Consider the following 60,948-nt stretch of genomic DNA (forward strand, 5'->3'; position numbering starts at 1 on the left):
TCACACCCCATGCGAGAGAGCCAGCCAATGAAATTGCTACTCCTGGTCCCACCAGCTGTGGCAGGAGGGGTAGGGGTCTGTGGATAGGGCGCAGATACCTCCAAGAGGGATCACGGCACCATAACAATATGCCTATTGAGTTCCCATGACTATAAAGATTGTCTCTGTATTAAAAGCAAATAGAAGATTTTGATTTCCCAAATGGCATCTACATCTCAACTCTCAGGATGAGATTAACTTGTAATAAAAAAAAAAAGAATCTGATGTCCTCCACCATATATACACCTACATACACACACATACACATGGATGTGCAAAGAAACCACCCCACAGAACCCCGAAGGTGTAATCTGCATGGCACCACGTGGGCAGAAATGGATGTGTGAGTGAAGCTAGCACAGAAAGTGTGTCCAAACACTTATTCATCCTCCCACTGCTTTCCAAAAACATTGCGTTGCTTTTTACAGCTTTGAAACTGTAATTAACACTTTTACTCATAGGAGAGTAGGTCCTGAGAATTTTAACAGGACATTCTAGAAACAGACTCAAATCTCAATGAGCAATGGTTTACCCGAGGGATAAAACAAGTGCCACCATCATTTCCTGGTCCCCTGGGAATCTGGAAACCAGGATGGGTGTGGACTAACCTTTCTTTGAATCCTACTGTCATTGTTGTCATATACGTCCATCAGATTTGAAAATTAAATGCCACCAAGTACAACTCCAAGCAATACTATGGTGAAAACCCAGGAAAGCTATTTAAATGACTAGGATGTAAAACTTTCTGGCTTTCTGCTATAATTTCATCAGCTGCTCCCATGGTTTTGGGATGTGTAAGAGCAGTGTCCCTGCCAAGGTGGTTTTACTACTGACTCCAAGCTCATACTGCACTTCATATGACAGGCCAATAGAGAGATGAGTTGTCGGGGCAAGGAATAGCAAGCAGATGGAAAAGATGGTGGACTAGTGTTCCAAAGAACCATCTTGCCCAGGTTTGGATACTAGTTTCTTTTATAGAACAAAGAGGGGGAGGTGAGGAGGTAAAGTAAAAAAGGTGATAAGTTGTTGCAAATGTTTCCTGGTTCCAGCCAGACTCTGGAGGGGGTGTGTTCATTTCCTCTTTCCTGCAGCCATTTACAGGTGAGCCTGGTCAGGATGTTTCCTGTAAGCTGAACAAAGGTATTTTAGCTTAACACTCAGGCATGGGAGGCAGGGTTCCCAGAGTTGGGCCATTATGTATACTTCAAGCTACAGGCAGCATCCCTTTATTGCTTAATTTGTAGCAAAAGAGATAGAAAATAAGGGTTAAAGTAAAAGAGATTCAATATGAAGTCAGATTTGTTCTTTCCTGTAAAAGTTGCTTTCAGGGTGTGAGCTGAGCTATGCCTCAGAGCTCTTCTTGCCCCCAAATATCTCTCATGTAAGTCCACTGTGATGCTTGAAATCCCATGTGAAACTACAAGTATTTTATTTAGGAGGGAAAGACACATGAAAGTGTCCAATTAGACAGTGATTTGGCACAATCTTGGTGGAAGAAGACACACAAGTGGCAAATATGGGTGAAGGGCCACAAAAGTCCAGAACAGGAGACACTGCTGGACAGGGCAGGACAGGACCCTGAGCCCTGATCACAGGGGAAGGAGGCTGGGTGAGCCAGAGGGGGAGGTGGGGAGAGGAAGGTGCCAAACAAGGCAAATTTCAACCACTTAATTCTTCTACAAAGAGCTGAGAAATAGAAAGTATAGAGTGTGGGTACTGCTGGGGAAACCACAGACTACATTTTAGAACTTTGCCCCGGAACAGCTGCTTTATGTGAAGATGTGAGGAAAATACTATTTTTATATTAAAATAAATACAGATTTGCTTTGGGGTTAATTGCAAGATCCAGGTGACTGACTATTTTAAAGAGAAAAAACACAGGAGGCTCCAACTTCAAATGTCATGCTTAAAATGGACCTCTTGACGGTGACCTGGACTCAGATTTTCTCAGCTCGGTCACCTCCCTTCCTGCTAGTGAGTGTCACTGTAACACCTGGAAAAGCTGCTTGCTAATGAGCTTCATGGATATGAAACTAAGAAGACTTGTTCTGGGAAATTGTAATAGGGAAGAGCAAACATGACTCCAAATTGGATCTGTTTCTTTTATTGTAACATTTGTATTATATTGTTTTTGCTGCAAGTTAAGAAATTTGCCTACAGCTTCAGGACATCTTCCAAGTCTGCTAGCTTTCTAAATAAAGTTGTTATTCCCTGCCCCAACATCTTCCCTCTCAATGTATTGGCTTGTCGTGCGGCGAGTGGTGTGAGCTTGACCTTGGTAACAAAATCAGTATCGGAGCATAACACAGTACTAAGAACACAGGTGCTTTTCAGTCAAAGTTCTTGAGACATTCTCTTTCTGACTGAAACCCTATCAGGGACTATAAAACCAAAATAAGTCCACTGTAAGCTTGCACAGTTCAGAATGCAGGGTTTGAAACACAGCTAGTTTCTGGCAGAGCCATTTTGGATCTTCCGCTGCTTCCTTTGGGACCAATGAACATCTTCCATGCTTACTCGGTGTAATGTATCTAAAGACATGCTCAGAACTATTTCAGGTAACTGTTTCTAATCACAGCTCTCTTTTGCCTGGGAAGTTTAACACATGCAGCTGTGCCTTTCAGTTTGTCTCTATGTTACTAGCAGGCTGCGTGGTCGGGAGAGTGGAAATGCTTGGTGCAGCAGGGAATAGGAGACCTGTTGTTAAATCCCTCATCTGTCTCTTACCAGCTGTGTGACTGTAGGCGGATCATTTTATCTCTCGGAATTTTGTTTTTCCCATCTGTAGGATGGGGATATGAATTGCTGGACTGCTAGCCCCAGAGGGTTGCTGAGGGGATCGGAGAAGATCATGAAAGCACTTTGTGACCCACAGAATTCATGGAGATGTCAGGACCCATTCTAATGGGAGACATCTCATTGTGAACCATTCGCTCCCTGTCACACCTCATTTCTCCAACTTGTGGGGAGCTACCACCTCGTCTTCTATTTTTGCTAGTTTATCTGTTCTTTTTTAAATTGAACTATAGTTGATTTACAGTGTTTGTTAGTTTCTGGTGTACAGCTTATTAAATTATACATATACATTCTTTTTCATATTCTTTTTTCATTATAGATTATGACAAGATTTTGAATGGAGTTCCCTCTGCTATATTTTAGGAACTTATTTATCTATTTTATATATAGTAGTTTGTATCAGCTAATCCCAAACTCCTAATTTATCCCTCATTGACACACACACAAAAAAAAAAACTTACAGCTTATCTGTTCTTCACTGGTTGAAAGAAGATAGCATGCTAGGATACCCAGCTATTTCCTGCCTTTTACTATCCGAGTAAACTTGGGCAAGTTATGTAACTTCTCTGAGGTTATCACCAGGAAAAGTGGAATCATAATAGTTAATGTGTAGAGTTGTAAAGATTGCAAGCAGTGGTCACATCATACATAATAATTACTTATCATTATGATGTCCTTTCTCCCCACCTCTGTTCACAAGTATTTTATGAGAGTCTCAAAAGCTGGCCTAGATCTTTCTCTCTTTTAAGGGGTCGGAGACACCTCCCACTGGCACTGTATTGAACACTTCCCATTCAAGTTGTATGAACAGGTAGACTCTTTAATAGATATAGGGCTGTTTAGGTTATCTGTTTCTTCCTGAAAGAGCTTTCATAGTGTGTGTTTTTTAAGGAATTTCGAGATTAAAAAATGCTCTTAGAAACCTCCTAGCAGAGGGAGGGTATAGCTCAAGTGGTAGAGCGCAGGCTTAGCATGCACAAGGTCCTGGGTTCGATCCCCAGTATCTCCTCCAAGAATAAATAAACTTAATTTACATCCCCCTCTGCCAAAATAAAATAATTAAATAATACAATTAAAAACAAAAAAAAAAAAAGAAAAGAAACCTCCTAGCAAAGTGGTTCTCAAACTTTCAGGTACATCAGCATCACCAGAGACTTCCCCAAGACACTAGTTATAATATAGAAATCTATAGTTAGTATTAATGTTTTTGCATTTCCCCAAAGTTCCTGTTTCATGAAAAATAAAAATATTACATAACTCCCAGCCCTGCATTTGTGAAAAGACAGAAAACTTGTTAAGAAAACTATTTGTTGCAAACCATAATTAATGAAGCACCATCTGTGATATTCAGTGTTCTTTGCATGAGCTGTGACTAGGTGATTTTTTACGCTTTTTAGCACAGATGGAAAGAGAAAAGTGTGTAACCAAGCAGAAGTGTGGCATGAACTATCTGATCAGTTGCATATGCCATGCAGTTGAGAAAATTTTATCTATTACCTAGTGCAAATATATTCATTTTCTCACTCTTCCTAGAAAACTTGATTTAAAATCTATATCCAACTCTATATTCTTTAACTGAGCCTAAACGTTGTGTCCAGATCAATTCTTACAAAACTACCTGCTTACTTTTCAACCCTCAGGTAAAACTTAAAGGTTTTAACCTGGGATTCAAAACCTTCTACATGCCAGTCCTTCCTGAGCCTCCAGATTTAGCTCTCATGACCAGCCCACTCCTGCTGCTATTGCCTGACTTCCATGCAGCCAAATTCGTATCCCAGTGGCCCCCAAAGCCTTGCCTGGAATGCCTTTCCATAGCCTATCTCTCCTCCCTGATTGTCAGCAAACTACTGATCCTTCATCCAGTGATTTCTCCCATATGTTCTCAATCCTTCTTCTTTAAAAAAACTTTTATAGAGCTCCTAAACTTTTTAGCACTTAAAGTATCTGTAAAAGAAAAAAAATTTATGGTATTTCAGTTAATTGTGATATATTCATTTTTCCAATGTGACTAACTTTGCAGATATAGAAGATAATTAAGTAATTAATTCAGGTTAAGTGAGAGTGGGGCCTTAACTCAAAATAGCTGGTGACCTTATAAGAAGAGGAAGACACGCCAAACTCTGCCAGGTGAGGACGCAGCAGGAAGGCAGCCATCTACAAACCAGGAAGAGTGCTCTCACCAGGAACCAAACAGGCTCTCACCTTGATCTTGATCTTCCCAGCCTCCAGAACTGTGAGAAAATAAATTTCTGTTGTTTAAGCCCATTTAATACAATTACCAATGCAATTAGGTTTAAATCTACCATGCTATTTGTTTTCAATGGGTGCCATCTTTTCTTTGTTTCTTTTTTCCTCTTTTCTGCCTTTCTTTTCTGTTTTCTGTTTGTTTGTTTTGGTTTTTTTCTTTGTTTGCTGTTTTTTGTTTTGAGGCTACAGGAAGGTGCAGGTACATTGTTGTGGGAATTCAGAGTAGGAGACGTTCATTTCACCTAATTAGGGAGCAATTCCTGAGGAAGCTGGATCTGAAGGGGTCCTAAGTTTTCAAGATACAGAGGTTGAGGTTAGAAGTATTTAAGGCTGACAGAAAAATCACACCCAAAACCTCAAAAGTGCGCTGAACCTTCTGAGAACTAATAATTATGTTTGGCTGCCACACAGGTGGCCTATAGGGAAGACATGTAAAGGGTGGAACTGGAAGTAGGTTTGAACTGAATGCTGAGCAGTTCAAATACCTGAGACATCACTTCAACAAACTCCATTTTGTTTTAAGTACTACCTATATTTCTTGAAATTTGTGGAAATTAATAACTTGCCTAGAGCTTCCTCAGCCAACACATAATTTTCAGAGTTTTTTCATCAGAAGAAAATGCACTTCTCTAATTTTTCCTTTATTTACTCTGCCAATAGCACCCAGAATTACTACTTACACATGGGTTTTATCTATACCCATTTTCCCCTGAAAAAAGAAAAAATTAGTGTAAGTAAAAATACAGTGAAGTAGATAGCTCTAAGATTTGTGAGAATGACCAAGCAATTCCTACAAGAAAAAATTGCAACGCTCTGATCTGGTAGAATAGCCTTTTAAAAAGAAAAAAAAAAATCATCAGTACATAATATAAAACAATAAAACTTCCATTAAAGTTTTTTAAAAAAATTTAATTGAGATGTAACTGACATATAACATTATATTAGTTTTAGGTATACATGACAATTCAATATATGCATATATTATGAAATGATCAACACAGTAAGTCTAGGTAACATCCATCATCATTCACAGTTACATCTTTTTCTTGTGATGAGAACTCTTAAGATCTACTCCCGTAGCAATATTCAAATATACAATACAGTAGTAACTATGATCATCATGCTATACATTACATCCCTGTGATTCATTATTCTGTAACTGGAAGTTTGTGCCTTTTGACCTCCTCTACCTATTTCACCCTCCATCACCACCTTCCAGCTCTGGCAACCATCAATCTGTTCTCTGTAACTATGTATCTATGAGCTTTTTTTCTTTCTTTTCTTTTCTTTTAAGATTCCACATGTAAGTGGGATCATGTGGTATTTGTCTTTCTCTTTCTGACTTATTTCGCTTAGCATAATGCCCTCATAATGTCCATCCATGTTGTTGAAAATGGCAGGATTTCCTTCTTTTTATGGCTGAATTATATATATATGTATCTCATGTCTTCTGGATCCATCAGTTCATCACTGGCCACAATGTTTCCACATCTTGGCTATTGTGCATAAGCTCCAGTGAACAAGGTGGGACAGATACCTTTCTGAGTTAGTGTTTTCATTTCCTTTGGATGAATACCCAGAGGTGGAAATACTGGAACATATGATAGTTCTATTTTTACATTTTGAGGAACCTCCGTACTGTTTTCCATAGGCGCTGCCCCAGTTTGCCTTCCCACCAATAGTGCCACGAGGGTTCCCTTTTCTCTATATCCTCACCAACACTTGTTATGTCTTGTCTTTTTGATAATAGCCACTCTAACAGGTGTGAGGTGGTAGATCATTGTGGTTTGGGCTGCATTTTCCTGATGATTAGTAGTGATGTTGAACACTTTTTCATGTACCATTGGCTATCTGTACTTTTTTTTTTTTTAGAAAAATGTCTATTCAGATCCCCTGCTCATTTTTCAATCAAATTGTTTTGGTTTGTTGGGGGGTTGTTTGTTTTTTTTTGTTTTGTTTTGTTTTGTTTTCTGCTTTGGAGTTGTATGAATTCTTTATGTGTTTTGGATATTAACCCTTTATCAGATATATGATTTGCCATTATTTTCTACCATTCAGTAGGTCGTCTTTTCATTTTGTTGATGGTTTCCTTTGCTGTGCAGAAGCATTTTAGTTTGATATAGTTCCATTTTTTTTATTTTTGCTCCTGTTGCTTCTGCCCTTCATGTCAGATTAAAAAAATAATTGCCAAGACTTACATTAAGGATCTTACCACCTATATTTTCTTACAAGTGTCTTATGGTTTCAAGTCTTAACATTCAAGTCTTTAATCCATTTTGAATTAATTTTTATGCATGGTATAAGATAGTGGTCTAGTTTCTTTCTTTTTCATGTGGCTGTTCAGTTTTCCCAGCACCATTTATTGAAGAAACCATCCATTCCCATTGTATAGACTTTCCTCCTTTGTCATAAATTAATTGTAGGTGTAGGTTTACTTCTGGGCTCCCTATTCTGCTTCATTAATTTGTGTGTCTGTTTTTATGCCAATACTATTTTGATTTATATAGCTTTGTAATATAGTTTGAAATCAGGAAGTGTGATGCATCCAGCTTTGTTCTTTTTTCTCAAGATTGCTTTAGCTTTCCAGGGTCTTTGGTGGTTCCATACATATAGTATTGTCCTGTCTATTTCTATGAAAAATGTAACTTGAATTTTGACAGGAATTGCACTGAATCTGTAGTTTGCTTTAAATAGTATGGAAATTTTAACAATATTAATTCTTGCAACCCTTAGGTGTGGAATATCTTTCCATTTATTTGTGTTGTCTTCAATTGCTTTCATCAGTGTCTTATGGTTTTCATTATACAGGTCTTTCACCCTGGTGGTTAAATTTATTCCCAGATACTTTATTCTTTGCAATGAAATTGTAAATGGGATTGTTTTCTTAATTTCTCTGAAGTTCGTGATTGGTGTATAGAAACACAACTGGCTTTTGTATATTGACTATATCTTGTAACTTTACTGAATTCACTTATTATTTCAAACAGTTTTTTTTGTGGAGTCTTTAGGGTTTTTCTATGTAATATTATGTTATCTGCAAATAGAGACAATTATATTTGTTCATTTCTGACTTGGATGTTTTTTGTTTCTTTTTCTTGCCTAACTTCTTTGATTAGGACTTCCAATACTATGTTGAATGAAAGTGGTAAGAGTGGACATCCTTGTCTTGTTCCTCATTTAGAGCAAAATTTTTCAGTTTTTCATTATTGAGTATGATATGAGCTGTGAACTTGTCATATATGGCCTTTATTATGTTGAGGCACATTCCCTCTATACTTTATTGAGAGTATTTTAATCATCAATGGATTTTGAATTTTGCCAAATGCTTTTCTGCATCAATTGAGATGATCGTATGGTTTTTATCATTCATTTTGTTAATGTGCTGTATCACATTGACTGATTTGCAGGTGTTGAACCACCTTGCCTCCCTGAAATAAATCTGCTTGATCATGGTGTATGATTCTTTTAATGTACTGTTGAATTTGATTTGCTAATATTCTGTGGAACATTTTTGCATCCATGTTCATATTGACCTTCCTTTTAATCAAGTATTTTCATGATTCCATTTTGTTTCCCTTGTTTGCCTATTAGCTACAACTCCTTTGTTATTTTAACAAATGCTTTATAGTATACATCTTTAACTTAGTACAGCCCGTCCTCTAGTGCTATTCAATCACTTCATATATAGTATAAAAAGCTTAACACTGTATATTTCCATTCCTCCTCTCCTAGCTTCTGTGCTATTGTCATCATACATTTTACTTATGTATAAGTTACAAACTCCATACCACATGGTTATTATTTTTGTTTAAATAGTAGATTGTTTGAAAAAAATATTTAAAGAATAAGAAATAATAAAATATCTTATATTTTCAATCATGTAGTTACCATTTTTGGTGTTCTTCATTACTGTGTGTTGATTCATCTCTATGAGGGATTATTTTCCTTCTCTCTTAAAAGTTTATTTCCTTATAATGCTGTCCAAAAATCTTTATTTTGCTTTTATTCTTGAAGATGTCATCACTAGGTGTAGAATTCTAGGCTGACTTTCAGTTCTTTAGAGATGTTTCTCCACTGTCTTCTTGCTTTCACTGTTTCCAACAAGAAATCTGCTTTATATCCATTCCTTTATAAATAGTGTGTCTTTTTTTCCCTAGCTGCTTTGAAGATTTACTTTTTTTTTTTTTTGCGAGAGAGGTGTGTTTTGTTTTCATTAATGTACAAATAATTTTCTGTAATATCCCAGGGCAAACAGGGGAATTTGGCAGTCCAATTGGAGGGTCCCCTCAAAGACCCACGGGCTAGTGGCAGCAGCATGGAGTGCCCGGGTTCACAGTGTAGCTTGTCGCTCGTGTCCATCTTGCAGGCGGCTCTCCATCCACATCATGACTAGGGTCTCCAAGATGATGGGGGTGGAGAATCCTCCAGGTTCTTAGGAAATTTCTCTTTGCTTGCTTCTGCTCAATGGCTGTAGAGAGCAGGAAGTGGGCACTGGGGGATGGGGACCCCTGGCAACCCCCCAACTGAGATGCTTACAAACCTGGTGTGGGCTGAAGATTTTTACTCTTTATCAGTGGTATTGAACAATTTGATTTTGATGTGCCTTAATGTAATTTTCTTCATGTTTCTTGTTCATGGGGTTCATCCCATTTCTTGGGTTTGTGGATTTGTAATTTTCATCAGATTTGGAAATATTTCACCCATGATTTCTTGAAATATTTTTTGTCCCCTCCCCTCCTTTGGGGACTCCTGCTTGGAGTAGTCCCTGAACTCACTTATGCTTTATTCATTTCTTTTAGTGTTTTCTCTGTTTCATTTTGGAGAATTTCTATATTTTCATGTCCCATCTAGACTCTGAGCACCTCAGGGACAAAGTCCTTATCCCTGAGATGGAATATACAGGAAGAGAAATAGATTAGGAGAAGCTATTGATGAGTACTTCTTTTACTTTGAATTTGAGGTGGCTCTGAGCTATCCAAGTGGAGATTCCAGCTGAAAGCTGGAAATAAGGATCTAGAGTCAGAAGAGAGGATGGAACCTAAAATATAGACTTGGAATCACTAGCATGTGTGTGGTAGTTGAATGTACTTTGAGAGAATGCACTCTAAGGAAGAGCAAAAAGTGAAAAATTTAAAGGGTGGGGAATGGGACCCTGAAGAACAAGATTTAAAGGACAAGCAAAAGACAAGGCATGAAACTATTGAGCAATTTGGAGACTTTTATGAGACTGAGGGGTGCTCTAAAAAATAGGAGAACTCAGAAAAGGGATGGCACTACAGAAGTCAAAGAAGAGTTTTAAGAATGTGGTCAGGACAAATGCTGAGAGAGGTCAAGTGAGATAAAGACTAAAAACTAACCACTGAGACATCCCATGTTCAGGGACCAGACTTTATGTTGTTAAGATGGCAACAGTCCCCAAATCAATCTACAGATTTAACAAATTCTGCTAATGGGTATGACATTTCTATTGGGGATAGCAAAAGCATTTTTAAATTGATTATATTAGAAAAATACCGTATGGTATCACTCATATGTGGAATCTAAAAAAAGAAAGAAGACACTAACGAACTCATCTACAAAACAGAAACAGACTTGCAGACATAGTAAACAATCTTATGCTTACTGGGGGTAAGGGGGTGGAGGGATAAATTTGAGAGTTCAAGATTTGCAAATAGTAACTACTATATAAAAAATAGATAAAAAACAAATTTCTTCTATATTCAGTATCTTATAATAACCTCTAATGAAAAACAATATGAAAACAAATATATGTATATAGATGTATGGCTGGGACATTGTGCTGTTCACCAGAAATTGACACATTGTAACTGACTAAACTTCAATAAAAATAAATAAGTAAATAAAATTGATTATAGTGATGGCTGCCTAACTGTGAACATATTAAAAACCATTAAATGGTACACTTTAAAAGTGAGAATTGCATGGTATATAAATAATATCTTTAAAAAGCTGTTATATTAAAAAAAAAAAAAACCCTCTGTATTTGCTTGTTGGGATCATTAGTGGCCTAGTGAGAGCAGCTGAGTAGTGGTAGGAGTTGAAGCCAGATTGAAGAGCATCAAGAAAGAAGTGGAAGATGATGAGTAACAAACATCACCTACCCTTTCAAGATGTTGTGACAAAGGAGATAGGCTAGTACTAGAAAGGGGAAGGTTTAAAGGGACTGATTTTTTAAAAAGACAATCCAGGAGAGAGGAAGAAATGGAAGCTATTAGATCAGAGCCGACGTGGGGCAGGTGAACAGTAATAAAAGTGCTGGTGCCCATAGAAACTCGAGTTTCAAACACAGGAAGAAGGTCTGCCTTCTATGATTTAAAACAGGAACAATCTTTCTTCCTAATTATCTGTCTAGATCTGACCTTTTCTTAAGATACTGTGGTTGTTTTCTCCAAAAGTTCCCATCATTTACATTTTACCAACAATTTACTCTTTATTAGTCAGGATTCAGGTTAAGAGAAAGGATCATATTGCAAGAAATATACTCCCTGAGGATTGTAATGTGATCTTTATTTAATCCTTATTCTTTAATCTTAAGAATTTGGCTTTACCAGCAAGGAAGTAAAATGACAGCATCTCTCAAAAATGTCACAATCTAAGCCAGCTAAACTAGGACTAATGTCGTCTATTGAAGGATGTAAAACTGCAGTTATTTTCAAATTGATAAATAACTCCCCCCCACCCCCACCCCGCGCCCAGTATCTGAGCCTAAATAACCTTTCTGGAACTCTGGAACGTATCCATGGAACATTCCAATTTACCTACTCCCTAAAATTTAAAACTATCCAGTAATGGCCTTTCACCTAAACTCAATTTCTGGGCTCATTATTTTCCAAGGTTGAGCCTTCCTGGAGTATTTCTAAAATCTTTGTTGTTTTTCTGAATGCTTAAACACAATCCCAGCTGACAGCCCTTGATAGAAATTCCCCATAATAATAAAGAGTTGGTGGTGGAAACTACATTAGAAGTACAGTAAGTAATGTGTTATCTTTATTAATTTTTCTCTCTCTCTCTAGGCCATAAATTATATCCTGATGGGTACTCTGATTCTGGGAAACACTATTCAGAAATGTAACAGAACAGTAAGTACCACAGGGACCTGGTTCAGACATGACACATTTGGAAAGGAAGAACGTCTAACCTTGGCAATTATTCAGTGCAGGCAGCCTTCTTGCCCTATCTCATTTTCATCAGTTGGAAGCTCACTAATGTTACTTTTGGCTGAACAATTTGTATGTGGGTTGAACACTTTTTTAACCATGGTAGAAGACAATCGTTAACCTTCCTTATTAGAAGTGTTGGCACAGAGGCCAGAAGTTAAGCAGTCCAGGAATAAACTTGTTACAAAGATGCACGTAGTTCCTGATGTACTATGTTATGTTATGTCATCCTTCTGCCCATAGCCATCCTGACTCATTCTTTGCATTGGTCTTCACATTGAATTAATATAAATTCCAGACAAAAATCTCTCCATACATCTTAGGAATACTGACTCATTTATTTTTTGCTGTGTTAATATTCCCTTATTTTTTGACTTTACTATTGCATATAACATTCCTCTTAAACAATAGTAGCTTTATTTACAGGTGAAAACACTAAAAGGGAATTTGACATTTTAGTTAAGAACACATACTCAAGGGCCACAGGCAAATCTGCTGTCATCCTCATATCCATTTCTTTATGAACAATGTGCACTTGGCTCCTGGGTATATGCTCTTAACCACTATGTTGAATGTGTATTTGAATCCCAGCTCTGCCACTTACTAGCCTTATAACCATGGGCAAGTTACTTGACTGCTCCATGCCTCATTTTTTTCATAAGTAAAATGGGAATAACAGCAATTCATAGAACTGCAATGGAAATTAAATGAATTAATCCGTATGAAGTGCTTATAACTGTGCTGGGTACATACATCCTCAGTAGATGCTAGCCATTATAATTAGTTCTTAGTTTAAATTAACTCAGCAAATGGTTCACAATATAAAATTTGAACCTAAATACTGAATACAGTGTTAGGAAATTTGATAGTGCTTGAGGAAATTCTCACAAGCTAAACAAGCACTAACATATCATGGAGAACCGGGGGGAGGTGCCTGGGTGGTGGGTAAAGTTCAAGCCTGAAGTGAAATGTAGGAACAAGATCTTGGTTCCAGTCACACCAACCAGCAGTGTGATTCTGGGCCTGGCCGCCTTCTGTCCCATGAAGAGATTTATCCACATCCACGTATTCTCTGAAGTTACTTCCAGCCTCTAACAATCTATTCCTTGAATTCTCATTTTTTGTGTTCCATCAACTAAGTGGTACTATTTACATAAATGTGAACAGAAACAAATAAGTACCTGTAAAATAGTTTTCATGAAGTTAAAAAAAAAAAAGGAAAGGAACATAGACAGATCCCAAAGCCCAAAATAAGAATCTGAGTGGCCCTGTCCCTTTAACACATTTTCTTGTATGAACACTTCAGTGGAAGTTCCACTGAGTACTGGAGAGGGCTTTACAATGCACGGTACTGGGATCCAGTCCAACCTTCTCGGGGCTGACCGCAGGCGGGACTTCTGGCCCGTGGCTCCATTTCTAATCCTGATATTCTTATGTTAACAATATGATATCCCATAAATAGCTTCTCAGGAAAGAGCAAAATTGATGGTACATCATTTCAAATAAAATTAGAATAATGACTTGATTTCTAAGATTACAAGACTTCTGAAAAGTCTAGTTGTTTTAACTGAGAGGACTGAAATAAAAACTCATGAAAAATAACAGAATGGTTTATACTTATTTATTTTAAAGCATAATATATAAGAAAATGTAGAGTGTCTAACAAAGCATTTGATAAAAAATAGTTTAAATACAATTTTTAAATAAAGCCTCCACCTAGGATAAGTATATACACTTTTAGCCATAAAAGTGCAATTTTAAAGGCAGATTTAAGACCTCTTAAGCGATATGACAGCAAATGGCCAGCTAAAGTACATTAAAAATGTGCACTTATAAAAATTTGAGGAAATTCATGAAAATGTTTTGTAAATATTATAAACATCTACTGTATGATGTGGGAGATTTCATGATCTGCTTACAAATACTTATCTTCTATACTATTTTATAAATTTATTATTATAAAGTTTTCATTACACATTCTGGTTTAAATTCCCGTACGTCACCTTCACTAATACCAAGCACAGGTTTGTATTATACACACATATATACATCCTCCTTTTCCCCTTGTCTAATGCCCTTGCATAAGAATACATTTAGTCTAAGGAAAAATCAGAGCACAGCAAAATGCTGCCTTAACTGCTTAATTAAGTGTTGAGTATCCACGTGATCTGGAAATGCTGCTTCAGACTTCTGAGCAGCAACATAGCTTCTCTGTAGATCTCCAATCTGTAAGAAGTACCAGAATAAGACCACAGAAGGAGAAGAAGAAAAAAACTTTTTTTTTAAGACATAGTACCTACATAAGGTAGAAACCCAAGGGTTTTAACAGGTAAATTGCTCGGCTGTGCCACTTTGATTTTTAAATTTTTCTCCTAGATTACAATTCAATCTTGAAAAAAATATGAGAAAAATAAAATAACCAATTACGTAAGTAATTCCTGCTCCATTACAGTTGTCTAGTTATGAATTCATAAACCTGTGTTTTCTTTTCCTGTCACTGATAGTATCATAAAAATAGAATGAAGTCTGCATGCTAAACAGCCAGCTTTGTACTAAACTATTTGTAACGCACCACAGACAAAGATATATTTTGATTAGGGTATTATCTTTCAGACAGAAAATTCAAGTAAAAACTATCGTATTTAAGATACAATAACATGCCCTGGGATCTTCTACTATGTTAGCAACAAGGTGATGTTGGGAAGATACCTGGTTTTAAAAGTTTATAAAGTGTATCTCTGATTTTCAATAAATGTTGTGTTAAAAGTCCAGTCCCAAAGAAAAACATACACAGTATCTGAATCCATCTGACTGTATCTTGATTCATATACACATTTCTAAAAAGAGAGAGCTCTTTAGTGTGTGCACACCAAAAATAAAAATCTACATCATTCAATCCTGGTAGTTTTTTGGTAACATGCATATGTATTGAAACCATAAGTTTCCTTTTTTTAAATCACAGCATTTCTTTTTAACATAGTACATTCTCTAATGGAAGTGTAGCCTTTTGCTTAAAGAAATATTTCATTTGCATTATATATTATTAAAATGTAATAATAGTCCTGAAAGAAAGCAATCAAGGCTTCTCTGTGGTCTCAGTGCCATAGCACTGTGCCATGGAAAATACATGGGCACTGTCGGGAGCTGGGTATGAATTCTGAACCTGCCGCTGCCATGGGGCTCTAAGGAAGACTTTTAAGCTTCCAAGCCCTGGTTCCATTAGACTGTAAGCTGCATGAGGTTGAGGTTTCTGTCTGTTTTATTCATTGCTAACATCCTCTGCACCTACAATAGTGCCTGGTATACAGCAGATGCTCAACAACTGACACATCAGTGGTATGAAAAGTAAGGAAGGAAGGTAAGGGTTGTTGAGAGAATCAGAGATGTGGCGAGCACCTGGAACAGTGGCCAGCACTTAACAAGTGCTCAGAAATGACAACTTACAAATAACAGCTTGTTTTATTTTCAAAATAGAAATGAGAGGGTGAATGGCTTCCCGTTCATGCTATGAAAAATGATTTCTATACGTCTTTTGGTCTATAAAGAAAGAGTCTTAACAGCAAACACTGTTAGCCCTTTCCTTATCTTCAAAACTCACCTTCCATGTTAAAGAACGGTTTCCGAGTAAACGTTATTAGATACCCTTTATTTGTTCTCTTCTTAAAATGGCACATGATTCTTTCTAGCTCTTGGATGTTAACTGACTTGTAACATAGTATCCATAGTTGCATTTCCCCCATATTGTTTGTAGCTAAAACAGCTTTTACTAATCATGGCAGACTTGGTGGCAATATGATCTACAAATAATATACAGGATTTCTTTGCTGTAAATGCCGATTACTAAAACCAGGAGTTGATGAGTCACTTTTCAATGATTAAATGTCATATTTTAAAACATAAAATAATTCTTCTGCAATCTAGAATGGTGTTAAGTTTAGGTAATATTCAGTGATAAATACATTTAAAGTATATTAAACCCTTGAAGTGAAGACATGTGTACATAATTGCTCATTTCTTTCAGGAAGTTATGGTTAGAATTTCCTTATTTATCTGTACATTTTTTAAAACCAAGAAAGAAAAGCAAACAGATGAGATGATAAATTGGTAAAGAAAGAGAATACCTTATCAGAAATTGTTGCAAAATTAAAATGTGGCTCATACATGTGGGGTGCTAAAGATGACGCAGTTTGTAACAGTGCTCTTGCCTGTATGGAAAAAAAAGAAAAGAAAGGAAGGAAAAACCAAAGTTATATGGGCATATATTAACATTATATTTGTGTTTATTTTTTGTTTTTGTTTTTGTTTTTGTTTTTGTTTTTTAAGTAAAAGAATCCTTTACCCAGGATAGGACTTGAATAATAAACATGACCCCATGATAAATACAGATGAATTAATTCCTCATGAAATACGATTTACTGATACACGAGTAACTACTTATTTTGTGCCAAAGTTCTATTAATAATAAAATGCTTCAAAACGTGGAGAAAATAATACAATTGAAAACTTAGAGTAGATTTAAAGTTACGTAAGAACCACTGTTCTTACAAAGTTTATATTTCATAATATGACATACAACTCAAAATATAATCCTCTCAATGCTAAAAAAAAATCTTATTAATCTAGTTTTTGCTGCTGTTGATTGATTTAATTACCTGTCCTCTAATGCAACAACAAAACCCACCAAAAATCACTGTAAAATCAAATGCTCAAGTTTTGTGCTGGAGGACAGCAAACAAGCACTTATTATACTGCTGACCTGAAAATGACAACTGAAGGCAACTGAAAATGACAAGCTTTCTGTTCTCTCAAGTACTCCAAAGACAAAAATCACATCTTTTTTTCTTTTTTTTTTTTTGTCCCCTATAGGCTCAAAGGATCATACACTGCAAAGAGCACTGAGTGACATGAGATGCTTGTATGCTCACCGTCCAGACCACAAACTCAGCATTCCAAGCCGCTGGACCGCCTTTCAACTTGTAGCTGAACTTCTATGCCTGACCCAGAGGACAACCTCTTATATCTTTTTTAAATGGAAAGTGAATAGCAGTTTATATAGGATGGTGGATAGTCTTTTTTTTGTTGTTTTATGAATCTCTATTTTCTTTTTTAAAAATTGAGGTATAATTTTTAATAATAATGAAAACTTTCAATAAAACATTTCAAATCAATTATATACTAGAGAAACTACAATAAGTTGGAAGGAAAGAGAATCACCGACGTGGAAAAAGGGAAAATCATAAAAAGCACTTGCTTCATCTGGACACAGGCAAAGTTCCGTGACAGACAAGCTCCCATTTTAGAGTAGTTAGTTTTTGTTTATAAAATACAAATCCATCTTTCTTACTTTGGGAAAATTTTATGAAGCAAATGCAACATCCAGTGATGTTTTTTTGCTTGTTCTGTTAAGTCTGTCAACGTGCTTAGGAGACCAGGTTGGAGGTTAACGTCCTGGCACACCGCTGACTACGTCTGTGACCTTGGGTAATTACTCACCTTCTTCAGTCTCTGTTTCTTCATCTCTGAAGCAGAGAATGTAATGATATCTATCTTGATTGCCATTAATATTGTATGACTATATTTAGCATTTCAAGCTTGTTACATAAATAATAACAATAATAATACAATTTATTACTTAGCATGTGCTCAGTACTATGCTTTTACCATGCCAAGTGCTTTACATGCACAACCTGCTAATCGTCACATGAACACCTTCGGGTCAGTACTGTTTTTACCCTATTTTACTTATCACCCGTTCATTCCACAAACACTGACTGAGTACCTACCAAGTGCAAGGTAATGTTTTTGACACTGAAAATGTAGCAGTTGGAAGACAGAGAAGGTCCCTGCTTTCATGCAGCTAGCATTCTCCATTCTACACAGAAGGATGAAAACATCCGATACAATGCTAAGTATTATGAAGGAAAAAATTAGTAGGAGATGTGGTAGCACCTGAGGGCTCCTTTAGACTGATGTTCAAGAAGCTCTTTGTAAGGAGGTGGTAATTAAGCTAAGGCGTGAATGATAAAAGGAAGAGTCACTGCAGGACCTGCACGAAGTGTATTCCAAAGGCCCTGCAGCGAGCACGGGCGCTGCCCAGCAGCAGTCTGCTGACACGCCTGCCAGGTGGCGGTGAAGGGGCAGTGGCAGAAGATGTGGTCAGGGAGGGACCCAGGGGCTAGATTATGTGGGTCCTTGAAGGCTAAGGTCTGAAGTCCAAATTTTATTCCAAGGCCAAGGAGATGCCTTTGGAGGATGCTAAGCAAAGCAGAAATAAAATAATCTTTTTTTTTTTTTAATCCTTTCGGCTATTCTGAAGAAGATGTATTACAGGGTGTGCTCACTTGCTGATGTAAGTGGAAACAATAGCCAGGAGCCTCCTGATGTAAGTGGAAACAATAGCCTGCAGCCGTCCGGACAAGGGATGAGAGCGTTCTGGACAAGGTGGGTTGGAGTGGAGACTGAGGATGTGGGAGTAGAACGGATGGGACTCGCTGGACATGACGGAGGCACGGGGCAGGCAGGGGCAAGGAAGGAGAGGTTTCAGGGGTGGCTCCTAGGATTTTGGCTGGAGCAGCTAGATGGTGGATGAGGGGGTTGTGAATGGTGGAACAGATCACGAAGATGGGGAAGACTGGGGAGTGCAGGTTTGTCCTAATAAACTCAAGTGCTCTATTTTGGATACCGAATGGTTAAGTAAATTGCCCAAGGTCCCATCACTAATATGTGACAGAGCTGGGGTTCAAACACAGGCCAGTCAGACTCTAGGGCTCATTTTTAAATTGTAACGTGGAAAGACAGCTGCGCGTGACAGCTTTCCTTTGAGGTACCCTGGTAGTTCGCCGACCTGTTCCACGTGGCCCCTGCGCATCTCCAGCACGGCCAGGTTGTTGTAGGCCTCAGCGTGATTGTTGTTGTTCACCAGAGCCAGCCTGAAGCACTGATGGGCCAGGTTCGTATCTCCTATTCCCTACAGAAGAAAAGCACAAACTCGCACACGCAAATCCATTCACTTCCTCCCGCCGTCTCCATCCTCCTTTCCTCACAGAAATCTCTGCTACCATAGAAAAAGCAAAAAGCATTGCCACAGGGGTCAAGTGTGAACTGTGTGTCAGAGGGTTTAACCTGGGAACAGAAAATGAGTTGGGTGACTCCTAGGAAACTCGAAATTGAGACATAAGACCGTAAGCAAACCTGGATTTCCAATACCTGAAAATTTCTTCAAACGGATGTGTGGCTACCTTTTCTAGAAGAGAAATTATATTAGAGAAGCAACGTACCACAGCTACATGCCCCAAGTTGTACCAGACATCAGCTGACTCCTCTTCATTTTCAGCCAGAGAAAGGGCACGTTCAAAAGAGCTCAGAGTCATATCGTACTGCTGGGCATAGAAGCAGCAAAGCCCCAGATTGTTAAAAAGCTGGCAGTTATAAACACCCATCTGCAGGAGTCGCCTTTTGGAAAAAAAGCACACACATTTACTTTATAAATATTAAGACACATTTTTTTTTACAAAGTTAGAAATGAATTCATTTTAGAATTTTTGGAACCATATCAAAGCACACGTTTTTCTTTTTGTTTGTTTGTTTTGTTTTTGTTTTATGAGGGGGAGGTAATTAGGTTTCTTTATGTATTTATATTTGGAGGAGGTACTGGGATTTGAACCCAGGACCTCGTGCATGCTAAGCACGCACTCTACCACTTGAGCTATACCCTCCCCACCGTTTTAGAATTTTTAATACCCTCCGAAGAATATAAAGTATTATAGCAAATGAAAAAAAACTTAAAGTAAATACAAAAGCATGTCTTTTGTAATGGTACTGGTCACGGGAAATTCGTTCAGAGGCAAGGTCAGAAATAACTTATGTAACATTTTTTTCCCCTAAAAGCTTTGCTAGAGAATCAAAATAATAAATAAATAATCATGTAAAGTAAAGCCCACACATTTTTGACTCATAAAGCTTTGGGGCTCGTAGGTAAGTTTCTAAGAACTTCTAATCAAATTTGAGGGCTGTGTTTAGCACTTACCTCCAAGTTTTCAGCTGAGTTGGATCCTGTTTTTGGTTATTTGTATTTTGTGGTTTAGCTGCATCTAGTGACCTCCCGTGAGCTCCCACCCAGGAAGACAAGATCATCAGTGGATCCCTATGTTGTCCACTTAGCTCTCATGCTGCAGCCCAAGAACCCCATTTTGCTTCCATGCATCTTTAATCCCAAAGGATAAGAGGGTTCAAATAAGCAAACGAACATCCACCCCAGCTGCCCTGAGGAACCCATGACCCACGCTGGGGATGGAGGAGTAGAGTCAGCTGTATGTGCACAGGCTAGCATTCATATTATAGGTTTTATGCTTCCAGGGTATATTTGGAAAGAACTGTTGTCAGCTGCCAGTTATCTCCCTGTGTATTACCCAAGGGCTGAGGAGGAAATCGTAATTTTAAAATCATCTATAGGATAAAATAAGTATGTGCTCAGAAGAGAACTAGTGAACATAATTTATTTAGATTTTGAAAAAAATATCTGGACAAGAATTGACAATACATCACAAAATGGGGATCCTGTTTAAGGTCCTCATGGGGGCTCAGGGGGCCTGGGATCCACTGCTCCTTACAAATCACATTACTATTTTACCCTCAGGGTCTTTATATTACGTACAGTGGAATTAACGGAGGCAGTAATGGGGAAGTGCTTCTAGTAACTCTTATTATTGACTGATGACAGGATGGCAAATTCATAGACTGACACTGTGTTAAAAACTCAGGCAATTATCCAGGTGTGTTTCTGCAAGATGCCAAATACTCATGCATTTCCAAATTATTACATACAGCTCTAATATTCATAAAACATCTGGAAGCTTGAATTTCTACTCTCATATAGACATGGCCTATACATCATTGCTCTGTATTTTAATTCCATCATTATTATTGTTTCACCAATATTTCACAGGAAAGCAGATCTACAAATTGAATGCAAAGCGCACCTGTAAAACCGGAGAGCTATTTCTGGTTGATCAGAGTAAAAGTGGTTGCTTCCAATGCATGCAATGGCTTCCACGTGAGTACTGTCCTGTTTCAAAACCTCTTTGTAGTATTCAGTGGCTGATGAAATATTGTTCATTTCCTATTCTCCATCAAGACAAAAAAGCAATACTGTATGAAAATTAGGACAATAAATCATTTTTATTCTGAGTGGTTTTCACTATTTTATTCAATCAAATACTTATTAAGAGCCTACCATGTGTCAGACTCTGTTCTAGGCCCTGCGGATACAATATGAACAAAAAGACAAAGTTACAGTCACCCCTCCATACCTGCGGGTTCCACATCTGCAGATACAACCAACTGCAGATTGAAAATATTCAGAAAAAAATTCAAGAAAGTTGCAAAAAGCAAAACTTGAATTTGGCACACTGGCAAATATTTATGTATTATTTACACTGTACTTAAAAGTTACATAGCAGATGATATACTACACATAGAAAATCCTGAAGATGCCACTAGAAAACTTAATGTATTATTGGATTTGGCTTGCAAATATTTTCCTGAGGATTTTTTGCATTTCCTTTAAGGAACAAAAACAAGGATACCCACTCTCGCCACTTTCATTCAACACAGTATTGGAAGTCCTAGCCACGGCAGTAAGACAAGAAAAAGGAATAAAAGGAATCAAAATTGGAAAGGAAGAAGTAAAACTACTAGAGCTCATCAATGAATCCAGTAAAGCTGCAGGATATGAAATTAATATACAAAAATCTGTTGCATTTCTATACACTAACAATGAACTATTAGAGAAATTAAGGAAACAATCCCATTTATCACTGCATCAAAACGAATAAAATACCTAGGAATAAACCTACTAAGGAGGTAAAAGAACCATACTCAAAAAACTGTAAGACACTGATGAAAGAAACTGAAGATGATACAAACAGATGGAAAGATATACTGTGTTCATGGACTGGAAGAATTAATATTGTTAAGATGACCATACTATATAAAGCAATCTACAGAGTCAATGCAATCCCTATCAAAATACCAACAACATTTTTCACAGAAACTAGAATGAATAATTCTAAAATTGGAATGGAAACACAGAAGACCCTGAATAGCTAAAACAATCTGGAGAAAAAAAGAACAGAGCCAGAGGAATCATGCTTCCTGACTTCAGACTATACTACAAAGCTGGTCATCAAAATAGTATGGTACTGGCACAAAAACAGACACATAGATCAATAGAACAGAATAGAGAGCCCAGAAATAAATCCAGACTTATGGTCAATTAATCTGTGACAAAGGAGGCAAGAATGTACAATGCAGAAAAGTCTCTTCAATAAGTGGTACTGGGAAAACTGGACAGCTGCATCTGAAAGAATGAAATTAGAATATTCCTAACACCATATTCAAAAATAAACTCAAAAAAAAAAAGACTTAAATATAAGACTGAAAATATAAACTCCTAGAAGAAAACATAGGCAAAACACTCTGACATAAATTGTAGTAATTTTTTTTTAATCTGTCTCCTATAGCAAAGGGAAAAAAGCAAAAATACACAAATGGGACCTAATTAGGCTTAAAAGCTATTGCACAGCAAAGGAAGCCATCAACAAAACAAAAAGACAACCTACTGAATGGGAGAAAATATTTGCAAATGATATGACCAATAAGGGACTAATTTCCAAAATACACAAACAGCTCATACAGCTTAATATCAAAAAAACAAACAGGCTGATTAAAAAATGGGCAGAAGACCTGACTAGACATTTTTCCAAAAAGGACATTCAGATGGCCAACAGACATGTGAAAAGATACTCAACATCATTAATCATCAAAGAAATGCAAATTAAAACCACAATAAGATGTCACCTCACACCTGCCAGAATGGCTATCATCAAAAAGAACACAAATAACAAATGTTGGCAAGGATGTGGAGAAATCAGAACCCTTGGATATGTTGGTAGGAACGTAAACTGGTGCAGCCACTGTGGAAAACAGTATGAAGGTTTCTCAAAAAACTAAAATAGAACTACCACATGATAGAGCAATTCTACTCCTGGGTATATGAAGAAAAACAAAACAAAATGAAAACACTAATTCAAAAAGTTCATGTAGCATTATTTATAGTTGCCAAGATACAGAAGCAACCTAAGTGTCCATCAATAGATGACTGGATAAAGAAACTGTGGTATAATAAACAATAGAATACTCAGCCATAAAAAAGAATAAAATTTTGCCATTTGCAACAACATGGATGGCCTTGGAGGGTATTGTGCTAAGTGACATAAGACAGACAGAGAAAGACATACTGTATATCACTTATACGTGGAATCTAACAAATAAAACAAACTAGTGACTACAGCAAAAAGGAAACAGACTCATAGAGAACAAACTAGTGGTTACCAGTGGGGAGGAGGAAGGACATGGGGGCAGGACATGGCTAGGGGATAAAGAGGTACAATCTATCATGTATAAAATAAATAAGCCACAAGGATATATTGTACAGCACAGGGAATACAGCCAATATTTTATAATAACTATAAACGGGGTACAACCTTTAAAATTGTTCATCTATTTATATGTAACATATATATAACGTATATTGCATATCAACTATATCTCAATTTTTTTTAATTACATCTGTTAATATTATCACCAATTTCATCAATACTGGTATCATGAAAATAGTTTTGACCTTATGGACTCCTTGAAAGGATTCCGCCAAGAATCCCTGGACCACACTTTGAGAAATGTTGATAATTAGATGATTTGGGGGGCCTTTCTTCCCATTCCTACTCCCTCATTCCCATGAGGCAAACTGCGTATGACTGTCTCAGCCCCTTTTGGGTCTCTCTGGAAGTCAACCTTCCTACAGGAGGTCCACATTCCCTGCCCTGCTGTGTGGAGCAGGCTCTCCTGGGTAGAGTACAGTCATGTCTGTGACAGGATGGATCAGTCTGTCTAAATCAGAGGTAGAACACTATTAAGTCGTTTCGGTCATAAACTAGAGCCACCTGTTCCAATTCTGCTTTTATCGATTATAAAATTAGTGAAAACATTCTTAAGGAAAATTTCTAGAAGTAAAATTGCTAGGTCAAAGAGCATGCACAATTAAAAATCTCGTACATAACTGCAAACAGCTTCCAAATGGGTTGTGCCAACGTGACTCCCAGCAATAACGATCATATGTGATGTCTGTTCCTCCACACCCTTGACAACCTTAAATGCCATGGAACTTACTCATCCTGGTTAACGTGATTAAGTAAAAAACATGACATTATTGTTTTTAATTTTATTTTTTTAATTATTCCTGAGGTTAGACATTCAACACACCAGATACCTGATTTCTATTTCTGTGAATTGTAAATTCATGTCTTTTGACAGTTTTCTTATCCTGTCTTTTGTCCTTGTATTATTGGTTTGCATGTATCAGGCGCTTGGGTGGGAAACTGCTCTCCGGGGCTCAGGAGAGCTGGAGACAGCTGTGGCTTGGGGACACCTAGGCACTGGCTCTGTTTTCTCCTTCCTGATGAAATGAGCCTGTGCTGATGCTGACTTCAGTTCAGAACCCAGGAAGGCCCCGTGTTTACAAATATTACCTTCAGAGGAAAAGCAAAGATGGTTTGGTTGAGTTCTTCCAGATGTGTGGTACCAGCCCCACTACAAAAAGGGCAGGAGTGTAGCTACAATGCAGCTGGAATTTGGCTGTTGTCTTGTCTCTGGGGGTACTGATTTGCATGGAGAGGGTCAACAGCCACTGTGTAGACTGGTGGGACACCAAGGGCCACATCACAATTTTGTCCCACAACTGCCCTGAGGAAACACCTAGTTTCCATGTTTGCATTCCCTGCCAAAATGAGAATTTATAATTGTGTACACATTTGTGTGCCTGTAAATAATTTTCCCACTGATCTGTAAACCACCTGCAACGCAGCCATTGTTAAGCAATGTATAGACTGAGAAATTAAAAGAAGCCTTCTGTTTGTCCCAGGTTTGGCAAATACATTTCTTGCTTGATATTTTTACCTTTTTAGTTTGGGTTCAATTTTATTTATATTTTTGTTTTTACTATATAGAAATTTTAACCTTATAATCTGAAATTTATCCATCTTTTCTGTGATGGCTTTCTGACTTACTATCATGCTTAGAAAGGTCTTCCCCATTTTAAGTTTATACAAATAATTCATCTGTACTTTCTTCTGGAACTTTCATGGTTTTAAATCTTTGAGTCAGTTGGTAGCAATGGATTCTTTCAGCATAAGAAATCATTACTCATCCAGCTCTGTTTTTAAACTATTAACTAATCCAGTAAGCCAAATGGTTTAATAGACAATCTTTATCATGTAAATTTTCATATGCATGAGCATATATAAATTCTATTTTTTGTCCCTTAATCTATTCCTGCATCAGAATTGTTTAAATTATAGTAGTTCTAGAATAAATTTTATTAGTGTAGATTCAAAATATTTTCAAGTATATAAATGTCACTTCAAGTATATAAACAACCATGGTATCATTTAAGTGATTTTTACAGTGGTTATTTTTGAACCAATTTACAGAATACTAACTGTAATTAAATTTTCAGTTATTTAAAACAAAACTGCAAATAACTTAAGGAAGTGAATGTTGCAATGATTCTCAAACTCTGTTTACACATCAGAATCACCAAGTGGGCTTGTTAAGCATACATATACCTCTGCCCCATCTCCCAGGACATCTGATTCAGTAGGCAGACTCCCCCAAAATTCCAAAGTCATTTTTACACACAGTAAAGTTCAAGGACCACTAGCATAATATTTCCTAGGGTAGTGTTTCTAATTTCAAATACCTTTTAACAAAGAACAGTTCAAATAAAGGCCTGCCTTTCAAGTGAATAAACAAAAGGCCCCAAGAAAAATTAAAACCACAACCAAACAAATTTAGCAAGGATAAATCATTTTCAACAAGTTTCTGTATAGAGAAAGCAATGAACAATAGGCAGTACAATGTGTTCATTTTAAAACAGAAAACATTTAAAAGACATAAGAGCAAAATGAAAGTAATAAATAAAAAGAACATAAAGGAAAAGAATCCCTCTAGAGAAAAGTATGATGTACATACAAAGATCCCTAAGGACACATGTTGTGTGGGCTGCAAAGCTAAGGAGCAAGCTTTACTAATTAACCCTCAATCCACTGTCACATAAAAAGAAAAGGAATACAGTGGAAATCTTTGTATGGCAAACTTTGCCAGTAAGGGAAATTAACTATGAAAATTCAAGGGGAAATCCTGCATCTGACTATTTCAAGTCTGTGCTTAGTCCTTGGTCACCTTATTTGCACATGAACTTGTCCTCACAGCTTGAATGTTCTCTCCACTTCTTTCTTCCTTTCAGTGTAAACTCCAATTCTACTGTTTCTCACAAAGCCTTCCCCTATACCCTTATAAGGATGTGCTCCTCCAAGCCCTGGCCAAGCCCAGAGCAGGGGAAGGAAGAAGGTAGCTGATTAAAGAATCCGCTCCAGAACCAGTCTCTATCCCAGCCATGGCAACACTGACTGTAACAGAGGCTTGGAAGGAATTCTTCCAACCAGCAGCCACACGTTAAAGACTGCCACAGTTCTCTAGTTCTTTCTGCCAGCACTTCCTGCCTAAAAGAGCAGAAAGAACAAAATGTGCAGAAGGCAGAGCCCATGGGTCAAAGAGCTCCAAGTGCACTGAGATTGTCCCCACTATGTGTGAATTCACAGGGTTCAAAATCAAGTCTATTTTACTTCCTTTCTTTCTAAGCTTCTTGGTCAAAATTTTAGGGTTCATGTTCAACTTAGGGTCACGCAAGTACAGATGCAGAGATACTGACATACAATTTTTACTGAATGATCAAAGTTTTCTATTTATATGTTTATCAAAGTTATATTTCAAAAGGAGAAAATATTTCTAGACAATTTAAAGATGATGATGTTTATTGTTTTTCATATTAAAAGTAGCACATATTCATTACAGAAAATCTGGAAAACACAGCAAATATCAAGAAGAAAATAAAAATCATTCATATACTACTACCTGATACAGCAACTATTAATATCACTATTTTTTCTAACAAAATAATTTTAAAAGACCATACCTAGCATTCAAGAAATTTAAAAGAGAACAGAGACGCTTCTCTCTTCAATATTGCATTGAAAGTCCCAAACAATAAATTATTTTTTAAGTAAAGTAATTAAAATGAAGAGAAAAGTGTATTTGCAGATGATGATGATTTACTTAGAAAATTTAAGAGAATGTATAGATAAGGTATTAAAACTTAGAGTATTTAGCCAAGTTGCTAGAATCAAATCAACTTTAAAAAAATCAGTGCTTTCCTACTCACCAGAAATAACCATAGAAAATACAAGACAATTAAAAAAAAAAAGCATTCCATTCACAATTTTACCTACGAATACATTCTCTGTGAAGAAAAGAGTCAATACTGCAGGCCTGTGACTGCTATTCTTAGAAAAGCCTACTTTGCAAGGCTGGCCCTCGGCTGGCATCTCAGAACTTGGCTAGTGCCCTACACTGATATAAAACTCTCCCCAAATGTTAAGAGTGGCTCACTACCTCTAAGCTATACAAACAACGTGAGGCCTAAACCTGATGTGGTACATGAACACCCTGCTTTACTTCCTGGAGTCTGGGATGCTGGTACGTGATAGGCAGACAGTTCCTATAAGACCAGCCCCTGGTAATGGATTCCAGGTCTGTAATGAGCTTCCCTCATAGACCATGGTCCCCACACGCTGCCACAACTTGCTGGAAACGTGCCCTGTGTGACTCCACTGTAGGGGAGGACTCTTGGAAGCTGGTGCCTGGTTTCCTCTGAACTTTGCCCCATGTGGCTTTTCCCGGTACTGATTTTGTTTTGTATCCTTCTGCTGCAGTGAATCACGGCTATGAGTACAGCTGTATGCTGAGTCCTGAGCCCTTCTAATAAACCATCAAACTTCAAGGTGGTTTTGGGAATTCTCAACAAAACATTTATGGAGATAATTATGAAATATTCAATGAAGGACAAAAAAGAAAACCTACGTAAATAGTTAAAACATGATCAAGAGAGGGAAGAAAGGCAGCCCCCTGCCCCCATCATTCATATGTTCAGTGCAATTTTAATCTATATGCCTATAGGGTTTTTTTTTAATATATGGAAGAGCAAAGAGCCAAGAATAACCAACTGTGAAGAATAGGTGGTAGAATTTGCCCAGCCTGATATGAAGAATTATTATAAAGCTACAGTAATTAGGCAGCAGGGAGAATATCTCAATGAGACTTTTCATGGAATTTGACAACATGACTGTAAAATTTATTAGAATAAGCAAAAGGTCAAAACGGCCAAGACATTCCTGATGAAGATGAACAAAGTGTCCTACCAAATAGTATGTATTATAAAGCTACAGTAATTAAGATGGTATAATACTGGTATAAGGATAGACAAACAGATCAATAGAACAGAATAGGAAATGCCAAAACATATATACCGTATTTAGAAAAACACCTGATATTTGACATTACAGACCCTGGGAAAGAATCAGTAAATGTGCTGGGACAACTAGCTATATAAAGGGGAAAACTCATTTAAAATCTCACACCATCCCTACACTCTTCTGTATGTCTGAAATACTTCATAATAAAAACTTACTTTGACTAAATGCATACACTAAAGTCTCTTATTCTACTGGTAAACCACGGGCCAACAGTCATGATTTTATAAACTGTTTTCCTTGCAAGGATCCCAAGGGACTATGAGCCTATTTAAGTAGCATATAACCTCAATTTTACATCAACTTTTTGAATAAATACGAACCTTACCTCATAGATCCTGGCAATTCCACAAAGTAGGGTTACTTCTCCTGGAAACTTATCTAAGCCTTGTTTGAAAAGATTTAAAGCAGTCACAGGTTGATCCAATGAGATGTAAACCTAAAACCGAGATACATTTCAATAAAAGTACTGGTTCTTAAAATAATAGCAGTTGTTATGACAAGTTCATAATTATTGCTTAGTAACAAATTATCTCCTAGATACTAAAGTAAAAAATGTTCAGAAATGTGTAGGATTAATTTCCAATACTGATGTTATAGTTTTATCTCCACATGTTGTATATGAAGCATTCATTCACTTATTCCTTCAGCAAACAATTATCGTGGACTTACTACTGTCACAGAGACTCGGCGGTAACTAGAAAAGGAAGGATCAAAGGGAAATCTTTTTAGGATGGAACAGACATGAGTGTTATCTATAGGCTGGCACTAAGGAACCAATTATGGGGCTGATGCTGAAGATGCTGCAGAAAGAGGAGATGACCCGTGGAAGAAGGTCTGAGAAAAAGCAGCCTGGAAAAGCCTCCAGAGACGGTGGTATTGGAGAAGGGCCCTTGGAAATAGAGGGGAAACAGATTTGTAAGGCACAGGGTCAGGAAGCTGAGAGAGTTAGCACTTAATAGTTTCCACTGGACTAGCAATCAGAACATTAGCATGGCTAAACCAAATACTTAGTAGAAATTTTCTAAAATATAGAATAATAGTCTTCAAAAAACTGCTTTATTTAAGATACAATAAATAATATAATTCAATACACTAAATAACATAAAACATTTAATAATTTTTTAATTGATAACCTAAAGTTTTAAAAATAGTGTTGTTCCTAAAACTGCTTGATTTCTATTATCTAGCAAGAATTCCTTCACATATTAAAGAAAATAAGTAAATTTTACCTCTACACGGTCATGTAGGCATGGATTTAAACTAATTAATTTAGGACAAAATAGTCAAGCCATGTGTGTAACAACAGTTAAAATTAAAAGTACATTTTTAAACCATGTGGAAAGTGATTCTCAGTTAAGAAGATGATAATCAAATACTGTGACCTGAGTTACAATTTCCAGCTGTCAGAAAAGTTAACTGTGATGTTTAGAAACCTCTTTAAGAATTTAAGTTAAACATATAACGTATAGAAGATGCTTAGATACCAGATAGTTTCAACTATTTTTGAAAAGCACTATAGACAAACTAAGATTAGAGCAGTAAGGTTGTTTGGCAGAAGTTCCACTTTGTTTCTCTTCAGTATGCTAATTTTAATGCCATATTTAGAAAGTAGTAGCATTTCCTTTTATATCTCATCTTCTTTTCAACCTCCTCTACCACACTTCTTTAATTTAAAAAATTCTTAAAGATACAGTAAATGTTTCTTTTAAAGTAGCCCTGGTGAGTGTCAAGAAGGAACTTTATTCCAAGACTGGAAATTCTAGGCCGCCCTTCACTTCTGCTGTGACCATGGGTGGCACTATGGGCAGAGTCGGCTCTGGAATCAGGAAGTCCTGCATTTGAATGCTGGCTCTTAATAGCCAAGAGAGACTGAAAATCTTACTCATTCTGTTTAAGTCTCCTTTTCCTTAAAAGTACAAAGGAAATGTCAGAATCTGCCTTGCGGCGTTGCCTTGAGAGTTAAATTGCATATGGAGCAGACCTGATTCAATACCTTATACTGAGTAGGTGCTCAATAAAGGGGAAATACCATTTTTTGTTTTCATGGCAGTGCCAAGAAATTGAAGGACCTACATAAAAGCAACAACCCCTGTTCTCTACAGTCTGCTTAGGTGGGAGGCAAGTGTGTTGTAGAAAAGAGGGCCTCTCTGGGGCTTGCTATCCATGGGGTTAGTAAGCCTGTGGCATTTTCTTCTGCTCTAACGGGCAGTCTTTCAAAGGGGTTTTCCTATTATTTATGGCAATTAATTTCTCCTGAGATGGTTATCCTCACCTTTTCCCTTGCTATTAAAAACAAAAACAAAAAGTTAAGTCTGAACACATTAACTTGTCAAACATTCCTTAAGAAATTGGCAACTCTCCCACGCACTAGTCAGAATTTAAACATCTATTCTGAGAAGATGCATTTCACTCAGGTTAAGAATACTTACTTTTGCCAAGTAGAGAAATGTATCTACCATTTCCTGCTGCTTCAGGGCTGATTTAAACTGCTTTTCTGCTTCACGATACATTCCTAACCTAAGAACAGCCATCAAAAAAAAAAAGAGACATTCAACTTAAATGTAAGTACTACAGCATTTATTCATACCCTGAGGATATGAATAAGACCAATTACATCTATAAGAGTAATAAGCATGTACCAAAGAAGGTGATGTCATACACACACACACATATTAACATGTGTGTTTCTATAGTTTAGGAAAAAGTTTCCTGTTTCCCATATACACTGCCTGTCTCACCCTTAAATGGTGTGTAGTCTGCACCCCACTCACAGCAGGACTAAGTCACTAGACACCAGTGAGCCAGGTCACACCGGTTCACCATCCAAAGAGCTTATGATCAGCTGACTTATGTCACATGGACTGAAGAAATGCTTCGAGTCACCATTTTATCGGAAGAACTGAAGATGACATTTCTTTGAAAACACTGTCTGCTCTGGGACAAAAGCCCATTTTTTAAAATTGAGGTATAACTGACATACCACATTATATTAGTTTTAGCTGTATAAAATAGTAAATCAGTATTTGTATATATATTGCAAAATGATCACCACAATAAATCTAGTTAATATCCATCACCATGCATAGTTAACAGAATTTTTTTCTTTTGATGAGAACTTTCAAGGTTGACTCTCTTTGCAACTTTCAAACATGCAATATGTTAACTATGATGACCATGCTGTATGTTACATCCCCATGACTTATTTTATAACTCAAAGTTTGTACCTTTTAACTCCCTTCACTCATTTTGCCCACCCCTTGCCCTTTGCCTCTGGCAACCATCAATCTGTTCTATCTATGAGCTTTGTTTTTATTTTTAGATTCCTCATACAAATGAGATCATACGATATTTGTCTCTCTATATGACTTATTTCACTTAGCATAATGCCCTCAAGGTCCATCCATGCCATCACAAGTGGCAAGATTTCATTCTTTTCATGGCTGAATAATATCCCATTATATATTTCCTTATCCATTCATCACTTAGGTTGTTTCCATTTCCTGGCTTACATCTATGTTCATCAGTGATACTGGCCTGTAATTTTCTTTTCTTGTGGGATCTTTGGTTTTGGTATCAGGGTAATGCTGGCCTCATAAAATGAATTTGAAAGTGTTCCCTCCTCTTCTATTTTTTGTCAAGAGTTTGAGAAAAATTAGTACCAATTCTCCTTCGAATGTTTGGCAGAATACATATGTGAAGCTGTCTGGTCCTGAAATATCATTTGGAGGGAGTTTATAAATTACTGATTCAATCCCTTTACTAGTTATTGGTCTGTTCAGATTTTCTATTTCTTCATGATTCAGTCTTGGAAGGTTGTATATTTCTAGGAATTTATCCATTGTTCATAGTAGTCTTTTATGATCCTTTGTATTTCTGTGGTGTCAGTTGTAACATCTCCTCTTTTATTTCTGACTTTATTTATTTGAGTACTCTTTTTCTTGGTGAGTCTAGCTAAAAGTCTGTTAATTTTGTTTATCTTCTCAAAGAACCAGCTCTCAGTTCCAGATCTTTTCTATTGTCTTCTTTTGTCTCTCTTTCATTTATTTCTGCTCTGATTTTTATTATTTCCCTCCTTCTACTAACTGTGGGCTACATTTGTTCTTTTTCTAGTTCCTTGAGGTTTAGTTAAGTTAGGTTGTTTGAGATTTTTCTTGTTTCTTGAGTAGGCATTTATCACTATGAACTTCCCTCTTAGAACTGCTTTTGCTGCATCCCATAAGTTTTGGTATGTTGTATTTCCACTTTCATTTGTCTCTAGGTATTTTTTGATTTTGCAAAAGCCAATTTTTAAAGTCTTCAACAATTTCGAGGTAAACAGTAATTGCCACTTGAGTAATACAGCTATATCATTTTATTATTCTACAATCATTTTATTTCCTTTTTAGTATCTTATACTGATTGTGCTAGTCTATGAATCTGAGATTTGTTCTCTGCCTAAATGTAAGTGTCCTGATGTCAACACCCACTTCTTCTTCCCAGGGAATATTTTATTACCACTAAATCAATCATTAGAGTACACTTCAGTCTGTCCTTAATAGATCCACTGGGCTTTGTCATAATTACTCATCTCTGGACATCTACAAGCTACTGAGGCACTTTATGATAACACTTTTATTTTGTGAAAGAAAGTCAAAACAATATACAATATGTCCCATTATTTTACTTTGATTTAAAGGCTTGAAAGAATAACTTTGTTCTTTTTTCCAAACCTAAGCCTCAAGCACTGGTGTGGCTATAATAGCTGTTGGACGATGTGGGACAAAGAGGTTAACACTGACCCCCAAATCTGGCCTAGAGTTAGAGGATGTGTGATATGGCACAAGCCCCTACCTCTTCAAAGGTCCCACGTCTTTTATAAGGAGTATTCATAAAATGTTATGAGAGAACTCTTAAGTTCTGAACAATACCATATTTATATACAAAGCTTCAACTGAACATTCGTCTTAAACACATAGTTGAAGTTCAGTCACTGAATTATATGAACACCTATTTATCCATGAGAGTCTGTATATTTTTAACTAATAAATTGTCTCCTTCGAAAAATGATTTAAGAGGGAGTACAATAAAAAGATGCATATAAAATAAGAATATGAAAACAAATAGATCTTTAAAACATAATGGAGGTAGAAGAATAAACAAATTAAAAACAGACAGAAAAGCAATCAGAACTATTAAACTACCTGGAAACCAAAGAAAGGAAAGAAGGATGGGTCATATGTATTCTATTACTGCACCCTTAAGAGACAATTTCTTCTAGTTCTATCAAAAAGGAATTTACCACACGGGTTCTTGTGCAAAGGAAATGGAGTGGGCACCACGTATAAAGAAAGTCTAGGAATAATGAAAACATCAGTAAAGTTCATAAACACAGGCCAATATCAAAGAGTCAGAGTCCAGAGATAATTTCCACCAACTGCCAACTTTTCTCTTTAATTTAATTCAATAAACTTTGTCAAGCACCAACTGCATGCACATTTAATGATGGTAAGGAGTTGCAAAAATGAAGATAACAACCATGTCCTGAAGGCACCAGCAAAGACTGAAACAAAGCATGTTTACAAATAAATTTAATTGTATTATGTCCAATGGGGGGAAAAAGTGCTTTGAGAGCACAGAGGAGGAGCAAACCAAGACAGTTTCAGGGAGGAAGTAACAGGCAAGATTTTGACAGCTAGGAAGGGTGGGGCGGGGGTGAGGCAAAGCATCGGCATAAGCACACAAGCAGGAGAGTACACAGCTCATCAGCAGAATGCTGAGTTGTTCAGTTTAAATGGAAAGGAAAACACAGTAAGGACCAGGAGAAGTGAGAAACACGGGCAAAGCTGTAGACTGAGACAAAAATCATGGATGCCACACTTATAATCCAGGCTTCATTTTAGAGTTCATGGAGATTAACCAGACTCCAACAAGAGCTGTTTTGGGGTTTTGTTTTGTTTTGTTTTGTTTGCTTGTTTTTTTGCAACAGCTACTCTGACTGTAGTATATAGGAAGGATTGATGGGGCAAGAAAATGGAGGCAGAAAACCCAGACAAGAAGTTAATGTAGCAATTCAAACAAATGACACTAAAAGCCAGGATTAGGGCACTGGAGTGGGAATAGGTAGTAAGGGAGCAACTGTAAGGGCTGCTGCAAAGGAAGAACCAGTAGAACTTAACCATCAGGAGCAAAGAGACAGAAGTCAATCTGGGGCTCCCTCCTCTGGTTATCCATCCTGACCTCTCCAGTTGGAGTCAGAAGCCCTTTCTCTCCCACTTCACCCTGCACTTGCTTGTATCATAATGGAAAACACATTTATAATTGTTTCCTGTTCTCGCTCCTCCATTCAACTATAAACCATCTGAAGGAAGGGACTATCCAATAAATATCTGTAAACTCCCTCCTTCTCCACTTGGCAGAGTAGCTGCTCATTAAATACTTTACTGTGAGTGAATGAATGCTGAATAATAAAAATGAGAAGCTATTAAGAAACAAAAGAGAACAATAATACAACAAAATACATTCACTTAAATGCCATGCTATATGGATGACAGACAGAATCCAAGTTGTGCTTTTTTAAAATTATTAAAGATTTCTGAGAGCTTTGCTTAAGAGCTCAAGATTTCAAGCTTATCTTCAGAAATTATATTCATAAGAGTCTGATGTTATAATGATCCAGAATTACCTTTCAGCAGAAAATACTTCCTCAATCTAACAGCAGGAAAAAATACTTAAGAGTTCTTTGTGAAATATCTAAATGGAAAGTAGTCTGAATTTCAATAGTAGAGAAATAAGCATCATTTGTATTCTATTTATGTTTCCAAACAGTGTTTAACAACTAAAGATTATAACTATTGAAGGATGCTCACAGTAACTGGTCTACTTTGTTTTTGCATAATAAAAGACATATTTATCTTTATAAACTATAATTACTCATTTATCTCTATTTTTCAAATGTTTCAAGTGTATTTCAGTATCAGGCAACAGTCTCAGATCTTATTTACTAGTGGTGTGTAATATTTATAAAATAAATTACAACTTTTTTGATCCCTTAATTAATTTGCTTTAAAAGTGTGTTTAAACATTAAGTGAATTAGTGTAAGAATATTCAGATCCTAGAGAAACACTATAGAACTGTGCAAATAATAAAGGAACTGGCATCAGAAAGCTGAGCTCCAGTTCCTGTTCTGCCACATACATACTAGCTATATGATTTGGGGCAAGTCACTTTATTTTTCTGATGTTCAAGGTTTCTCATCTGGACAAAGGGCTACTAATAGCAACCACCTCCTAAGTCCTGTGAGATTTAAGTGAGATAATATAATGTGTGGACAAACTCCCTCTTAACTGTAAAGTACAAGAGGAGTGGAGTGAGAACCAACAGACTCGATTCTAGTCCCATGTCTGTTACTAACCGATTCCTGATGCAAGTCACAGCCTCTCTCTGGCCTCAACTTCCTCGTCTGAAAAGGAGTGTTGGACCTGATGGTCTCAAAGTTTCCCGTTCCCAGCTCTAAAATTTTATTATTCTAAAGGTGTCAGTTCTTAGTGCTATCCTGTGATTGCTAAGTAAATGCTTTCTCAAGTAAGCGAAAGACACAGTCCTCATTTCTTCAGGAAGAATCTATCCCCCCCGCAAAAAGGTTACCACATTTGAGACTCTAAAATATGTTGCTGTTTACAAATAATCAAAATTGTACCTGTAGTAACATTTTCCAATCTGCACTTTCCACCACCAGTCCTTGTACTGAGAATGCTCTGTGGAAAGGGCAGCCAAATCCAAAGCCTTTGAAAACAATTCATTTTAGATTAGGACTGTCTTTTCTAACAGTAAACAGAAACAATAAATAATGAAATAAACCATGTAATCAGCATCAATCAAAACACGCATTAGAAGTCAGACAGAAATTCAAGTTGCTCATGTTTCCAGATGGCCCCACCAATTTTCCCTGAATAATCAGTTCCAGACCAGAGGGCTGACAGCAGATGAGAAGTAAACATTGATCAAAGGGAAGCAGACGTACGGTCTATTTGAATACAATTTTAATATGCAAGGTATAAAATTGATACTAAAAAATCTTTAAGTTTTTAGACTCTCCCCACCAAAATGCCCCCAAAATCAGCAGCAGTCAAACCTTTGTTGTGTAAAGCAGGCCCAACTGCAGGCCCCACTTTAAAGACAGATGTAGAGAGACAGAGAAAGATCAAGTGTGGAGAGACAAAAAGGTTTGAAAACAGGATCATGAAGAAGAGTGAAAGAAGCTGGGGTACTTGGTAACCACTATCTTCAACAACCATCGTTATTCTGACATCATCTTACATTCCAGTAATTCTTAAAGGTCAGATTTTCCTTTGCTTGAGAATGAAAAAAGATCGTCTCAATTTGCTTTCATATTTTACATGCATTTATCTCTCTCTCTAATGTCTTCTAGTTTGTTCCTCCCAGTGTTTATTTAAGATCAGACAAGAGACAGCTAATCAGGAATTAGGATTCTATATTAAAAAAAGTGGAAACTATTTGGACAAAGAGGAAAGCAAATCAATCTTTACACAAATTTAAAGCTCACAGAAATCTGAAGCTCACATAAAGATTTGGTGAATGAAGACTCAGGTTGTTAGTTAAAAAAGAATTCTCATTTTTATAATACTTATTATTCTTTCTCTTAAGGTTGAAAAACTTTTATTCTTTAGTCAGTGTTAATATAATCGTGATATCCAACAGTTCAGTTTAAGCAACTTAGATTTTCAGTTCGTTATCTCAGAACGAATCCCATATTACTGTTCATTTCTTAAAATTAACTCTTTTCTGAAATGAATGCCAGAAGAGCTTCTTGAATCTCCTACTGCAAAATTAATAACTTCCCTTGTGTTCCCCATCTTCCCTCGCTCCAGGGGAGACTCTAAATATGCAAACTATTCATAAAGGGATGGTGTTGCCATGCTGAGGTTCTAATGGACTTGAAAAATCAACATCACCTCTATTTGAAAGCTATGGAAATTAAAAACAAGCCACATACTACATTCACATGCTTATTTTTCTTTTTTTCTCCAAGCCAGAAGTAAAAAATAGAAGCAAAAGATGGAGAAAAAAGTATAATTTCAATTATCATTATCTCTGGAAATGCTAGAAAACCTAGCAGCTCAGTTTAGGAGTTCGTTGCAGATATCTGAATATATTCATTTTAACTTAATCTTTTAAAAGGGCTGTTCCCGCAAACAGATCATATTCACTCTCATGTTCAATGTAACAGTTCTCTATTTTTCAGGAAAATGCCATTCTAAATTTTTCTTAATATATTCTAATTTTCCAAGATTAGATTTAGTGCTTCTTATAGGCTACTGATTTTGCTTTCAGATTTGGTTCTTATGTAGAACCCATATGTCTATGCTATACCAATTAAGGAAATTAATATGAATTATTGATGTAGAATAAAAATGGTTTAAAAAAGCACATATTCTTAATGATCACTGTTTATCTGAAGACTGAGGCTACACTAAACAAAATCATGTGTGACTATTTCAAATGCACCCGAAGTTCCCTGAGGACAGGCACCCATCTCCTACACATCTCTGTTGTTCAGGAATGTTGCTCTGCTGTTAAGAGGCCCTCAAGAATTATTTGTTTACTGAATTAATTCTATTCTTTATTTCTGATTTATGTTGAAAATAACTTAAGAACTACACAAAACTGTCAGAGTATTAAGATTCATAATTAAAGCTATTAACATTTGAAAAATTTTGTGGTGATAGAAAATGTTTCTTTAGTCTTTCCCAGCATTTTTAAAATTAATGACTATATACTTATATTTAAGGATCTTTGAATAATTTAATCAATCTAATATCTAGATATTAATAAAGACCTAGAATGTCATAAATAAAAGGCATAAGTTTATAAAAGTCCGTAAGAACAGAGAACTTTGGCAGATCTAGACAATATTATATTTGTGAATATCCCCAATGACTTTCCTAAGTAACAGTGCTCCAAACCACTCAAGTTTAAAAAAACAGTCATCCCTTCACTATTGTTGTAGTAGCGACAACTTCAGGATGATGAAATTAAAGAGCATATAGAAATAAAGATTCCCGAATCACCAACCTACATGCCACTTCAGTTTTGTCAACAACTAACTGCCAATACTGCCCCAAAAAGGGAGAGGAAGGGAAGGAGTTATTAAGAACTCAAAGGCAGAAATACAGTTTTCCATAGACGAACTTTACTTTTTCTTAACATTTAAATACCACTTCAGAAGATTCCCTGTAGTTATCCTATATATAAGATGTACAGGAGCCTCCATATTTGTCTGCAAACAAACATGAACCACCAACCTACCAGCCACTTTAGTTGTAACAATACTGCCCTACAACAAGTGAAAAGTATTAACTCAGAGAGAGAAATACAGTTTTCCATGGAAGATCAATTTTATTCTTTCTTAATATTTAATTTACTTCACAATATGCTCTGTTTGTCTCTAATAGTCTATTTGCATAGAACAGTTTGTTTACAAGGAAATTTGGAGGCCACCCAAAGTTACTAGCATAAAAGCACTTCTGATTTCTTCGTCAGGTTAAAACACAGAATTCCTTTTTTCTTTTTCCAGCTTAAGTTTTAAAGCATATGAAAGGTATAAAAATACATGCTTTGTGATCATTATCTAAATCCTTCTATTCAGAAAATAATGTTTGTGGTAAAGTCTAAAGGGACATTTTAATGGAACGATCTGATCCATTAAAGAAGGGTAACATGGCAAGCCTATAACAGAGAAAGAAAACAGACACAGGGCATCTGTCCCACTCAGTATACATAGCACACATCAGAGTGCCAGTACATAGGCACTCAATAATTATTTGTTTAAAGAATAATACAATCAAATGATCAATCAATCAATCAATCAATGAAGAAAAAGGGAAATCAGAGGAACCAACAGTTCATGCTTTCCACTAACTAAAAACAAAACACTTTGCTTAATTTTAGGTTCTATAAAATAGTGTATATTTATTGAGGGTAAGCAGATGAAAATAACAAGGAGCATATAATTACAAACATTTTAGTTTATTATTATTGCTCCTAATTTATAGCTAAGTTTATAAAAGAAAAGTTGTATAACATTATTATTGAAAATGTGAGGAGAAAAAAAGGTAAAATTAGATCATCGCCATTAGTGCTAACGAGGTAAAGCTTTTTGATTCACTGTTATAATCCAAGCTGTCAGCACAACATAGGCATTGAACAAATATTTGTAGAATGAATACATCCTAACTTCATAACACTATTATTTTCATTTTTAGGTGATACCTTCTAGTATCTGTCATAAATACATCTTTTTAGAGCTATAATACTATTTATCACACTAAGTGGTATACTTTGTTGGTTTAACATTATAAAATAAACACTTTTAATGTTTCTGCCTACTTTTTATTAATTATGATTTTAATGGCTGCATAAAATTCCATCATGTAATTTATTATAATTTACTAAACTCATCTTCTGTCACGGAACATTTAGATTGTTTTTCAGGTTTTTTTGCTACTACAACTAACGTGACAATCAACATCTTTGCAAATATAACACATTCATTTTTAGTGAAATTACCTGAGAAGTGAATTACAGAAATAAATTGAATAAATATCTTTACAGATACTTGCTATATATCATCATATCATTTTCCAAATTATTATATCATTTAAAATATCATCTATTAGATATAACAATTTATTCCATTCTTCCCCAGCAGTTTTTTTCAAATTCCATAAATGTAAAATTGTAGGTCCAAAATTTCCTTAACTTACATTTTTGTTGTCAGTGAGAAAGTACATCTTTTATGTGCTTGTTTACTAGTATTTTCTCTAATGCAAATTGCTTGTTATTTGGGTTTCCATTTCTATAAAAATTTTTCTATCAAATTCAAATAAGCTTTTTAATATTTGAGAAACACTAATATTTTAAAAATCATACTTGAGCTACATATTTAACCCTTTTACTGGCCTTTCACCTGTGGTTTTGTTTCTGCCTCTGTATAGAGATACATATGAACCAGTGAGTCTTTTTTCCTTTGTGATTGCTTCATAAATCCAACCAACTCTGTGAAATATTCTGCTTTATATTTATACTACTTATCCCATGACATTTTATATATCTTTAAATTTGTTAATTTTCTCTATTCGTTGCCCAACCAAAATCTCCAAAAGAGCAGAGATTTTGTCTGTTTGACTCACTCTGTAATCTCAGGGCCTAGGAGAGTGCCTAGCACATTGCAGTGGCTCAAAATATGTTGGATGAAAGAATAAATGTCTCTGCAGTGAGTGAATTAATCTTCCAAAACTCAAGCTACAGCTTTATGATACTCTAGTAATTACAAACATGTACTCAGGTATGAAATAGGATGGTATTTGAAGGTTTCTTTTCAATGACAGTACAACTATATGATTTTATGTATCACGCTGACAGCCTCTGACCAACTTTATATTTAGTGAAAATGGCATGTATTGACTTTTATTGACAGAAATGTGCACGGTTCTCAGTTGCCCCAGCCCTAGTTTGCTCTTTTCTCTATGTCACCACATCCACTACCAGTCACTACAGGTAACTCCTGTACTCGGCGTATCTGGCCCAGGCTCTCCCATTTTAGTGCCACAGCTTCAGTACATGCAAGGGCATCTCCACCGGGACAACCGTGCACAATTTCAAACTCAGAATGCCTTCCAGTGAATTATTCTGCTTCTTTACAAACTGACTTCCTTCCCTAATTATCTCATTTCTGTTAGTAAAACATTCTTATAGCACCTTTAGGAGGCAGATTTGACCTGTGTCTCTCCTCTGTCATCCAGACTAAATCTAGCATCAAGTTTGGTCACTGTTTTCTTTATTAAAATGGCTCTCTGACGCTCCCATTTTTGAGGATGTGACCTATTTATTTCTCATTCCATACCCTGCTTATGTTTTTACCCTTCTTTTAAATTTTTTTCCTCCCTTTCCAAAAAAAAAATCCCACTGATTTTATGGATCTTTACTAATATTAACCCCTCTGTTACCAAATAATAATAGGGGAAAAAAATCAATTTCACAGTTTGGCAATTACCTTTTCAATTGTTTCATTATATCAATTTTATTTCCTCAGCCAGATCACATGGCTTGTAGAAGCAGGAAAAAACACCGTATTGCTATACGTTTTCCTAGTATATAGCATAGTGGTTAACATATAGGAAATACAATTGATGAAAATGTTTTTTGTCTTTTTGCATACTCAATTATGGGTATAAAGCTTTTTCCTTGAAAGGGAAAAATGACAGAAAACACTATCATTAGACACTGCAGAATTTACTACATTCAATTTGACAAAATTTGTGAAGTTCCTGCTCATGTGCCTATTAGCATGCAAAAATTGAAACAGATGAAGAAGTCATATGCATATAACCTTAAAATTCTCTGTTAAGAGGCTACCAAGATGATGGATCACTGGTTATTGTTGAAGCTGGGTGATGGTGATACAGGCGATTTATATTCTCTACTTGCACATGTTTGGAATTTTCTATCATAAAATGTTAAAGGGAGAGACGGGGCACACTACAAAGAAACCAGAAATACATGTATCGGGAACCCTATTACCACTGTGTGGACCAAAGGAAAAAACAGATCAACAATGCCAACTACTAGTATAAAAAATGAGCTTTAACACAAATATGTTATGCAGCATTCTCCGTTATCTGTATCCTGCTCTTTAAGGGCGATCTACTCTATGGATCAGGCAGCAGTCTTACCACTCCTATAGTTATATAAATTTTCCTATCGAAACGACAGTGGATTTGAAAGTATTAGTAATTCTCCAGTCTTTAACAATTTCATCTGTTTATAAGGTAAGAAATAGAATATTTGAGAATCTAAATCCCCAAAGTCAGAAAAATAACAAGAAAAAATAGCACAAATTCAAAACTTACAGTCTTAATATCATTTTCATGATGAAAGATATACTCAAACAAAGCCTGTGAAGAAAAAAAATGACCAAAAAACCGTTAGATTTTAACAAAGGCACTCGATTGTTATTATCAAAACTCAAAGGTCATTTTGACATCAGTTGGATTGAACCAAAATAACACAGTATTCTAAAGTGCCTGGAATTTATAAGCAAAGGGTCTATCCATCATTTGTTACAGTCTCTCATTTTAAAATAAGGTTACTTATAACTGATCCCTGTTTTTACAGAACACAAACTGGAAAGCTCAAATAATTCAACAATTTTTTTCATACTACACATACTATTTCATTAGAAAGAGACAAATGAAAAGACTAACTTTAGGACTGTCATAAAACTGCATGCATTATACAGTGGTTAAGATATTAATAATGACACTTTACATATGGGAAAATCAGGAAGTTCCTTCTGAAACAAAGTAGAGTTTAACTGCAAAGTGGGGTGTTTTTTACTTAATGTGGAGATGCCTCTATGCTCAGCCAGGGCTGAGAACCATTATTCTAATACTTCACCCAACTCATCTAGATATTTAAATAAGCACTTTCTGGACTACCTCTTGGTGGTACTACATTCGTCCATAACACCATTATTTTACGCTTGCAAAGAGGATAGCACCCCCGGAAGATATCAAGGTTATTAACTGAGAAGACTTGGAGGCAACCAAACAAAAGGAAAAAGAAATCAGGATAAGGCTCTCTTTTAAAAAGTACTCCTAAACCTCCATTTGCTCTTATAAAGAAAAAAAGTTAAGAGCAAAGTCAGTGCTACGACTGCCATGAAAAGTATGTTACAACACCCAAGACAGTGTCAAGCAGTCACCACAGGTACTTCAAGCAATATGCCAGCATCAGAAACGAGTCCTAGTAAGTCGAGGCACGTTGGGGATCAAAGGTAGAGAAACCTGGCACTATTTCTACAACACACTAAGTAAGCGCAAAATACAGTTCAGTCTAAATCTTGTAACATAGGCCACTTCTGTCCTGGAAGCGTCTTAGTTCAATTGAGGGAAATGCCTCCATTGACTGTACTCCCTGGCTAGAAAAGAGCACTGGTATCAAGCTGCCATTCAGCCACCTCCAGTAAATGGCCTAAAAAAGTCGGGAGCCAGATATTCCTCATAAAGGAAAGAGAAATAAGTAAAGCTGCATGATTCTGCTCAATGAAGCTGACTGGAATGCTGTCAAAAAAGAAATTAAGAAAAAGCACTATCTGTATTATTATACTCTGATTCCCTGTTTACCAACTGGCATTTCTTTTTCTGATTTAAATTTCAAGTCTGTATGGCTAGTGTCCCTTTTCATTTTCCCTAGAGTGTTTTATATTTAGTAAATACGTTAAATGCCAGTAGAACCGATAATATGAATGAGCTCAGCACTCACGCACAGAATTCAGAGAGATTGCAGCTAAAAACCTGAGCTAGGTTTACACCAGTTTCCACAAAATAACTGCTCCTGGCTCTGAATTATTCCACGCCCACCTCCAAATTTCTCTATACTGGAAAGGTCAGACACCCTCCTTTCTCTCCGTCTCCCTCTCCCCCTCTCCCTCCCCCCTCCCTCCTTCTCTCTTTCTCTCACTCTCACTTCCTCTTCAATTTAAAGGAGCAATTTAATCTTTGAGTAGTTAGAATTATTAATGTAGTTGGCTTGCCACTGTCTGGCTTATGTAATCCTTATTGAGATGCCTGATTAATCATTAATTAGAATGAGAACATATTTTTTATCTTCTTTTTGACAGTCCTAAAATCCTACAAGAATAGAAAATGATTTCTCTGAGAATAATCCAAACTGAAAAATAAAAAAAAAAAATACACACATATACAGATGACCTCCTAAGCATCATTACCAAAAGACAGTACTGCATATCTGCTTTCTTTGTATAAATCACTGTTCTTTATTAGGAGAAAAATAATTTCCTATTATAATGGAATATATACTTTATTTCTGATTGACTCCCCCTAACTCAGTGCTAAGAGAAATTTTACATACTAGAGTAATTAAACATTTCCATTTCAATCAAGACAAGGTCTTTCCTTCACAAATTTTAATCCATTTCCTGCAGTGTTATTATTATGATAATTCTTCCAACATTACTTCACAACATAGAATAATCTTAAGTACTTACCTTTGCCAATTTAGGTTTCTGGGCATATTTTGTTAAATTCAGTCTAGATAAATTTATAAAGGGTCCATCAGGACTTGTAAGCATAGAAGCCTATGGGGAAAATGATAGAATAAGAAATCTGAAACTTTCTCTTGAAACATAAATTGAGTTTAACGTGCATAAAAGTATAAAGCCAACACAGGTAAACAGAATCATCTTCAAAAATCTTCCATCTAATTCTCTACTATGACAATAGAGAAAAATGATGTAACATAACATAAATTTCTTTGGTCATACAAGGCCAGGTAAAGGCGAGAAAATTTACCGTCCCCAGCCTGACAAATCTCCCAGATGAGCTGGTGATGGGCCGAGCTGTGTAGGCAGTTCTGGGTGTTCTGATGGCCTGTTCCATGGTGCCTGGCCTTCCACTTTGTGTGCTGGGTCTAAGGAAACCTGTAATGGGTCTTCCAGCTTGAGTGATTGGCCTGTGTGAAGATTATAAATTGTTAAAATACAAAGAAGATCAATAAAGGAAGATTCTCATACAGTCTGGTCAATCCTTAGTGGCAGAGGGTATGAAATAGGGAGCTACTGTACAGACCTGACAGCTGGACTAGGCCCTCCCGTCTGATTAGTTCCAGGGAGTTTTAAAGATGTTCCAGGACCTACGAGACGACATGGAGAACTCAATTTATAGTATTATTTATTAATCTATAAAAACTGTCAGCTAACGCAATTTTCACAAATGTGCTGGCCTGGTGAAAAAGACAATAATAAGAAATGTATCTTAGGGAAACATGTTTGAGACTAATATTTATTGAGTACCTCTCAAGTTACTTATGCTACCACATTTAAACTTCACACCAATTTTGTAAGGTAAATAGTATTAACCCACTTAGCAAAGGCTTAGAGAGTTAAGTAAACAGGTCAACCTGTTAGTAGAGCCAGCATTCAAACTCAAGACAGGCAGGCTCCAAAGGTCGAACACATCAAAATGATCGTTCTAAACTCACAGTTTATTTTTCATACAAACTTCTTCCCCGAATAAAAGACCATTTACCCCCAATATCTAGGATTTAGATATTTTAACTCAAAAAGAGCAAAATGATAGGGGAAAAAAAGACATTTTAACATGAAACATATGTATTTTTCCCCTTAATTTCCATTGAGGCATTAAAACAGTTATTACCTTCCAAACATGTATACATGACTGATAACTGTCACAAGTAATCAGTTACCAGCAAGACCACTATATGTCATGGTAATCATTCAATATCATGTGCACCAGCACATCTGCAAGCTGGGACTAGGCTTTGGTGACAATCCTGATAGGCGTTCACAGCCCAGCATACCACTCCATCACCTCACATCATTCATTAGGGCAAATCATCTTCAGTTATTATAATGAAGCAATGTTTTCAAATTACCATTTTTTTAAAACATCCTTTTAGAACACTTCTGCTGTTTGGATGCTTCCTGTGTTTAGACTGTTAGGTAAACAATCTTTTGATATATTAGATGAGCAGTTCAGATAAAATGAATTTTTATATAATATTTTGAAGTACGTAAAATAGCTTCTATTGAAAAATGGTTACACATCAATTTCACACCTTAAGTTTAAGATAATATAACTAAATTGTGTCTTTGTACTATAAGGCAGAAAAGAGACCACTTACTTAAGGTAATATTTTTTCACATATATACGTGTTTCATGTGTATAATGCCTTATTCATATATAAAAAAAATAGAGTATTGCTCCTCCTAATGGCATTTTATTTACTTAACTGAAAAACCAAGACTTACGTGGAACTTGAGCAATAGCATTTTCATCCAGTATCATTTCTGCAATTCCCTCCTGATCTACATCAATTTCATCTATGTACACCATTTCAGTTAGTGCGCGTGCCTTTAAAATCCAGGCTGCCTAAAAAGCATGGATAAGATAAGGCATATATTAAATTGCATTAGAGGTAGTAGAGAGCCTATAGAAGCTAGCCATCCTTTATTATTACCTAACTTTTTTTATCAAACGTGTTTACCACACTTAATGCATGATACTAATTTAAAGGGCTATGTTGACAAACTAATACAAGAAGGCAAGGTCATTACTAATCAAGAAACAACCTAGTATTAATAACCCAGGAAATAAAAGGAGTAGACTACTGGGTAGTCTTCTGACATGCCTTTTTATGAATGAAAGATCTTTACAGAAAATTTTACTAGAATAATTTGAAAACAAATGAATAAATCTATAACCATGGCGTTCTTTCCACCTTCCTCCTCCAGGGCCAAGTCTTTCATGAAGACTTCCCTGATGGTTTAACTCTAAACTTACTTCCCTCTTGTCTCTCTTATAGAGCAGTCTCTTTTATATACTTCTTTTATTATGTACTAACCATATTTGCCCAACACTATAACTATTTGGACATACGTTAGCCCTCTCTCCACCAGAACACAAGCTTTTTTCCCTTATTCATTTTTTAATTTTCCCTAACACCTATGGTTTTTGTACACAGTAGGTATTCCAAAAATGTTGACTTGAATTAAGATCAATCTCTCCCACTTCCCAATAACTAGTCATCACAATCTTGGTTGCTTTGTGATCTAGCTGGTAGAAAACCTGCTAGAAAGTGGGGGAAAAAATGGAAAAGGTCATTAAGGAATCTGGAAAATATCTTACCAGCTTTGCTTTAGCTTGAGAAATTAGATGTAAAGGTGTACACAATTAAATATTTTGTTAAACATTTAAAACTGCTTTATCAGAAAAGTTTAATTTCTGCTTCACTACAGAACAGAAGCAGAGAGCAACAAAGCTGGGTGCCCTGAGGAAGATTTGGGGAGAAGGCAACTCATGAAGCAGCAATACAGGACTGACTCTGTTGTTTGGAGGAAGTAGCAATAAGGGAAATGTGGAAAGGGGTCAGGCCTCACCAAGCTAGGAATCTGGCTGTGAAGCACGCTGAATGAAGGCAAAGGGACTGAGAGAGGAAAAGACGGAGGCTACAAGAGGTCCAAAGAGTGCTCATGTAAAGCTCTCAAGATGCATTCAATCATCAGCGCACATTTATTGAGCACTTCCTAATTATACAGCACTGGGCTAGGTTCTGAGAAATGAGTAGATTAAAACATGGATCCTAATTTCCCTGAATACATCACCTACTGGATTAAATGACAAGGCAAAGTCCTCACAGTTCATACTGCCCTGTAAGTAGCTGGTGGCTTTAATTTTTCAAAAGGACATTCTTTGCTCAGCACCCTCTGGTGGGCAGGAGGAAGGACTGCAGCACTTTCTGTGCAAACACTGAAGCAGAATGTGGGCTTCACTGGTTCATTCCCATATTCCCAGGGAGCACTACTACAGGCCAGGTCCTGGGAACAGAGATGAGTAAGCCACAGCCCAAGCTATAGCTCCTAAGAATTTCAGTGTTATGAGGAAAGTGTAATAACAGAAATCTGCAGGATGCTATAGAAGGGCAGAGAAAGGCACCCAGCTACCTTGGGGTGGAAGGAAGGGTAATGGAGAAGAATTGGGCCCAGTGGCCAAGACAGGAGAGCGTGTGTCAGGTAAAGTTAATAGGACAAAGGCAGGCTAGCTTGAGGGCTCATTTGGAAACAAAAGAGTTGTGTTTCATAAAAGAATCAGGTTCAGCTGAGGGAGCAGCTGAGAATAAGCTGGAGAAAAAGGCAGGGGCGGATGAGGGACCCTGTAGGCCAACGTGAGGTATGTGGATTTTCATCCTGATGATGAAAAACGAAGCTTCAGAAGTATGATTTGGAGTCATAGTGAAATCAACTCTCCAAAAGCAAGTTTTTATTATTATGGTATCATTTACACAGTTGGATTTTAACTATCCATGCACATTTTGTTTTTTACCTATTTTCATGTCCATACTGTAATCTCCTAGTCCAGCCCATCACACTTCTTGACTTCCATCCTCCTACTAACCTCTCAAATACTAAAGAGGTTCAAATATTTTAATTCAGGCTAAGCAAAACATAGGAAAGTAAATCCAGCCTTCCCTCTCCACCAAAGGAATACATGCTTCAGAAGCCAAATAGGGAGATCTTTTTAAAAATTTTATTCCATAAGAATTCACTTTTTCAAAAAAGGTAAATAGATCTATATTTGTTTCAGTTTCTAAAATCTCACTCTTAAAAAGTAGAAACAATGATGTGAATTTAGATATTTTAAGATCTTTAATAAAATCTACTTAACCATTACTTAATTTTGAATATCATCAGTATTTGAGAATATTAATTTTCCTGACTTTCCTTCTATCCAACAAAAAATGACCTTGAAAGTCACATACCACTGCTTGATTAAACATCAGATTGTATTCAAAGAACTGCTCTGGATAATATGAACAATTCTTGGAATTTTAATGAAAACATATTATTTTGGAGGCAAGCCAAGTATGTTTTACAGCCCTAAAATCCTGTCTGTTTAAAATTTTTTTTGAAGTTCAAAACTAATCAGCAATTAAAATAAAATGCATAACAAAGTAATCCCACACTGCTCCCTGAATCTGAATAAAACTATAAATAGGTTTTTATCAGATATATTTAACTTGTTAGTAAATGACAGGGTCATGCAGTTTATGTAAATAAATTTGAATACTTATGTATTGGAAGTTCTGTGAAATCAATCCAAACAATAGATGCTTAGGAATTTTTTATAATGGAAAAGCACAGATTCTCCCAATCTAGATGAGTAATCATCATATCAATTATTTCCTTTTTTGTCTGTGAAACATAATCGCATCTCATTCACTGAGTTAGTCTACAGGACATTACTCCTGAGGCAAGTACCTGCCAGCTAACATCAGGAAAATATTGCGTTACTTGCACTACCTTCTGTGAGGTTAATCCAATTTTAGCGATTCAAACAGACATATGGAAAGGTTAAAACTCTACTGACCGAGCAAAACAGGTTTAAATTGTTCTCTTCCTCTTAATACAGAATGCAAGACCATGTAAGGCCTTTTAAGGCATGTAAGAAACAGTTTTTCTAAGTTATTCTTAGAATAAAGCTACCAAAAGAACAATCTGTCTAAACTGATTTACACATTATGAGACTCAGTAACATGTGACACTCGGCCTATTCTACGAAAAGGAAAACTTAGGCACAGAATACTGAATTGTTTTTGTAAAGCCTCATTTATTTTGAAGTCATAAAAACACGGAAAAGAAAGGCAAAAAGTGTGAATAGTGAACGTAAAAGAATCCAGTCATCCTTGCTCCTTTCTTACCACTTTTGATAACTATCCAATGAGAGATTAAGTTTAGGACATTAGAACAGGAAATATCAAATGCAGGTCCTTCATGAGCTGGTTTGAAACTTTCAAATACCATTTAAAGTTTTAAAACCATACCAACAGTGCAAATTATTGATGTTTTAATTTAATTTTAATGGAAAAAACTTCCAAAATTATGGAAAACTAAAAAGCACATTAATCTACTCATACTTTAGGTCCTGCTTATGATTTGTACACATATTATGCAAAAATATAGTTTTGCACCATCTATCAATTTGGAAACCATGATTATGAACATTCCAATGACAAACGTCATCCTTTTAAAGAACAGAGTACTACATTTTAACCTATTTACTATGTTTGTTTAATACTATCCAGGCCTCCATCAGAGTACTTCCTATGTTGCTTTCTTCTAAGAGGTCTGATGATTATGTATATGAACCCCATGAGTCTCAAATTGTTTATTTACCTAAAAACCACTGCTAAAATTCTCTCTCGCTTGGCAGGGCAAACACCTGGTAATACTTAAGCTCTCTGAGTTATAGCTCTCCCATCCCTTCTTATTCCCAGACTTACTGGAAACCCTCTGGGCTAAAAGCTTCACCAGCCAGGAGTCCCCCAATCAGATCTCCTCTTCCTGGGCTCCCTCCCCACTCATCTGCTGTGTCTTATCCAGTTAGCAGGTCTCTCTGGCCGCTTCCCCTTTCTAACCAAGTTAATTTGGGAATGGTGTCTTCCTTTCTTCCTCACTACGCCAGGCACCTTTCTCTAAAACCAAGAACTTCCCAAACAGAGTCGGCCTACTCTTTACTCAGGACACACAGTCCTACCCATCACAGTCTTTTCAGACACTCGTGGCTAGGCTGACTTCTTGGCTCCCTGTCCCCAGGGTCCTCTGTCGCCTCCTCCTTTATTTTTCTCATCCTTCAGGGTCAATACTGGTCATTCCTATTTAAGCTTCAAGTCTTAATGAGTAGAGTGCACTAGGTCTACAAGGCCATTCATCCACAGACACAAAGTACTGGAAATACAATAGTATATTATACTATTATGTTATAGTACATCATAATGGTATATTATACATATATACCTGTATGTATAATACAGGTATAGAATGCTTGGTAGATACGGCTAATTTTATAACAGCACAAGTAAATAGGCAGCAAGTTTGCTAATCTATAGCAACAACTAAGTAATTAAACTATTCTCTAAACTAAAGGTTGCAGCTAAACCTTTACCTGAGACACTGGCAATTCAGGATCTGGTTCCTGGAAAGCATTAAGAAGGTAGTAAACATTTTCAAGAAATACAATTACTAAAATAAAAAAGTCTTAATGACTAACCAAGTATTTGTAGGTGGACTCAAACTCATTCAACTAAAACCCAAACATTAACCTTAATATTTATCAAAAGGGCTCTGAAGAGTTCTGTAAAACGAATACACACTGAAGAGTGTTAAATTTTCTCTGATTAGAAAATTCTAATTACTCTAACAGAGAGGATATCTTAACTACTTGTTTAATGAAGTCATAGTATCTCAGGAATTAAAAATAATTTTACAACTATACCAAGGAAACATTTCTTTATATTTAAAAATAAGTTCATAGTGGTTAAAACATCCAGGCTTTAATCACTTGGGGAGGAGAAGGAAAATCCACATACTATAAACCCTTCTATTCACATAAATATAATAGGATTAGTGGCTGCTGATAAGAAATTAATTCTGACTGTAATGTCCTCTGAGAAATTTTTGTAAATAGACTATGTAGTATGTATCAGTGCCAGGTGCTGATAAACTCAGATTTTTTTCTGTCCAAATTACATAGAAATCCACTGGATAAAAAAAGATTTATAACAAATTCATTTATGAAAAAATCTACACTTAAATGTCTATAATCAGCAGCCTCTGAACACAATCTGGGGCATGTTTTACTGAAGAAGCTACTAAGAAACAGAAAAAGGAAAGAAGAACAAAGGATCCTTGCTTTCTTTGCTTTCTACAGCTCTAAAATCCAAAAAGAATACCCTAAATATTTTTTTTAAGAATATATGATGTGTGCAAGCAATGTGTAAGCCATCTGGTCACTAAGTAAGGACAAGCAACTTCTGGAGCCTGACACACTAGCAACATGAGAGGAGAAGGCTAGACTAGGCTGGACAGTGAGGTCTCTACAGGGTGGGATTAGAGAATATCTGACATCAGCTGAACCCAACACAAAACAGCAGCTAAGAAGATACAGCAACTGCGGGCTTTCGCTGCCGGTGTGCATAAGAAAGATCTGGAAAAACAGATATCCTAGATCCCACAGCCCATACTTAGAGAAACACTGATATAGGCAATGAGATGGCAGGAGAACTAACCCCTTCCATTCTTTCTTCCATTTATTTGTATACATGTCTATATGATCCATTATCTCATCTGAGTCTCAAAATAACCATCTCACTGAGGCAGGTAAGTGTTGTTATCCATTTTACAGATAAGGAAACACATTCAGAGATGTCATGATGTAATTTGCTCAAGGTCACACAAAGAAGCCAGAGCTCTTTCTTGCCAGTCCATCTTGGAGATAAAAAAACGAGTTGGAAATAATAAGGCAGGACTGAAGGGGAAAGTGTAGGACAGATACAAGATAAGTTCCATATAGAAGGGGTAAAAAAAAGTTTACCAGAGTTGATTGCAGGCAACGTTTGAAAAGGAAAAGAAAAGAGTTAAACGAGACAGAGCCACTGATAGGAAGTAAATGCTGGATGCTTGTTACCATGCAGGTAAAAATCATGTAGGGAAATGATGTGAAATGAGAAGGTCAGAGAAGAAAATGACAGCCTAGAGGATGGGAAGGTGTAGAGACAGGTGAGGTGGTGTGGATGAAGATGGAGGCAAGGCTTAACCACCAGTGAGGCTGAGAACACATTAATTCCACAACATTCTCCTGGTGCCCCTGGCACCCGGATAGGCACTAAAAACATTCTATGGGGGAAGGCACATAATTAAATAAATTACAATACAACATGTTAAGTGCTATTCTCAAGTATGGACCAATTATAGATGACTTAGATGGAGGAGAGAAAAGCAGAACACATGGGAGATAAGAAAGTCAGAGAAAAGGGAAAGAGATTATTCTGGAAATCATTGCATGCCAATGATCTCTGAACTATATTCAACATCATTTTATCATCAATTTCACTGGACACTTTCCTCATAGATCCTTTCCAGATTACCAACAATCCTTTCAGAAAATATAAATGACAGAATCCTACCAGCAAATATCTCTACCTATACAGAGGCAAACCTGCTAAACTTTTTGATCGCTTACCATGTATTAATGAACTTAACCCTCTCAACAACCCTTTGAGGTAGGTATATCATCATGCCCATTTTACAGATGAGAAAACTCTGAGGTCAGAGCGTACAGGTAAGTACTTGAACCTAGACACTCTCAGTCAAGAGTATGCACTCTGCTTTCTATGTGGGGGCATAGCAAGGCTGGAACACAGGTTGCAGGCTGTGGGAAGCCCAAGGCCAGGTGCGGCTGGTCTGGAGATCCCCCAGGGGCAGCAGGACGATGGAGGGAAGAGTCAGGAAGTTCTCATCTAGAGATAGGGCAAAACTGTTTCAAAAACACTGAGACCTTCATCTTTGGGTCTCTTTCAACTGTAGTTTTATGATCTAAGATAATCCACCCATATAAAAAAACCGCAAGTGAGGTTCACTTGGTCCAGCAAATTATTTCCATGGGTATCAACACAGTTGAGTAGAAAGAACCAGGCCCTGCCCTAGACTCAGAAGACCTTGGTCCTCAGGGACCTACTGAGCTGTGTGACCTTGAACACATCATGCAACCTCCATTCCCCTGACCTCCTCTCAAATTAGAGCGATAGCGCCTACTTTAGAGGATAACTTTCAAAATAAAACCTTTCATCTTGAAGAATATTTCATAATTTTCAGAGTCCTTTTACATACACTCCCTCAGTTAATGAAGTGTGAGGTGGTCGCACTTTGAACAAGAAGTGCCAAGCACACGGAATTCCTTTGTGAAAACGTGTATAAAGTGAACAGAGCGCACTCGACTCTATTACTTCCTTTTTCGGAACTCAGAACTGACTCCCGGTTCCGGCACATCAAATTAAAACTTCCCTTTGAATCTCCTTCCAAGTGAGTGAGTAAGAAGACAGTGGCACTGCCTAGAACCAGCAAACACTCATTAGCATAAACTTCACTTCACAGCAGTTTGCTTCCTTCCCTCCTCCCTGGGGTACAGCTTTCTCTTAGGTTATTGTTGTTACTTCAGGGGAATTAAGCCTCCAGTTAATTCCGAATGCGACTTCCTAATTGCCACCAATACTTATTCTGGCTAATGAGTCTACCAGATCTGCTCTTAAACCACAGAGTCACTATTCAGAATTTGGCAGAAATGGGAAGGAAAAGAATGTAAGAGAACAGAGTAATGAATAGATTTCAGAAAATTAAAGATCTAGTGACGAAGGAGCCAAGTGGAAAGTATTCTGTAAAATTCAGCAGGAAGACACATTCATAAAGTGAACTGCTCCACAGAGTGCAGAATCAAAAGGTTCAGTCTGGCTCTAAGTCTCCATGGCCCCAAAGAGGAAATAAATTAGATAATCATACAGAAAGTTGTTTTTTTGGCTTGGCTCACCAGATCATTGTCTCAGCCAACTACTAGCATACAGCTTACTGGGGACCCCTGCTTCCCTACCTTTTATCTAAACCAGTGGCTTTCAGCGTTTTCTCAACTTTCAAACCATTTACAGTAATAATCCTCTCCTCTCTGCAACATCTCTCCTTATAAGCAGAGATTGGGAATGGGGAGGAAAAGATGAACAACCCCCATTCTGATGAACAGCTAAACCTCCCCACTCCCAGAATCATAGATTTTTAAATTATTAAATTTAAAATTTAGAAAAGTATTATCTTTAAAAAAAAAAAAACCCATTACCTAAAAAGCCTCTGTTTTATGAACTGTTTAATTATACTGGAGCTAAAAAATCAAGGCTAGTTTTAAAGCCACGAATCTGACATATGGAGCACAAAGAACAGTAATCAGATTAAGCAACTAATCAGGATGACCGACATGAGCCGTAAAAGCAAGCATCCCCTCTAGGTCACACGGCTGTGTGGAAGGCCATTTTGCATTTCACTTTTTTATATCTTATAACTTTAACCACTTTTATTGGTCACAATTTAGAGAACACTTTGAAAAAAGACAATGCTTCTCTATGAATTGCTTATTCTTACAGTATTTTGTCAAACGGGGAAATGATGATAAATTAATCGGTTATCCTTTACTCTTAACTGATCAGAATCTTAATGTCTTTCAGGCTTACAGACCCCGCCCTCTGTTTCTCACCATTCTGCACCTGGGAAAAGCAGTTCAGAATCCATCTGTTTCAGGAACCCTTCCTCATTACTAAACACTACGTAAATCTTCGATCTACCCTTCAGTCCTTCTGTATCCAAATAAGAATGTTTTACTCTAAAGAAACATGCTAGTTATAGTGTATCATAGCTCTCTGGCCAACGTGACTACTTTGCTTTGGCAAGAATCAAAACTAAATAAAATCCACGTGTCCTAACAGAAAGTACAAGGCACTAACTAAATATTTTTGATGATACTATACCAAAATGGTATCTCTTAAAGGAGGACAAAATGCAGAAGGAATAGTCTTAGAGGTAGGCTTCATTCCAAGAGACTAACATATGACTACTGAAATGTTATCTTTTTGAAGCTCCCTGGACCAGCTTATCAAAAGATTAGCAAATAACAAATCACTTTAGAGAGGTTTTCCTCATCTGGAAAAAAAAAAATAAACAAAACCAAAAGTGAAAATTAACATAAAAAACAAAAGCTATTTTTGTCCTGGGGGGAAAAAAAAGCAAGAGCAAAATTGAATCCGTTAGGCACTCAGAAGAAATACTTTAATTTCCTTTCTCTTCCATGTGTCCAGACACTGCTTCAAAGTTGCTCATTTGTACTAAAATCAGTTTAGAGGCACAGGAATGGTAATTTAAGGGGCTGCAGAGGGAAAATACTCTAAATTAGTAGAAGCCTCAAAAAACAGCCCTTGAGGCTAAAGGGGCCCATGAAGATAAACAAGCTAACTGTGGGGATGAGGACCATCTGCTTCTGCTCTGATCATATTTCTGTTAGCTTTCCATAGATTACTAGTCTCTCCATTAAACTGAAACAAGAAGAGCATCCTAAGAAATGCCAATGATGATAATTACTATCAGAAACACTCTCCTGGAGCAAATCCAGGAAGAATTTGCTCAATTGATTTAAAAGAAACTGACCCTCGAAACAAAAAATGAATTAAGAATGTCCATAATGCAATTACATTTATTTGAAAAGATGAATACATTTAAGACCCTACGGTGCTATGAATTAAGGATGGGGGGGGCAGGGAAAGGCAAAGAGCGTCAGGTGATCAACTAGGGTGATCTTCATAAACAGAGGGGAAGTTGGCACACATAAAAAACATCATCCAAACACATATGCAGTGGACACACTCATTCAGCCAATACATAAGGAAAGATCCTGGGTACCAGATTCTGTGCCATTCCACAGATCTGCCATCCTGGATTCACATTCTAAGACAAAGAAAGAAAATTTTCAAACTCTTATTCAAAGGAACTTCCTTAAGCTTCCTAAAGATCTTCATTACATACATCCACCCTCTAATATAAATATTTAAATTCTTTTTAATTAATTAAGGAAAAGGCAAGATTTCTTTAAGCTTGGGGAAATCATACTAGAAAATATTTCCAAAATGAAATAACAATTGGACACAAAATATACAAATTGGTGCTAAGAAAAGCACACAGTGAAAAAGCACAATGTTTAAAGGTTGGATCAAAGAATAACAGGAGTGAACTTGTGAACTTTTCAGAAGCCCTATCCAGGCATCCAAAGGCTATTTTGGTAAAGTAACATCAAGTTAAAACTTCTGTTTCTGGTCAAGTGTTACTCATCATTCTGACAATATAAACAGTTCCTCTTCAAATAAACTACCTCAGCATAACAAACAAAAAGAATTAGAAAGGAAAAGAATATCATAAATTTCTTCCAGATCTGGTACAGATTCTCCTAGGCCTTTGCTGATATTTGTAGGAGCTGAATATATCAAGCCCTGCTTGTAATAATAAAACAGTAACAAAAAATAACATTTAAAATATCTAGGATATTAAAATTAATTATGTATCATATCATGAAGTATTATTTCAAATCCACAACAAACAGGATGGTAGAATAGGCCAGGACACAACAGGAGCTATTGCCATAATGATCTTAACCACGTCAATGGTTAACCAGTGACAGCAGCAGTATTTCCCAGTATAAGCCTGTCTTTCTTCCTTCAGTAGCATTACCAAAATCAGATCCACTAAACATACATACCTTGTAACAAGTCTTAATCTTCCAGGAGGACCAGCAAGGCCTAAAGGGAACTGTGTAAGAGGCTAAATAAAAGATGCAACTTCTTACCTTATTTAGCTGCTAATTTGGGAGATTTTTAACCAAGTACTTAATTTGTTCATCCTATTCTTCCCAGGTACAAGGAAAGGAGTCAAGATCTCCTCTTAACCACAGACCCTTCTTAACCATTAATAAAGCACTGCTGCTTTGCCTATGCATTTCCCAAAGGATAAGTATGTACCTCTGTCCCTAAAAAAGGAAGCAGTCAAGGGTCAAATAAGTTTCAGAATACTGTCTTACTCAAAATTAGGCTGGTTTCCTTCCTTCAAGACTTCTCAGAGCCTTTGATCCAAGTACACAGATATGTCAAGTTCTTTACCATTTAGCTAAAACTTTGAAAAAGGCACAGTAGATGGGAAAACATACTGGGAAAAGTTCGGAAACACAGAGTTCTGAAAAATTAGGCTACCTAAGCACCAAAGAAGCCACACAGTATAGACAAAGGGAATGGGTTTACCAGCTTTGTAACTTAGGACAAATTACTTCACCCTGTGCCTCAGTGCACTCAGTCTTGCAAAATGGAGGAAATCGTATCGACTTCCTAAAATAGCTGAGGATTAAATGAGATAACACATAAAACCCTCTGAACCAAGTGTAACAGAGTAGATACTCAATAAACTATTATTTTTGTTACCTACTTTGCAACATTATTCTAGGCAAAGAATACATAGAATTTATGCCTGGCAAGTAGTAAGCACTCAATTAAAGGTCACTGGATTATCACTATGACTATGCCATTAAGATTATAAGGTCTTAACCATTAATAAGAACACTGCTGGTTTGCCTGTAACACATTTCCCAATGTGACATCTCCTTAGGGTGATAACAACAAAGATATCTGACCTTTGCCCACTGCCAAAAAAGGAATCAGAGATCAAATAAGTTTCAGAACTATTCATCAAAATTAGGCAAAATTAAGTTTCTTTCTACAGAACTTCTCAGAGCTTTTACTATGCATCTTGAATCTCTAGGTAGGTTCTCTACTGAGAACTCTTGGGACTATTGTTCTGTGGAAAACAAAATGGAAACTACCCTAATTCAACGGAAAAACAGAACAATGTCTGGTCCATCACTGGTTTGTATCAAACTTGGCTTGTACAGCTGTAAAGAGGTCAATATTTTGTCATGGTTCCCAAATATATTTGATGTTTTGTTTTGTTTTACAGCAGCATTTGTGTACTACTGTGCCAAGAAACACACTTGGAAAAACACTTGTCTACAGAAATGCAGTCCTGTTAATGAATGTGAACTAACACAGACAGAACCTAGTTTAGCATTCGCACTAACAAAGATTGTTCTACGTGAGATGTACTATCTATCTAAAGCCCAAAATATTCACCTTAACAAGTTATCCTCCATCCATTTGCTGGGAGCTAAGGCAGAACCCAGTAACCGTTTTCACACCTCTGTTATGTAACTCCCCTCAATTTTCCTTTTTTTCTAACATCTCCAAGGCAACACCGCTAGAGAAAAAGCTGGAAAGTGTAACTTCAAAAGTACATTCTGCATTTACTAGAAGTACTAACAAACTGTCACAGCTCTGCTCCTCTTCTCCCTTTTCCTCCTTCTTCTGCCTCTTCCAGGAACTACCTGCCCACCACAGTCATAACTTTATACACATAGCATGAGATCTTTTCCACTCCTTTGTTTAATATTATACTTGATTTAAGAGAACCTAAAACAACTACTACAATCAATGCCATCACTCCTTCTTTGGGGGTACTTTTTCCCCCATCCCTCCCTCCTGATAATAAATGTATCTTTTCCTCTCCTGGATTCTCATCTCTCTAACTTGAATTATTTGCCTCAAGTTGCACTCAAGCCCTAGAATCCAAGGCTCCCTCTTTTGGACAACAGTCTTATGATGAAATGGAAGGATCAGAAGTTTGATCCGAAAGAAAAAAACGCAGCTATTTGAACAGGGGTGGGTGGAAGTTACAGATATTTATGTTTATACACAATTGTTTTAGAAATTAACAACGCACATGCAGCGAGCTTAAGAGCGCATCCATATGCAAGTATAAATGGACAAAGTTCCTCACCAAAGTGCTCCTTTAAGGGACATTTAAAGAAAAGGGACTGTTGAAGTTTGAGGAGGAGGCACTCATGGCACAGCACACGTGGGTCCCAGAGGGTCTCAGGGACGCCGCGGGAATAGACCCGCCAGTCATGGCTGGGGGAGGGGTGAGTCTCGCTCCAGGTGGCTGGGCTGACCACACGGTCAATCTCGCCCTGGACCTTCCTCCCTGAAGCCCCCTCCCGGGGACCTGGGGACCACCTCCACCCCCCCACCCCCGCCCCAGAGCCTCTCAGTCTTGTCGGCGGGATCCACAAGGCTGACGGGGTCTGGCCGGTACCTGGTCATATGGGGACTTCTCCAGCATCTGCGTGCACAGATCGGCGCAGAGCTGGAACTTCCTGCGCCTAAAATAGCTCCAGGCCAGGAGCAGAGGCTCCATCTCCGGGGCCATGGCTGCCGAGGGCCGGCCGCGAAGGACCAGGGCCGGGCCCAGGCAGGGCGGGGGAGGCAAGCAGGCGGCGTCCAGCTCTGCCCGGCAACGCAGGGCGGCAAGGGCCTTTCCAGAGAGGCGCCCCGCATTGCGCCTGAGAAAAGAAAAGGAAAACCCACCGCGAGGAGAACTCAACAATAGGGCTTGCCAAACCGTGTATTTTTTTTTTTAGTGTATACTTTTAAAGGCCACATATTTAATTAATTTCGAGAAGAAGGCATAGTGGCTAAATTGAGAGGCAGTGACTTAGACACCTTCAACTGGGGTCCTCCACCCACCCAGAGGAGGAATAGTTACCTAGCAACCAAACGCTCTGCTTGCTCTGCCAGTCCCAGAAAAGTCCCGGGAGCTGACCCTCCGATAGGTCACTGTCATACTCTCCCTTCAGGCATTCTTACCCCTATCGCTTGCCCCTCCGACTATAGAAACACAAACATGAGAACAGTTTCTTCAATACCATCCCCCCCAACAGACCCAAAGTCCTAAATTGTAAAACTCTCTAGTCTGTTTCTCGAAGTACTCACTGAATCTCAGCGTCCTAATTGAAAAGTGCATTGAAGATTGCTTAGTACAATCCATCTATTTTACAGATGAGAAACTGAGATTACCTCAGAGAAGTTATTTACCTAGTGTCACGTGGAGGTAGGGAGCTGGACTGTAATCTGGATGTCTACAAACTGTTAACACCGTTCGTTAATGCGACGATGCCTAGGGGTTCTGGGTTATAAACCGGTGACATTTTTACCAAACAAAATAATGTACAAAAAAATTTTTAAAGGAGTTTTTTGAAACATCATCTCCAAGCCCTTTTTATCTGTCAGATGTTTACTTGTGCAGAGTGATTTCTTTGGTACAATCCTGACTTCCCTCTAGAGATTTACAGAGACAAATACCTTTAAT

The 60,948-nt window shown here is 36.9% G+C and overlaps 1 protein-coding gene across 2 annotated transcripts; it reads right to left on the minus strand.

Moving 5' to 3' along the window:
* Nucleotides 1-13,867: 13,867 nt before the first annotated feature.
* Nucleotides 13,868-60,098, minus strand: TTC8 (tetratricopeptide repeat domain 8). 2 transcript variants are annotated; one of them, XM_010968676.3, is made up of 14 exons: nucleotides 59,896-60,098; nucleotides 46,597-46,717; nucleotides 45,395-45,458; nucleotides 45,119-45,278; nucleotides 44,815-44,904; nucleotides 42,656-42,700; nucleotides 36,424-36,509; nucleotides 31,177-31,264; nucleotides 29,073-29,183; nucleotides 21,239-21,378; nucleotides 19,538-19,712; nucleotides 19,105-19,227; nucleotides 16,382-16,465; nucleotides 13,868-14,486 (listed from the first exon to the last, which is right to left on the minus strand). In XM_010968676.3, the coding sequence occupies exons 1-14, from the start codon at nucleotides 60,007-60,009 to the stop codon at nucleotides 14,370-14,372; spliced, it is 1,518 nt and encodes a 505-aa protein (XP_010966978.1). In that variant the 5' UTR covers nucleotides 60,010-60,098; the 3' UTR covers nucleotides 13,868-14,369. The 2 variants fall into 2 exon arrangements, with proteins under 2 accessions (XP_010966978.1, XP_074221269.1); XM_074365168.1 differs by lacking the exons at nucleotides 36,424-36,509; nucleotides 45,395-45,458; nucleotides 46,597-46,717; nucleotides 59,896-60,098 and having other exon boundaries at nucleotides 45,119-45,257.
* Between the last annotated feature and the right edge of the window lie 850 nt (nucleotides 60,099-60,948).

Source organism: Camelus bactrianus, chromosome 6 (assembly GCF_048773025.1).
Source record: "Camelus bactrianus isolate YW-2024 breed Bactrian camel chromosome 6, ASM4877302v1, whole genome shotgun sequence".
Classification (NCBI taxonomy): domain Eukaryota; kingdom Metazoa; phylum Chordata; class Mammalia; order Artiodactyla; family Camelidae; genus Camelus; species Camelus bactrianus.

Excerpts from the sequence above, each read along its gene's own strand:
- TTC8 (XM_010968676.3), bottom strand. The coding sequence starts at position 60,009 with ATGGCCCCGGAGATGGAGCCTCTGCTCCTGGCCTGGAGCTATTTTAGG. Across the intron at positions 45,459-46,596 it reads TGCTATTGCTCAAGTTCCAC|GTCCTGGAACATCTTTAAAA; the intron begins GTAAGTCTTGGT and ends GTCGTCTCGTAG. Across the intron at positions 42,701-44,814 it reads AGAAACCTAAATTGGCAAAG|GCTTTGTTTGAGTATATCTT; the intron begins GTAAGTACTTAA and ends TTTTCTTCACAG.